This window comes from Zingiber officinale, chromosome 7A, assembly GCF_018446385.1.
Source record: "Zingiber officinale cultivar Zhangliang chromosome 7A, Zo_v1.1, whole genome shotgun sequence".
NCBI classification, from domain to species: Eukaryota; Viridiplantae; Streptophyta; class Magnoliopsida; order Zingiberales; family Zingiberaceae; genus Zingiber; species Zingiber officinale.
Window position 1 is genome coordinate 6,839,150 of NC_055998.1, and position 72,089 is coordinate 6,911,238.

Consider the following 72,089-nt stretch of genomic DNA (forward strand, 5'->3'; position numbering starts at 1 on the left):
TGGGTGGAAGCCGAGCTGCTTGCGAGAATAACGAAGCAGATGGTCATTAAGTTTGTTTGGCAGAACATCATATGTTGGCTCGGCATCCCACGCAGGCCCGTATCAGACAATGGAAGATAGTTCGTCGGTCAGGGGTTCAGAGAGTGGTGCGAGGGCTATGACATCCAACAGGCCTTCACATCGATGACCTACCTCTAGGGCAACGGATAAGCCAAAGTCGTCAATCGAGAGATCCTCAACTCGACCACGTCGGAGGCAGCTGGGTCGACTAGCTTCCCAGTATATTGCGGGCCCTTTGCATGACACCGAAGGAGGCGACCGACGTAAACCCCTTTCACTTGGTATACGGTGATGAGGCAGTCGTCCCTGTGGAGGTCGGAGTAGAATCCGATCTGGTGCAGTACTACGACGAAGGAAACGTCGAACGAAGGCTCATGGAGCTCCACTTGGTAGACGAAATACGAGTGAAAGCAGCTGTTCGGCTCACGGCGTACCGGTAACGGATGAAACAAAACTACAACCGGAGGGTGATCCTGAGGTCCTTCTAGGTCGGCGATTTCGTCTGGAAGAAAGTGAAGTCGATCGGTGGCATTACCAAGCTCGAAGCCCCATGGGCGGGACCTTTCAAGATCATGCAGAAGCTTCGTTCGGGCGCCTACTACTTGGAGGATGAAGAAGGAAGGCAGCTTGAGAGGCCATGGAGCGCGAATCATCTCCAACCCTACAAGGTCGGGTGAGAGGTGCGCGAGTGAATACATGTATTTTTGTATGTTTCCCGAACGCATGGCAAAATATGAATAAAAAGCGAAGGCCTCTTGAGGTGTGTCTCTCGTCAACGGTCGAGTGACGACCTTAAACTCTAGTCTCCATCAACGGTCGAGCGACGACCTTAAATTCTAGTCTCTGTCAATGATCGAGCCGCGACCTTAAACTCTAGTCTCTGTCAACGGTTGAACGACGACCTTAAACTCTAGTCTCCGTCAACGGTCGAGCGACAACCTTAAACTCCAGTCTCCATCAATGGTTGAGCGACGATCTTAAACCCTTATCTTCACCAATAGTCGAGCGGCGACCTTAAACCCTTGTCGACATCAACGGTCGAGTGACGACCTTAAACCATGGTCTACGTCAACGGTCGAGCATCGACCTTAAACCCTTGTCATCATTAATGGTCGAGCGACGACCTTAAACCCCTGTCGTCATCAGCGGTCGAGCAGCGACCTTAAACCCTTGTCGTCATCAGCGGTCGAGCGACGACCTTAAACCCGGGTCTACATCAATGGTCGAGCGGCGACCTTAAACCCTTAGCTCAGTGAGCAGGCAAGCGTCGATGAATAGCCGACCTTGAACCCGGGCTACTCAAAAGCTTGAAGTCTTTAGAATATAGTAACCGCTCAGGACTATTCTTCAAAATAATTCCATTGCCGATCCGAAGGTCGTTGAATCATAATGGAACTCTGAAGACAAAAAGGATCGATCGACTGGATAGACTAATCATGGACGATCGGAGTAGTCACGAAGCCGCGAGTTCTTGCAATGCTCAAAAGATGAGTTGAAAGAAACAAATACAAGGAGATAAAGTTTGGCTGGACAGAAAAGCATTCATTAAAACTTCAAAAATTTTACAAGAGCTCGCGACCTCACTCAAGGTAATCCAGGACGTCATCAGGCAGCGATGTGGTAAGCTTGTCCCGACTAATGATGTTGCTGGTCAGTGACGCCAACAGGTAGCCACCCTCTCTGAGCTGGTTGATCATCCCGTCGATCGCCAGGTTAAACACGCGGAGTGACCGGTCGACAACTTTGTCGTTGAAAGCATCCAAGCGGATGTAGTTTTTCTTCATAGTCTTGAACCGGCCAGCCTCGACATCTTAATAAGTCTTCAAAGCTGCTCGGGAGGCCTCCAGCTTGTCCTTCGCGGTGGCCAGCGCATTATCTTTAGCGGCGAGTTGACCGCGAAGGGCAGCTTCTTTGCCCAATCGGTTGTTCCGCTCGGTGACTAGAAAATCCTAAGCTTCCTTGAGTTTCTTTGAGAGAGCCTGGGTCTCCTTATTCTTCAATTTAAGGTCTTTGATGGCTCGAAGCTTCCTCGCATTAGCCGACTCGATCTTGTTGTCGAAGGTGGTTACCTGCTTATTGAGTCAAGCCGGTAGAGTGGCCTGCTTGGCGCTCTTTCCCCGTTCACCCTCGAGCAGCTTGGTGCTCTTCTCTAGATCTGCACACAGTTTTTCCACATTGGCGTTCGCCTGCTCTTGAGTGGCGGAGGATTGGCCGCTCGACGCTTTCATCTTCTTCACTTCCTCCTCCAAAAATGCGAGTCTTTCGCACATGGTCAGACTCTCCACTCAGTACTGCAAACAACAAAGCGAATATACACGCCAATAAGAAATAAACTATGAAAGTGCAACACTTACCCCAGTAGACATCTGAGTGTGGCTGTCTGCGAGCGCCCCCAGAGGCATCATCGCTGCACAGGCCCGAGCATTAGCCCATATTTGGACGAGCGACCCTTGGATGATTATTTGGTGCTCGGGAGCTCGGGACTCGACGCTAGATTCGCTTCACTCCTCAGTCGGTAGATGCAATACCGTCGTTATATGGTGCTGGGCGGTCGGGGCTGATTGTGCAGAGGTTGCTCGCCTAGACGGCCGAGATGAAGACGTCGGACGGATGCCCGATTTCTTGGCCTTCGATTTTGGTGGCATGAAGGCCACTAGCGGCGCGCAGACAGTTCCTTGTGGCAAATTGGACGGGGAGGGAGTCCGATATAACGACTCAGGAGCAGCGGACTCTTGAACGGGAGAGGGGGTCGACGTCTCGACCCGTTCGGCAGACCGCACCCCCAAAGTGGTGGAGCGTGATGAAGGCTCCGCTCGGTGTCTCTTGCGCCTGATCAGTGGCTCGGCTGAAGAGGCTGAGCCCGAAGCACCCTCAACTTAAATGTCTGAAAGTCATTCGGAAGGAGGTTGTGAGCCACTAGTCGCTTCACCTCTTACCAAGACAGGAGCCGCTTCGCTATCATCTTGCGACTCTTCTTGTGAGTCGACCGACTACAGGTTGCGATTCTCCAATTCTTCCACAGCAGCTACATTGATCGCAACATCCGCAAGCTTCGCCTTGCCGGTCAGACGTGCACGTAACATGACTTCGTCTGCAAAAGAGGAAGAAAAATTAGTTAGAATCAAAGGAAACAGTAAAGAGGTCGCAAACCTAGGCTGGACGGAAGTCGGGTGCGGATCGGACTCCGACCGAAGATGTAGAGGACACCCTGTAACAACAGTTTGTGGATGTCATACTTCTGACTGGATAGCATGGAAGTGGCGTTGAGATAGTCCGACCAGCTCTTGTACTATTTCAGGGGAGGCTGATTCACCACTTCGAGTTGCAGTGGGTCAGGAAGACTGGCCGCTCGGGAAGGCGTACTAAAAAGAAATATTCCCTCCAATACTTGTTGGAGGTTGACATCTTGTCAAAGAAAATCAAGCCCACTCGGGCTTGGAAAAGGAAAGTTCTCGGCTCGAATAATTTTGGATAATAAAAATAGTGGAAGATCCGGGGGTGAGAGGAATGTCGTGCATGCGGAAAAGAACGATGACCCCGCACAGCAGCTGAAAGGAGTTCGACGGTAATTGGTGAAGGGAGATGTGAAAGTATTTACAAACGATGAGAAAAAAAGGATGATTGGGGAACCACAGACCGATGATAAACTGATTTCTAAAGAAACAAATGCAGCCGGGAGACGGAGAATTTGGACGATCAGAAGGAGAGGGAAGAAAGACTTGATAATCAGAGAGAAATTCATAGGCTGCAGTCAAGCTCTTAGCATTGCCGGCATCAAACCAGGACTCAATAGAGGTGTACTAGAGCCCAGGGATATCGGTGGGAGGCTGCGAGGAACTCGCCATCGCAAAAGGCACAGTGAAAGGATGCGAAGGAGAAGATTACTAGCAGAGTATCGCCGGAACACAGAAACACCAAAAAAACTCGAAGACAAAGTCGATTGGAAGGAAGCTTACTGGAAAAGGGTCGCCGGAGGAGCAAGAAAAGAGGAGTATCACCGGAGCACAGAGACGAAATCGCCCGAAGAACAGAGATGAAGTCGCCGGAGAACGAAGGTGAGAGTGCGCAAAGGCGGCGACAAGCCCGGGTTTATAAACTTGGAGGTTGGTCGACCGGAGCTGTTCGATCTAGGTCGCAGAAACCCAGGCTGAGATCTGACCATTGAATTTGAACCGCCAAATGTCACATCACCAGCGGATATCCGCCTATCATGTCAGGCGTGCGGCGGCAGTGAGGCGTGACACGTGGCGCCTCGCCACGGGTCGATATTTAATAAGAGCATGGGGGCGCACTTAGCCTTAATACGAAGAGATTTGTACGATTTTCCATAAATCCGGGTGAAGTAAGCCAGGATCCCGCTCGCCCAAGATAACCCAAGAAAAGATTTCACAAGTATAGATGTTCGTTGTGCCGATCGGATTGAAGGAGCATACTTACAGTCGAACGACAAGCTTCAATAGGGCGACCGACAATGAGCGGTCGCATCTCGATCAGAAACCAAGTAGTGCCGAAGGCCGATCGGGTGGAGAACTACTCAGACAATTGTCCAGTCAATCAGACTTGCAGCCTCCTTCGACTAGACTTGAGGGGGAGACATGTAATGCGGTGATGAGGAGGGGCCCCACCCAGTGGAAGATAATTGTCACGGTGGAGGTCAAAGTCAATGCGGTCAACGCTCAGATATCCTCGACCGATCGAGTAACCATGCCTCGACCAGAGTGAGATGGTTCCGGTCCGATCCCGCATTTGACACAAGAGGAGTCAAATAATCGACCCTCAATGGATTATTGGACGCCGAACGGAGGAGGAGACAAGGTGCAGAAGTTGGGCCGAGCGGCTACCTCGCTCGACCATACAACAGAGTTTGATATGAGCAAAGTTCAACTTCGGCCGAGTGGCTACCCTGCTCGTCCTGGCAATAGGACTCGGCAGTGGTAAAGTGGAACTTCGGTTGAACGGACACACACGCGGGAGTAGTAAGGTTCTAGCCGACCGAACGGGATACTAGAGCGGCGAAATTTCGGCCGAGAGACTAACCCGCTCGGCCTAGCAGTACACTCCCTCTGATATCCATCGACATCCTTTTGAGAGTTGGTGCCGCCGACACCGAGCATGGACAGCCAGAAGATCGTATGATGGGAAGCTTCTACTGTCATTTCAGAGATATGCTAGACCCGTTAAGGTGCCGTGTCAAAGACACTTTACTAACAAAGGAAACTTTGGGAAGCGTGCTCGTCTCGAGGAGCGTGCACGCGCGCTACAGGAGCTCTATATAAGGGGAGTCCAAACATCGACGAAGGTATGTAATATTCACTGTTTGTGCTATAGTCTTCTTGTTGCTCCGCCTTATACTTCATCATCGGTGACTAACTTGAGCATCGAAGGGCTAACATCGGGTAACCCTTTCCTGACTCGATACTGACATAGTTTGTATTCCAAATCCGAATGGAATTTACAAACGATTAATAAGAGTGTCACAATCTCAATATTTTATTTCATCAATTTTCTAACAGGATCATTTATATTGTTTTGGAGCTTGATGATGTTTTTAGCGCACCAAATCATACTAATAAACTATGGAATGTAAGGCAACCAGTAACTATCTTGTATTTAGACTAATAATAAAAAACAATATAAAGAAACTGTTTATTGGTTCCATTTAGTTGGGTAGGATTGGTTTATATTATAAAAATACAAACGGCTGGATTTAATTCTAGTAGTTTCTATAAGTTTCAATTAAAAATAATAACTTTACTTAGTAAAGAAATTGAAATACAAATTGATAAATTGCAAATCTTAATTTATCTTACCGTCGTTAGCAACCAATTAGCATCAGTGGATGAAGCGGGTTATCGGATCCCTGGCCACCCTCGTTTGCGGATCCATTGCCACCGCGAGGCGCGAGCCATCCAGTTTTGACCAAATCGCTTGCTAACTTGCCCAGAATCTCAGTCAACGGTAACGATTCGTCTCCCCCTTGCGGCCGCTGCCGTGTGGTTTCGACTATCAAAAGGCGATCTTGCTTCGTCTCTTTTTCCTGATCCTTCCATTTTTTTCTATTTAAATCCCGTTTCGTGCCCCTTCCAGCAGGCCGCCGAACGAGGTTTTCTGCTTCCCTCTCTTGCAACCCTTCGCCCTTGGGTCAATCGCCTGCACCACCACCACCGCGTCGCCACCGGATCTTCGATCAGATTAAACGGCCGGGTGGTCCCTGGGACGAGGTGTGTGTTTTTTTGGGGGTTCGGTGTGGATTTTTTTCTTCTTCTGAAAATTATGGAGCTTTCTAGGTCATTGATTTAGGATTTGATGTCAATTTGATGTAATTAGAGCGTGTTGTAGGGGTTGTGCAACTGAAATTGTTGAATTTGGTCGGACATCGTGACCGCTCGGAATGACTTCTCTTGGTTCTGCTTCGCCTGTCGTTGGCATCCGTCTTCCTCAGTAAGATCTCGTGTTCTCTTGCGATTCGTCACTTCATATATTTTCGGTCGAATTTGTTTTACTTAATCCAAATCTTTCGTGAATTAGTTAGGAGCCGCGTTGGTACGGAAATTTCTTGATGTTCGTATGGAAAATCTTGGAATAATGTGATTTCAGCAAGCCTCTAATGTTCCATTACTGATTATCAATGTTTATGTTTGTACAAGCTGGAGCTTTGCCCCCATCTCTTTCAGTTTCTGTCTGCTGCAATATTAAAGCCACTTGCTCCTTATTGTAACAAACCAATTAGGATGAATCAGCAGACCTATATGTAGGTTGAAGTTTGTAGGTATTAAATGTGGAAAGGCTGTTAGGGCATTATACAAGAAAAGTAGGATCGGTTCTTATGGAATGCTTGCATCTATTTAAATTTACATACCAGAATTTGCAAAGGAAAACAGTGTAAATTAGCCCTATAGTAGTTTACTATCTGATGCTTTATTTTTGTTGTAATGATTGCAGGAAGAACTGTGTTTTGCGGGTGTGTTTCAAACCACATGAAGGTTCATACTACAGTGCATTTGAAGTAAAACACAAGAGAATAAATCTCACATCGAATGGTTTCAGAAAAGCAACATGCGCTGCTTCAAAAGCAGATAGTGGGTTTGCTAGTCTACCAATTTCTCCTGAGGATGACGTGCTAATACAACAAAGCACCATTATTGAACAAGATGATTCAACTTCTAATTCCAAGTATCCATCAGATTCATCAGCCCTTGCCGAAGGCATTTCTGATATTGCTGTGATTCCTGAGAATTTTTCTATAAATAATGATGAGCCTGATTTAGATTCTCCTACTGAAGGATTCTCTTCTATCTCTGAAGCAATTGAGGACATTCGTCAAGGGAAGGTTTGTCTTGATCAGATTATTTCTTTTTTTTTTTTATTATCTTCATTCTAGCTACTCTTGTTCCTTAAATTTCACGCTCAACAATAAGCATTGATCTACATTTGCAGTTTGTGATTGTTGTTGATGACGAAGATAGAGAAAATGAAGGAGATCTTATAATGGCAGCTTCTTTGGTGACGCCGGCGTCAATGGCATTCATAGTCAAACATGGAACTGGAATTGTGTGTGTAAGCATGAAAGAAGAAGATCTTGAAAGATTGGATCTTCCTCTAATGGTATCAAATAAAGAAAATGAAGAAAAGTTGCGGACAGCATTCACAGTCTCAGTGGTATGTATATGTTTATTTTCATCCTATTGTGCTTCCTATCAAGTAATTGGTTATCCCTATGAATTGTCATTTTAAGCATATGAAATAGATAGATAATTCTTTTAGCTTGCCATGATATCCAATTCTAGTTTTTTATAAAACAATATATGGTGGCCGTGGTTTTTGGTGTTTGTTGATTTAGTTCCTAATATTAGGAATTGGTTCCTTAGCATCCTCACGATACAAGTGAAAAACAAGTGAGTGTCTAATACAAGGAGTTGGTCCCTTGGCATCCTCACTATGCAGTTTAGTAGTTTTCTTTTGAATATTTCTCTTCAATTACTCATTCTAGTTTTTGTTTGACATCATGAGATAATCTAGTCCCTTTGATGCCTGAACTGTTCTCTTCTCTCCCTCCATCTAATTTTAAAATGAATATTTTCGGCAATTTTGTCTACAATTCAGAAGATAGTTTGGATATATTACCTTGAGTTTTAACTTTTTAATTGTGAAAGCGGTGATTCATTTACTCATACATATACAAATATACTTATGTGTCCTATTTACGATAAATTTCTAGTTTAGTTTTCAAATTTGCATTAGTGTTTGCCAAAATAGAAATTTTAAACATGCTAGCATCTGCCTTGAACTTATTATTTACTTATTTTTTACTCAAGCTATAAGTTCCGACTCGTATGAATGCTATGGGTGATTACAACTTTTATTAAACTCGTTATTCTCAGGATGCTAAAGAAGGTACGACCACTGGTGTCTCTGCTACAGATAGGGCAAAGACAGTTACGATGCTTGCATCACTCGATTCAAAGCCTGAGGACTTCAACCGTCCTGGCCATATCTTTCCACTGAAATACAAGGAGGGTGGTGTATTAAAAAGAGCTGGACATACAGAAGCATCAGTTGATCTGGCTATGCTGGCTGGATTTTCCCCTGTTGGAGTTTTATGTGAGATTGTTAATGAGGATGATGGTTCCATGGCTCGGCTGCCTAAGCTACGTGAATTTGCTGAAAAAGAAAAATTAAAGATAATTTCGATTGCTGATTTGATAAGGTATGCTATTGCTTCATCTTCTGGAACATAATGATATCAAAGCTAACATATTAAATTTTAGATTTTCAGGTCAATGTTAGGTGATGAACTTATGTTGATAGAGTAATGGCCTCCATGCTTCTTTAAGAAGTATGATGGCCTGATGTGTTTGGTACCACCACACTGCCATGCCTCCTTTTGACTGTCTTGCTGTGCGCTAATCTCTACTCATTAACATGGAAGTGTACAACCTCGCCTGCTTTTGAAATTGCATTAACTTTAATAGTCCTTAAATTCCCAATATTAGAAAAGATATGGAGTTTTAGGATTCTCTGACACGTACTGGTATGAGCTGTTTGCATAAGGAGCATGCCTTGGGGAAGTTTTCTAGAACATATTATAATGCATTCAATGCTCCTTGATGGGCAAATGATGCTCAATTCTAACCTTATATCAGACTCCCATTAGACTACCCTTATTTTTCTAAACTAAAAGATTGTGCAAAAAAAAAATATAGAAAAGATTATCTATGGGAAGGTTACAAAATAAGGAAACATGGAATAAGGTCACAAATTAAGGAAACAAGTAATATGAGATAACAAGCCACGAGCTGAATCACATTATTTGTGTGGGACACTGATCTCATCCTAACATTGGACTCTTCTAAGATCATATCTCTCCAAATATGAGCTATTTGCATGTTTAACACCTATTGGAGAATTTTTCTATCATATATTATAATGCATTTGATGCTCCCTTGATGGGCAAAATGGTGTGTTCAATTCTGACCTCATACTATACTCCCATTATACTACCCTCATTTTTTCTAAACTAATATCGTGAAAAAAAAAAGATAATCTATGGCATGATTACAAATTAAGGAAATATGGAATGAAGTTACAACAAGACATGAACTGTGTCGCATTATTTGGGTGGGCCTTGTCCTATCATTGAATATCTTTTAAATATGCTTTGAAGAAAATATTCCTCAATAAATTGCAATCTTCATTGCCATAAGTTCATTGTGTTCATGGCATTATTCTCGATCTGGTCCTTTGAGATTTTTCTTCTGTAAAATTATATTTAGTAGAGGATTATGCTATAACATGGGGAAAAATATCATACTGGGTTTCAGTAACACCAGGCGGCACTGTGATATTTCCTTTGGAATTCCTTCTTTGTTAATTTTTTTAATACCTAGAATATTTTTTTAATACCTGAATGCTGAATATTCTAATAAACTCCAGTTGTGATCATAATATGACAGATATAGAAGGAAAAGGGACAAGCTGGTTGAACGTGCCTCTGTTGCACGCTTACCCTTAAAGTGGGGTTCTGTTCAGGCCTACTGTTATCGTTCAGTGATTGATGGAATGGAGCATATTGCCATGGTTAAAGTAAGTAGCCTGTCTTAATTCAACTTCTGTTTATGTTTATGCCTGCTGCTGCTTTTGATGTATTATTTGAAGCTTAACTTCTCAAGACTCAAGTCTTTAGATCATGATACTAAATTTCATCCTCTTATCTTTTCTGAAACTCAAATACTGTTAATTTTGACATTTAAAATATACCATATATACAGGGAGATATTGGAGATGGTCAGGATATCCTTGTGAGGGTACATTCTGAGTGTCTTACTGGTGATATCTTTGGGTCGGCTAGATGTGACTGTGGTAATCAGCTTGCAACGGCTATGGAAATGATTGAAAAAGCTGGCAGAGGTGTGCTGGTTTACCTTCGAGGGCATGAAGGGAGGGGCATTGGACTTGGTCACAAACTTCGAGCTTACAATCTTCAGGATGCTGGGCGTGACACTGTGGAAGCTAATGAGGAACTTGGACTGCCTGTAGATTCACGGGAATATGGCATTGGTGCACAGGTAGGATTAAGAAATAGACCCAAGCATTGTTAATACTGTCTATGCTAATATGGACCATCTTAAACTTAATTTAGCCAGTATAATTTTTTAGATGTCTTGATATGACACAATTATGAAGAAAATCTCATCCATCCGTTTTAATTTCTGAGGCCCTATTGGACAGCATTTCCTATAACAATATTGTTTAGTTCCTTGGTACTGGTTTAGATGCTCTGGCATATCATATTCATCAATCATTCTACTGAATTTGTTATCATATGACTTCTAAATCATGCAATCTAAAAGCCAAGTCCTTTTCGCAGATATTGGGTGACCTTGGTGTTCGATCAATGAAGTTAATGACAAATAACCCTGCCAAGTACGGTGGGCTTAAAGGCTATGGACTGAGCATCACTGGCAGGGTTCCGTTGATAACTCCTATTACTACAGAAAACAGAAGATACTTGGAGACAAAAAGAGCAAAGATGGGTCATGTTTATGGATACAATGGTGGTCTCACCGGAAGCAACGGAACTAACAATCAACATCAGGCATAATGTGGACTTTGCCAAAGCACTATACATTTTACCTTGGTCCTGATTATGAATTTTGAGTCGCAAGCTTGATTCAAAAGTTTTTGCACTACATTCACCATTTATTCATGAAAGTTCGTCGAGGCATCTGCTTTTGAGGTATTCCTCTTGTACTATGATGCTAGACAACGAGGCATTTTCTCATGTAATTGAGCAATGTATCTTATAATTGATTGAACCAGGAAGGATTCAAATGTCTACTCATTTTGTAACAAAGTTAACGCCTGTGGACTTAATGGCATTGAACTTTTTGTTTTCTCTCTAGACTTTAAATTATATGGTTTCCATATTCTACTGTAAATTTGATAGATAATAATGAAACCATATTTAGTTATCATGTTCTCTGATGTTAGGCAGGCTAACAAAACATATTTATTTGATGGTAAGGTTTAACCGTATTGCTTTCCTTTTAAAATATAGAATTAGACATTTGAAGGCTGTGAGAACATCTCGCTGTGAAAAAATAATAAATAATAGTAAATCATCTAAATTGCCTATTTAACACAGCTACGGATGGCTGACAACGAGCTCGTCCGAGTGCTCACCGATCGTGTCCATGCCTTCCACAAGCAAGACAATTCTAACGAGCAAGAAAATTGAATCTATAGTAGAACAAAAGAAACGATCGATTCCTCTTCGTAAGAAAGCAAATCTGATTGAAAGCCAAATCAGAATGTAATAATAACGAAAAGTTAATATAATATTCAGATTTTCCTTTACATTTACCAGTAGTAATACGTAAACTTGAAACGTAGCATGCATGGGATCACTACCATGTTCCCATTCCTGGTCAACTAAATCAAGGCAGGTCAGGTCAACCTATGATTTTGGACAAAGCATCATGTTTGGTCAATTTAGATTGGTCTGATCAGCTCGAACTGTGCTTGTCTTTTTGTCGGAGTGTTCAATTGTTAAGAAACAGATTGGATCAATTTAGAAACATTTATTCGATCGATCTAATCTAAGCACGTGAGTGATTAGTGAATATAAATCTAGCCATATGGATTACAGCAGACCTCCCTCCAAAAATAGCGCGTAGCCTCTGCATCATCTATATGCCCCTCACTAGAAGAATGACAGAATTTCCAAACTCTTCCTCATTTGTTCCTTTGATGAATTGCGAATTAGGATAAAATAATCTGCAGGAGAAAAAACAAATGTGCTATAGACGTTCTTGGTGTCTCATGGACACAATTACAGAGGTGCTTGTTAGTCTTTTGTGTAGATGTATATAGCACAACATTCATCTAAAGCCAATCATTCATAGTTATCAAGTCTATAACTTTTCCGTATAGCCTATCACTATATTAACACTATAGACGATAGCACTCCTAAATTATTTTATGAAATTTATTTTGGCATGTTCGATACTGACAGTAACTTCAATCAATATTGACTTTATTCCCTCTTTATGTAGTTGGCTTTCTGTACTAATTTTACTTCTTTAGAAATAAAGGAGGAAGGCACGAAGACAGAAAAAATATATTCAAGTGTCTCATCGTTTTGTAGTATATGAGGGGGACCATGTCTTAGAATGTAAAGATTCTGTTAGATTTGTCTCAATCTATCTCATAATTGCACCACTGAGATGTTAATGAAGGATAGAGCAGGAACATCGAGTTTAAAATGATATGCAGAGGCACTGTCTGGAAAGAGACCCCCAAAATTTTGTTTTGTCAATTGATGGTTGTTTCTCTATTGAGTGATATCTATCTAATTTTCTTGTTTAAAGTTTTCCACCAGTTATTTATCTCTCAGATGTATGATAAGAGAAATGCATTGCAACTACTCATCAATTTGCATGCATAGAATGGCTACATTTCAGCAGTATGTTCAGGAATAAAATTGTTATAAATATACTATTTATTTTTTTTTCCCAAGGATAAATATACATATATTGTACAGTATGAAACTGTGAAAATTTTACAGAGCTAACATTGCAATTGGCAATTGAAGTACTTACATGTCTTTCCAAATATTATTAAGAAATCATATCATGGACGTCCCTCTCCATCTAGACAAAACTTTAGGTATATCCAATATTCTGTTAATCTGATCTTGGAGATCTATTTGATGAATCAGTTTTTGGTCTTTTCCCATGGACCACCCTGTGAGGGATTCCTTCTGAACTGCTACCCAATGCCAGAACACTGGGCTGAACATAATAATTCTCACAAAGCAAGACTTTCAATGAATTGAACAGTTAAAAATTGAAAGCCTTCAGAGTGTCACTTGTAGCCATCTGCTAATCATTTATCTTCTAAGTAGGCCTTGCTAAATCTTTCCAGAACTATTCTGAGGGGACTACCAGTAGGTTTACTTCTATTATGGTAGATGCTAGACAAAATTCCCTTAAATCTCTGCACCAGTTTAGGACTATAGCTCAGAACTTCTACATGCATTATCAGGGCCATGAAAGAAGCCAATGTGTAAGACAAATTCTCAATTGTACTTAGCCTACCGACAGTCTCGTTGCTTTTTAGGGAATCCTTTCCTCCCATTCTGCAAGAAAGAATAACATGAAAACAAAACATCTAGGCCAGAGCCTTTGGGACTGCCTTGCATCATATAAGACCATAGCTAAAGTCAATTACCACAGCATTAGTTAATAAAACGATTGCTTAAAGAATGAAATAAAAGATGTGGGGTTGTGAGTTAGTGGCCATTAGGTGAAGCAGTAACCTACTCATCTTTTCTGTCATTCCTGAAACAGTTGTGTGAGATCCTCCTGTTGGCAAAAGAAGTCACCAAGCTTTTCACCTTTAAATCTTTGATATTAAGACCAGACAAAAGTCTTCTTCTCCAGATCTGGACCAATGATATATAAATTAGAAATTGTACAAGACCTAGGGCTCTGAATGTTTTTCCTTTCGAGTCTACTTTTGAAACTCATGGGATCTCAAACACCACTGCCCACCCTGTCCGTTCCTGTCATCACAATAATCTAACTCCCAACAGATACAAGGTAGCTTACAAAGTGATAGAATTACTTCCTACTAGGGCTGTACAGACTATTCATTCTTTGTCCTTTAGCTTTTATATTTAGTGAGCTCTTACATCAAGTACAGCAGCACCATTTGATGAAAAAAAGTGAGCTAGCTTCCCTTTAATCGAGCACACTTAAGCTCATTTTTCATAATTTTGAAGTGATCTTCTCAATTTTTTTTGTCAATGAACATAGCTGACAATTTGCATTCAGATCAGTTCAGCAGGATACGATCTTAAACAAACATTTGGAGCTAAATTACTACAGCAAACATATTGTCTTGAAAACACAATCACATGGTACACTCAAAAGGAAGCATTTTCTTGAATTTTGCCAACCAGTTGGTGCACTGCTGCTGCAATCTCATCCACTGATGTCAATTGGCATTCATCTTCCACCTATGGAGTTCACAAACTTCATTAACTGGCAACAATGGTCGTGGTTAAAGAGGACTTCAGGTTCAACTGTACCTTTAGGCTGAAGGAGTAGAAGACCGTTTCATCAATGGTGGTGACATTGAGGTGGAGCGTGGTCAGGTGTAAGTTCTGCAATCCAATCACTATCTTCAGCAGCTGCTTCGGCTGCCGCGGCGAGAGGATCTTCAGGTTTGCATAGGTGTCTACCATGGTCACCTCTATGTCTGCTGCAGATGCCTTGTTCTCCGACAAATGCTCGTGTATGTTCTCATTAACTGCAGGTTTTGCACAAGGGTTGGATGAATACTGGGGGAAGGTGAAGAAATCGGCAAACGGGGCTGAATCAGATCGTTGCTTGATTCTTTTGTGAGCTTCAAGAAACTGGACTAGCTTTTCAAGCTCCTTGACGAAATTGATTGCCCCTCCAATTATGGATGCTTGATCGCTCTGCATGAAGAATTCAACGTGCTCTTAAGCTTGGTTTGCTTGAAAATTGGAATGAACAATTTCAGAAATTTATGGTGGAGCACAGGGCCCCATCAGGTATGTGTAAGGTTAGTCACAGTGAACAGCGAGTGATGATCAGTGACAACATGAAGCAATATTGTGGAACTGTGTAGGAATTCTGTTCAAAGACAACAAGAATAGACGAGATCTTAGCCTTAAGTGCTGATAAATCAATCACAAAAAGAATATTCAGAGTTTTGTTGGTCCACAACTGTATGACATTGATAAATCTCTAAGCGACACAAACAATTAGTCTTCTCTCCTGGCAAACCAGTCACTATATGCTTCTGATAAATACATACTAAAATGTGGAGATTTCACTCACAGATTAATATACGATTAATATACAATTACAAACCTCAAAGGCAGAGATTTAATATAAATTATATGGAATGAAATTGTAGCAATTACGTTGTCCCTCACAATCCTCACAATCCGTGCTATGTGAAAGAACGAGTTTTTTTTTTTTTCCAAGGAAATTATATGGAATGAAATTAAGCTGCAAAAAGGGAAGGGAGAGAGATAGAGAGAGAAGCAAACCCTTTGCACATAGGAAGCCGGCATCAGTGACCGGAGCACAGCAAGGTACTCGTTCATCTGTTTTCTCCGGTTGCGCTCCACCGCAATGTGAGTCATCCTCTGGTTCTCCATTTCCTCCTGGTTCTTCTCGATCCTCGACCGCTGCCTCTTTTTCCGGCCCTTGGTCGGGCTGAAAACGAGCGTGTCGAGGGTGGCGGCAACCTCCGGTGATGATGATTTCTCGATGACTTGCACCCCGGTGGAGCAAGAGGCGTCCAAAGTCGCATTTTGTTCTAGTTCCCTGCTTCCTCGACTACCAGCACAATCAATTGCATTACATTCAAGTGGAACCGCCCCATTTTTATCAGCCCCTTGCTCTCCATCGCCAAAGTCATAGCCCCAAAACTCCCCTCCAATGCTGAACAACTCTCTCATGCTGTAGCCAAAGAGGTCCTGTGGAAACACTACAGCTTCCAGCGCCATTTTACCGCAAGTAGAGGACTAGGGAAGAAGACTCGAGACTCAACCAGAGAAAAGAACCCAAAGGAGGTTTTCTTACATAGGGAGATGATGCTGGGAGGGGAAGCAGCAGCTGACGAGACGAGGTTTTAAAGGCCTCAGTGAACGAGAACAGAACAAGGTTGCCACGTGAGGTCTGAAAAGGAAGGGAAGGGAAGCAGCAAGTATCAAGGTGAGCATGGGCAGTTAGGCTAAGTTGAATGTGTTAGTGTAATTGAAATCTATCATTAATAGTGAAAAAGAACTGCAAAGGAATGGGAGAAAGATGCTTCTGTTGTGATCAGATTCTAATAACTTGATGTGATCTGAGTCAGGGCCCAGAGATCAGAAGAGAACGGGCGAAGAAAAAGAGATCTCAATCAGAGTCAGAATCTCTACAGGCCTAGAGTCTTGGGACCGAGGCCAGAGAACATGGTGTTGAGTGCAATGGAGGAGTAGGCCATGTGTCCAACATGGCGATGGAATACAAACATAAATTGTACGGAGAAAGAAAGAAAGAAAGAAAGAATGTAGAGGAACTCTCAATAAAATTTGTGATTGTGATGCAGAGGAACTCTCAATTTCTTACAGGAATCATCACTGACACCAAACAGCTTCTTCAGCATTTGAAATCATAATATTGTTCTTCCAGAATTTGAGTTTCCGCCTCAATGATCAATTCCTTTTAGCTTTCATGCATATGCACATTTTTGTCTTGTTTCCTTGTTTTTTCAGAGAAAGTACTGAAGTGAGCCAAGGTTACTGTCCGCATAGATGACTGCTTGGCTGCATTTGGCGACATCAGTCCTGCAAGTGAAATTATTCAGCATGCATGGATGTGTACAAACAAGCGTTCAGTTGACAGACATGACTGAGTAACACAGTGAAAATTGAACCTTTTCTATGGAAAGGAGCAAAGCAACAGTCAATCTTGGAGGCATTCCTGACGACTGTAGCAAGTTGATGTTTCTTATTGGGAGTCTCTGGCTTGTATTCATCCTCAAGTGTGTGTTTACGAAGATCACCTTCATTCTTTAAGCGATATGGAAGATCTGGAATCAGAGTAAAGAAATAAGACCTGTGCAACAAAAAAATACTCGCCGAGTCAGGCAAGTACAAAAGTTGCGTTTATTCTAATCCCAACTTTTACGCTAATCACGAAGATAATCTTTTGTTTATATCAATTCCTTCCGACAAGATTCCCATCATCACGTAGCTGCTCCCAGCTCGCACAGTACGTGAGGTGAAGCTGGCAATCATTCAAAGTTTGGTTGCTCAGGCCAAACGTCTCCATTAGTTAGTAAAGTTGATGTGAAAGCATTTCGTGGTAATCAGTGGAATGTGCCAGTCTTGATATATATTGACACAGATTGTGGGGCAAGAATGTGGGTACTAGTCCATGCATGCCATTAGAGAGATTGATATCCATCAACTGCATCATTTTGCATCTGAAATTAAAAGTTAATTAGGTTGAGTGAACGTGATTAGAAATGACACTTTTTTGAATAGTTTGTATTGATTGTTATTCAGTTTTGTGCAGATGAAGAGAAATGGGGAAAATATATAAGGTGAAAAGTGACAGGAAAAAACTTGATGATCTAGTTGGTGGAAGCATGACTTCGAGAAGAGGAGCAATCAAACCTCAGTGACCAGCTCTAATGCGGCTATGAAATGTGTTGGAAAACAATACAAAATTTGAGATGAGTAACATGTTCTTTAGTATTTCTTAAAAGGGTAGTAAGAAAGGTTTTTTTTTTTTTTTCCTTTTCTTTCTTCCAATCTAACACATCAAACTTGATACATGAATCATGCTTGAAAAAATTTAATCAAATTGGTTCGATAGAGAAATCAGATTGTCTTTTGTTTGATTTTCCTTCGTCTAGTTTAAGCCACATTGGATGATGCTGAGGGAAAGCCAAAATAACAGGACTTTCTTCTTAGTCAATTCAGATTTGGTGGGAGCGATCGTTGAAGTAATTTTCTGGTCAAAGCGGTAGTTGAAATATGAAGATTTTAGCAAAGAAAATAAATTAGGGAGGTAACTGGAAAAATCGGGAGTTTTAGACGCACCAATCAAAAAATCCATTGTTATAATTGTGTTCGTGGACTTCTCCGTCCCCACTCGCAAACGACGAAACAAGAACTACCGCGCATCTCGCACGTGCCGACGCCCACCGAGACACTCCATTTCAGTCCCCCTTCCTCGGAGGGATTCCTGCTCTCGCCTTCCACTCGGATGGCTTCCATCTCCGGCGTTTGCTCCCCCTCGTCCGCCGTACGTATCCGTCGGTCCCTCCCCGTCTCAACCTCTGGCCATCTCCGCCGCCTCCGGCCGTTCCGCTCCGTCGCAGATCTCAATCGCTCCTTCTCCTCTACCTCATCTTGCTCCTCCTCCTCTGCCCCTCTCCCCGTGGAGAAGGAGGAGGATGGATCCGTCGAGAAGGATCCAATTAATCTCTGGAACCGCTATGTCGACTGGCTCTACCAGCACAAGGAGCTCGGCCTCTTACTCGACGTTAGCCGGATTGGGTTCACCGACAAGTTCTTTGACCTGATGGAGCCCCGGCTTCAGAAGGCGCTCGTGGCAATGCAGGATCTCGAGAAGGGGGCCATCGCCAACCCCGATGAGGGCCGCATGGTTGGCCATTACTGGTTGCGGAAGTCGAAGCTCGCGCCCAATTCGTTCTTGAGGCTTCAGATAGATAACACCCTCGATGCTATCTGCAAGTTTGCCGATGACGTTATCAGTGCAAAGGTACGTTCTTTCTTACTCAAATGTTTAGCTCGCTTTACTTTTATGTTTACCTAGCATGTCTGTTCGAACGTTTTGTTCGATAGCTGGAAAATTATTAGTGTTGTGAGCATTGATAAAAATTAAGATTCAGCCTTTGGAGCAAATTATCTGTTTGATACTTTTATTGCTTCAACCTACCTCCTGAAATGAAATTTATATACTCATGGATAACCAAATTGCACCCACTCAACTCCACAAATGGAAAAAAAAAGTATCTATTTTCATCGTAAGTCCCCACTCAGGAGTCTAATTTTCAGTTCAATGAATAACGTGTCACAATTTTTTGTATAGCGATTACATTAAGATGATTCGGTTTGGTCCAAGAATTCCAACAATAGTTCCATTCACGTTGAATTCCTATTGAAAAAGTAATCAAAACAAAATTATAAAATTTTGTAGGATTAATTGAAAAATCTATCTACTTTGTATGGATTTTCAAATCTACCACAACAATATAAATTTATCAAATCTATCACATGGTTTAGATTTTAGTAATAAATGTATCACCTATTAAATTGCCATTCATCTACAAATAGTTGTTGACGTTGTAGAATGTTGACTCAACCAAATCATCTGCATCACCTATTGCAACAACTATTTATTGGTTTAGCAAATGAAAAGAAACTCTCAATCCCTAACACTCAGTGTTAACACCACAATTGTGTCTTACCCAACTCGTTCCTCTATTGCTCAATCTCTAGATTCCTATAACGGTGGTGATGGAGGAGGAGGAAGACGGGAACTTGTTCAAGCTGAAGACCACTTGGTTGAATGGAGCTCCTTGTCATCTCCATTCTTAGTTGGAGAATAAATTCCATGTTACAACCTAAGAGAACCCAATCCAGCTAAAAAATGTCAAGACATTTAGGTGAGAGCTCTCTTGGTAACAATGTATGTTTTATGAACTGTCAATTGGAGATGTGGTACTAAAGGATGAACTGTGTCATCTTCTCTCATGTCCTACTCTTTAACGTGCCCCCTCAAATCTAATATCATTTTTAGAGGTGAAATCTAGTTCTGATACCATATTAACCTTCAAATCTGATCCAAAATACCAAAAGAAATTTAGGCGGAATGTCTCTTAGTATCTAAGTATATTTTAAGAACCCTCTTCTTAAAAAGTTGGAGTAAGTGATGGAGTTTTATTCTTTATTCTCACACTCTCATGTGTCCATCTAAAATCAGTCATCTGATTCTAGGACATCATATAGGGACGTAATTATGTTTTTTAGTGAGGTCAATTGACCTCACTAAATGAATCCCAGACTATCTTAAAATTGCAATCAGGGCAAGATGACAATAATTAGTCGATCAAGTCATCAAACATTAATCTTAAAATTAACTCAATTGTGAAATAGTTAATTGATCAAACTTTAACCTTAAAATTAACTTAATTGTGAAATAGATATTAGATAAAAAATTGTTGCTAACACAGAAAAGCCATTACCCCAATGATTCCCTTTGGAGTAGTACCCTTACAACTACTTAATTTTGCAAATTCTACAAGGAAAAAACTAACAATCATTTTGTATCAGCTGTTTTTATTTTATATTTTCATATTTTATATCTTTTAACGGTTAGACATCTAAAGTTGTGTTACTACCATTCAAAATATCTTTGGTTCCAAAGTATTTAATACATTCAATCCTATAGATATCTTTTTTACTTTTGACTTTTAATTGATGCTATTTAAAACAGATTAAACCTCCATCATCTCCAGCTGGTCACTTTACCCAAGTGCTCTCTATAGGAATTGGGGGTTCATCATTAGGCCCTCAATTTGTTGCAGAGGCATTGGCTCCTGACAATCCTCCTCTGAAGGTAGACCTCCTATTACTCCACGTATTTTATCATCATCTTGTGTATACAATCCTCTTCTGAAGGCAGGCCTCCTGTCACTCAATTTTTTTTTCATAATTTTGTGCATACAAAATCAAAATCATGCATTGTGCTCAACAACAAGTATCTCGGAATAATCTCTTTGATAGGTTCATATTCCTTAATGCTACATTTGTATATGATAATTTCCTGCACTTCATTCAGTTCTTCATTTGTTTTGCTCTTAAGCAGGGTTTAAGTTGTACGACTTGTACTGGTGTGCAGATCTGATCCATATGATCCTGTCAAAAAAAGGAATAGTCTATAACGTTGTTTTACCAGATTTTTCTAGATAATTTGAGATGGAACCTGAGCGGTGTTGTTCTGTATGACTAGTATACTTATGCTGTCAATAAGGTCTGCATCCCAAACTTGCTTGCAGGTGATTTTATGTAAATTCCCTATATTAGGGCAGTGTGGAAATTTGATAATCAGTGACGCACTGAAATTATGGTAGTTTTAATTTTACCATGTTTTAATTTAATATATGCATATAGTTGTATCGAAAAATCTAATTGGAAGGATGAGTGTGTCTTCCAATGAACTAGAGATTTATTTACTTATAGGAAGACTAGATTTAGTGATCCTTTGAGCAAGAACCTTGTTGTTGAGAGCTAGAATAACCTTCTTCTTTTGGCTTTATTTTATGTTGCAAATTGCCATAACCTTTCAATGTTGCTTCTAGAAATCTAGTAGGCTTGCACAAATGAATGCAAGATTTGATTCTGGAAAATACCTGCATTTAAGTTGGTTATAAAGAGGATCTATGTTTCAAACTTGCTTTATGAGGGAGTTAATGCTATTTCTTTGTTTTTATTGGTACATGCATTTAACTGCACACGTTTTTGCTACCAACATGTTAGGCTTGAGTTGGTAATTGCTATAACTACTCTATTTTTTTGTACATAAATGACAGATATTTCATATAGTTAGTACTTTATGTGTTTTTTGCATATAGTTTAAATAACTTAATGAGACTAAACTTTTTGAAGGAGAGCCTTGGTGCAACGGTAAAGTTGTTACCATGTGACTTAGAGGTTACGTGTTCGGGTTTCGGAAACAGCTTCTTGCAAAGCAGAGTAAGACTGCGTACAATAAACTCTTAATGCAATACCAACGGTCATAACTTTTAACTCGGGTATCAAGATGCTCTTTGGTTTAATCAAAGCTCGTTCGGAGACCTAGCTTTGTTATCGGGTGGAATTCGTAACCGGCCAAATTTCAGATCTGAAAAACATTGTTTAGGGTTTTTTCGGAGGCTCCGAACTTTTATTTTACTATTTTTAGTAATTTTTATTTTTTATTTAGGGTATTTTTAGTATTTTTGTCTAGCAATTAGGGTTTTAGGTATGTAGAAACGTCCTTTTTAGTTGTTTCAAGACAATTTTTATTATTGAATAAGACTTTTATTTTCAGTAAAACCTAGAGATGACGATTTCTCTTTATTTTTAGATTTCTATTTTCTCCTCAAATTCTTTCTCTTCAACTGGGATAATTGTTATTTTGTCTAGCGCCAGTTGGTATATGAGCACATTAGATCCAATGGACGGTTGTTATGGTCGCGATCACAATAACAAGCAGGTTTGTGAAGCCGAGCAATGTGGTTGTAGCATTCAGGATATGATGACGATTGAGAATTTATAAAGGCAAGTTGCAGAGCATCTAGTGGCATGAAATCTTGAAGATCATGAGATCTCAAATAGTGAATTTGAGTCTACCTTCGAGAACCCATATCACCATCGGGCTACATACTAGGAATGTCGTGGAGACCTCGATTTTCGAGTTGATTTATCTGAATTTTCTGGTACATTACAAGAAGAGGGTTTTGTTGATTGAATCAACGAAGTAGAGTGGATTTTTTAATATAAGGAAGTTCCGGATCGGATGAAGGTGAAGTTGATTGTCATTAGACTCAAGGGTTGAGCATCGGCGTGGTGAGAGCAGTTGCAGCACTCGAGAACTGAAAGGGCAAACCTAAAATAACTAGCTAAGAGAAGATGAAAAAGAAGATGAGGGGTCACTTCCTTCTTTTCGGCTAGACCCAAGTTCTGTTTCAGCAACTTCACACGTTGAGATAGGGCGCTAGATTGATCGATGATTATACGGAGTAATTCTACTAGTTGATTGCCCGGAACAATTTATCCGAGATGGAGGAGCAGATTGTGGCACGATACTTAGAGGACTTGTATCGTCTCTTGCAAGATGTCCTTAGTCTTCATTCATTGTGGATTGTTTTAGAGACCTACTAGTGTGCATTGACTATTGAAAAACAACAAAACTGAAACCAGTGCTTAGAGGCAACCAAAACAGTCGGCTAGTTTGCCCTCAAGATTCCCGTCCTTTACCATAGTAGCCACCATAGGTTAATTCTAAGACCCCATCAGATGTTTTTGTTGTGGTGAACAGGGAAGTTTATTGATCTAGGAAGACATGGAAGAAGAGAAAAGCAATTGATGAAATAGTGTATGATGATGAGGCAACTGACAAGGTGCTTTACAATGATGACCAAAAGACTTTGGTTGTTCACAAGAGTGATGATTCCCAAGAGCGATTCGGAGGATGATTGATTGAGAACCAATATTTTTCACACTACCTGCTCTGCAAGATGATCATCGATTGTGAGAACGTAGCATCCGATGAGACTATCCTGAATTCTTGTTGAAGACGAACCGTCATCCTAAACTATATAAGTTGTCTTGGCTGAATAAAAATAGTGAGGTAAAGTAGACAAGCAATGCCTCGTATCTTTTTAATTGGCAGCAAAATTTTTGATAATGCTTGGTGTGATGTGGTGGTCATAGATGCATGCCATGTATTGTTAGGGCGACCATGGTAGTATGATCACAATGTTATCCAGGATGAACGAAAGAATACGTATACCCTTCACATCTAAGGAAAGAGATTGTGTTGACATCACTACGGGAAGGAACCACTCCAATTCTAATAGCCAAAACTACTAATCTACTTTCTATATCTAGGTTTTTAGATAAGATGGAGCATGGAGACGCTGTCTATTCTTTGTTGCCTTGCCAGAACAATGTCATAGCCATGGACACTGATTGACTAGCTGAGGTACAACAACTGTTAGTGGACTTTGCCAAATTGATGCCAAAAGATCTTCCTCCTCGTCTACCATCTATGTGGAATATCTAGTATCAGATTGATCTTATTCCGGGGTTGAGTTTGCCTAATCGACCCGCATATTGCCTCAGTCCCAAGGAGGTTGAAGAATTACAGTGGTAGGTGGTGGAATTACTTGAAAAGGATTATATTCGTGAGAGCATAGGCTCATGTGCAGCTCCTACCCTACTAGTGCCCAAGAAGGATGATTTATGACGTATGTGTGTTGACATCAGAGCCACCAACAGATTACAGTTAAGTGTATATTTGTAATTCCCCACTTGGATAACATGTTGGATCAACTATCCGGTTCTAGGGTCTTCTCAAAAATTAACCTTAAAAGTGGCTACCACCATATCAGAATAAGGCTGAGAGATGAATGGAAGACGCAACATGTGTTATATGAGTGGATGGTCATGCCTTTTGGATTATCCAATACACCCAACACATTCATGATGTTTATACATTAGATCTTGCGGTCTTTTATGGGAAAGTTTGTGGTGGCTTACTTTGATGACATTCTCGTCTTTAGTCCGATGTGAGCATCACACTCTGATCACCTTCGTGCTATTTTTGAAAGGTTGAAAATGGAGTGCTTATTTGTCAACAAGAAGTGTTTTTTTTAATACCCCATTAACTTTTCTGTGCTTTATTTGGCAAAAGGTCATATGTTGACCTAGACGCCCCCACATGGCCGGCCCCACAGTCATTTGTAGAGAGGTAAATTAGGAAACTGAGCAGACCACCATATGAGAGAGTAAAGCTTGGAATCGACTCTTGCTTGATTTGAGAATTCTACCATGTGGTGACCAACGCAGCCAAGCCCTGCGATGTTCTCACGGATCAATTAAAGATAGACGTAGTCTTGGAGTGGCCTCAGCCAAGGACCTTGCACGATATTAGAAGTTTTCATGGATTGGCTTCTTTCTACTGCCGATTCATCAGAAATTTCAACACTCATTGAACCCATCACTGAGTGTCTTAAGGGACGTGATTTCAAGTGATTTGAAAAGACAGAGGTTAGCTTTCAATTGGTCAAGCAGAAGATGACAACAACAGTTTTGGCATTTCTTGATTTTGACAAAGTGTTCAAGGTCAACTGTGATTCATCTGACATTGATATGGTGTTCTAAGTTAGTTTGGGCATCCAATTACTTTTTTCAGTGAGAAATTGTCCGGATCCAAGAAGAATTATTCTATCAACAACTTAAACCATTGTTCAATCCTTGAAGCATCGGTGCCACTACCTCGTACAGAAGGAGTTCATCCTCTTTACTAATCACGAAGCCTTGAAGTACATCAATGGTCAACACAAACTGAGTAGGCAGTATGCCAAGTGGGTGACTTATTTGTAGGAGTTCACCTTTACGCTGAGACACCAAGTCGAGAGCCTAAATCGTGCCGCAGATGTCCTGAGCCATCGTTCTTCATTACTTACCACCATGAGTACCAAAGTTGCAAGCTTTGAGGTTTCATAGATATGTACATAATTGATCTTTCATTCGGAAGGATATTCTAGGAGGTACATGATGGTTAATGCCACAAATTATTTTGTATAATGGTTATTTATTTCGTGAATTGTAGTTGTGTGGGTTCCAAATTGTTCACTGAGGCAACAGATTATGAGTGAGCTTCATAATGAGAGGCACTTTGGACGTGATAAGACGTTGACCCTTATCTCTCTTGATTTTTATTGGCCCAAGTTGACTATGACTCAATTTGTAGACTGATGTTTTGTATGCTAGAGGTCTAAGGGGATTCTCACCAATGCAGGCTTGTACACTCCCTTTCCTATTCCTGAAGCTCCTTGATTTGACATTAGCATATATTTTGTATTAGGGTTACCTACAACCAATGAACCTCGGATTCCATTCTAGTTGTGGTTGTCAAGGTTTCAAAGATGATATATTTTGTAGCTTACAGGAAAGATGACATATTTTGTAGCTTGCAGGAAGACTACGGATGTTGTTCGGATTGCCCATCTTTACTTCAAGGAGATCGTGCGTTTACATGACGTTCCTCAATTCATCACTTCATATCGTGATATTAAGTTCATCAATTTTTTCTGGAAGAGCTTATGGGGGAAATTGTGAATGTAATTGAACTTTAATAGTGCCTACCACCCTAGACAGATGGAGAATCGAAGTTTGGGTAACTTCTGAGGTGTTTGACACAAACTAAGTCGAAGCAATGGGATTTGGCGTTACATCAAGTAGAATTTTCCTATAACAGATCAAGAAACGTGACCAGAGGTTTGAGTCCTTTTAAGGTGGCAGAACCCATCCATGGTACTGGATTTAGCTCCTATCCCATGTGTAGGATAATTTAATCCTAAAGCAAATTAGATGGCAGAGCATCTTCGGGACATTCATGAGCAGGTGAACTGAGTATTCTTGAGAGCAATACCAAATACAAGACTCAGGTTGACGGTCATCGTTGTCAGGTACTTTTTGATGTCGGTGATTGCCTGAGCTGTATTAACTCATGATCGTTTCCCTATTGGCGAGTACAATAAGCTTAAGGATCGGAAGATTGGGCCATGTGAGAGACTGCAGAAGATCAATAATAATGCATACAGGTTATGCCTTCCTAGTTACGTGAAGACTTTTGATGTCTTCAATGTGAACCACTTGACTCCTAATTTGTGGATGCTGTCATGCTGATGATACTACTATGAACTTGAGGGCGAGTTTTTTTTCAATCCGGGATGACCGATGCAAGACTGACGCAAGAGGACTTGAGTTTCAACGGATCATAACTTTTATCTCGGATATCAAAACGAGGCACCCTTTGGTTTGAATCGAAGCTCGTTACCTACATTTGTTACCAAGTGGAGCTCGTAATCGACCAAATTTCAGATCCGAAAAACATCATTTAGGGTCTTTTCGGAGACTCTAAACATCTTTTTTACCATTTCTATTAAATTTCTTTTGGTATCTAGGGTATTTTTTATATTTTCGTCTTGCAATTAGGTTGTGTCTATATCAGTGTCCTGTTTCGTTGTTTTTAGACCATCTTTATTATTGAATAAAACTTCTAGTTTTGGTAAAACCTTAAGACCCTTTGTTTTCAATTTCTCTTTTTATTTTCTTCACAAATCCTTTTTCTCTCGCTATTTTGCCTACGTCAACCCTTCACCGGGACCCGCATTGGCGGGAGCTTCGTGCACCGGGCTACCCTAATGAAATTAAATTTTGAATATCTTATACCAAGTCTGGTTCTCTTCAACTACTTGTGTGTACCATATTTGCCAGTCAATGATTTTTTTTTATATTATATTGTTTCCTCAAGTTTTACTTCTTTTTTCCTCAAGTTATACTGGTCTTTTTTACACGACACACAAATAACTTACATAGTACGCTTTTTTTAAGTTTGGTTTATGCTTCCTAATGAATTTCTCAAACTTTCCTGCTAAATATGTGATTATCTTTTTCTCATGTTTAATATTTGAAAGTTTTACATTTTTCCATGAGCGTTATACTGGCCCTTTTTATATAGCACTCAAATAACTTACATTTTTAGTTAGGTTCATGATTCCTAGTCAGTTTCTCAAAATTTCCTGCTAAATATGTGATTCTCTTTTTCTGATGTTTAACATTGGAAAGTGTTGATGAATTATAAGAATTCCATGTCTTATTTCTCTGATTGTTCCCTTGTGTGCCAGATAAGATTTATTGATAATACAGACCCAGCTGGAATTGATCATCAAATTGCACAGCTTGGACCTGAGCTTGCATCAACACTTGTAATTGTAATCTCAAAGGTCAATTTAGTAATAACAGTAAACTATATGTGATTCTTTTGTTTTTCGTCCTTTACTAATCTGTGTTTTACAACATAAACTCAAAATATCAACATGCTCAGAGTGGAGGCACCCCTGAAACACGAAATGGGTTGTTGGAAGTGCAGAAGGCTTTTCGAGAAGCTGGGCTAGAATTTTCTAAACAGGTATTACCTAAAGTTCTTGCACTCATGTTGACAGAATATTGTCAGTAATCTTACCTGCACCATTATTCAGATGTTTGTTGTCAATATGTTTTGATTAGCATTTCCAGAACATTAACTATCATTAACATTTTTGAGACAACACTTAATGTGAAAGGAATATTGTTTCTCTTTTTTCCATTTCTGAGTGATTAACTGTTATTTCATGAGGGAAATTATTTAATTATTTTATTGCTGGCACCTGTATGAGATTTTTTTGAACTTTGCCATGAATTTTGAATGATGCAGGTTAATTATGCTCAAATATATTTTGTCTGCAATTTATAAGTGCTTAGCAGTGTGTTAATTGGCTGCTAATCTTAGGGATGCTTTTAAATAAGTTGTGGGTGATTCTTTCCAAACTCTAGTGATATTTCAAAATTGTATGCATTTGCAGGGAGTTGCAATTACTCAGGAAAACTCCTTATTGGACAATACAGCTAGGATTGAAGGGTGGTTAGCGAGATTTCCTATGTTTGACTGGGTTGGTGGTAGAACCTCAGAAATGTCTGCCGTTGGTTTACTCCCTGCTGCTCTTCAGGTAATTATCTACTATTTGATTCCTTTCTACCAGTTTCGAAAGGTTAAACTCACCATCGATGCAATTCAGGGGATTGACATCAAAGAAATGCTTGTTGGTGCATCATTGATGGATGAAGCAACTCGCATGAGGGTGGTATATTACATCTTACTTTGGCTATAAGTTATCTATTAATTTATTTTGTAATCAGCATTATCATTTTAGTTTCTGTTGTCAGCTATTTATCTTAAACTGTTTCATCCAGATCAAGGATAATCCAGCAGCATTACTTGCTTTATGTTGGTATTGGGCTTCTGATGGAATTGGATCAAAGGTTTCTTAGTTGAACTACATTTATATATGCAATAGTCTGCAATTGTTGTTTTTACCTAATCTACTTTTATCATCTTCTAACGACAGGATATGGTTGTACTTCCTTACAAGGATAGCTTATTACTCTTCAGTAGGTATCTGCAGCAGTTGGTCATGGAATCCCTCGGAAAGGAATTTGATCTCGATGGAAACCGGGTTTGTAGCATTAGCTGTTAATGGACTCTTTATGTCTGCATCATGACCTGGATACATCTGGAAATCTAATTAAATGTTACATATGACTTCATTAAATTTATAGCAAGACAATCTGACATCATTTCAGTAGTTGACACATGATCATACATGCACTGTTTGAGCAAATCAAAACCACTTAAAACATAAACACATAACTTTGCTTACATTTTCAAGCCAAGCCAGTATAACAAATTATGCAAACTTGCACCTCCACCAAACAAGAAGTGTGGTTACTTAATTGAATGAAACAAAATGGTAGGCATTAGTAAGGGGGTTGAGGGTTTATTTTGAGACAAGTCAGTAGTAAGGAGGTGTAGCAACATACTTATGATGATATAACCATAAAAATTCTGTATGTTGTCACTGTATCTCACAAAAAAGTGTCATTTATTTGCATGGTGGATCTGCGAGTCCTACTTGGTGCATCTCAAGGTTTAAAATATCGTGCCATGCCACTCGGTACGAGCAAAAAAATTCATTCTGCCCGCGGAGGCCACACACAGGCCTCGCGGCCACTGTGGAGGCCACACGATGGCCTCACGTTCGCGGGCAGTGCGAAGCAGCCTAAGAATAGTGCTTTTAATTAAAAACTTAAGTTAATAAATTCAATCAACTCTTAGTTATAGTTGAGATAATTTAAAAAGTGGGACTGCAAATGCTTATGATTTCTTCATGCCAAAAGGTCCTGAGGTGGTGTGGACATCATTGGTTTGGAGGTCGGAAATTATGTCGAAGCATCGGTTCATTCTTTGGTTACCTGCTCATGGGAGACTACAAACAACGGATACGGATAGAATGCCATATGTGGAGAACAAGACTTGTATGTTTTGCTGATCTCGAGATGAGTCAGCTGGCCACTTGTTCTTTGAGTGCTCTATCACATGTGCTCTTTGGAACAAGGTGCTGACATGGTTAGAGATAAGTTATGAAGCTAACTCAGTTGCAGTGCTATTTTACATTCTTGGCCAACACTACAAAAGTACAAGCCGGTGAATGAAAGTCCGACATCTTGGAGTTTCTAGTATGATATATGTTCTGTGGGAAGCTCGCAACAGGTGTTGCTATGAGGGGATGGTTCCTGATGTTGACATAATGTTGCGCAAGATCCAAATTCATATTTATCGTTTTGTGGACATGTGTTGAAATTGAAGTGGTTAACCTCTGTTTCGGTGGCCTTCTGGATGTAAAAACATGGACGGAACAGATTTTGCGGATGGTGCAGATAGTGTGGCAAGTGGAGCAGTCAGTGTTGCTGTACAATTTGACGTTGATTTCATCGGTGAATGGAGCAGTCCGCGTGCTGATTTCATCGGCGAATGGAGGAATCAATTTGACGTTGATTTTGTGTTGGTGCTTGAGCAGTTTTTACGTTGGTGGCACAAGTGAGGCTTGAGCAAATTTGATGTGTTGGTGGCACATGCATGGCTTGGGCAACTTTTAGCGTTGGTGGCACATGCAGATTGGTTTGATGGATTTATGTTGCATGTCATTACATTTGTCTTTTGATTTTGTACGTGAGGCAACAAAAAGTCATGAACTTGTCATTAATTGACACCTCATGCTAGACATGCTAGCTTATGCTCTAGCATATGATGTGTGCTTTTGATTCTATGTTCGAGGTGGTAAAGGCTTGAATATTTTATAATACATTTACCTATTTCCGTGAGATAATTTAAATAGCCTCAATTAAATCCTAATAAAACTATTTTATTAATTTAATATATATTTTAAAAAAATATTTATTTTTTAAAATATTTTTATATTTTTTTAATTTATATATTTATATTTAAAAAATATCAAAACCATACCAGCATAGCACGATACGGTATCGAAATCGTATTGTTCTAGCCTATGACCGAAATCTCGACATGGGTCGAGATTTTATAGCTTGGTGCATCTACAATTCCAAATTACATGAAGTTCCTTTTTGGTTGCTTAGAAATACAAACCTAACTTGTTCAGTCAAACTGCTTGTGATTTTTTGACAGACTTTAGGGCATGTTTCTCATCCATAATAATTTTGGGCACATATAATGCATAGTGATGACTATACATTAATTATTTCAGCAGCACAGCTTTCTGCTTCTGAGTTTATCATGGATCTGAACTGTTAGTGTCTGGTTTTCTTTTGCATAAGCCATTATCTTTTTGCTAGATCTTATCTTGCCACACTTGATGCCTTGTATGTTATTTCATTTCAGGATTACTTTTTCTATGATTGGTAGATAAGCCAATCCCTTGTAATGTGTCCAAAAATAGTTGGAACTAATAATAGTAGAGTTTATAGGTTTCTAATGGATCTCTTTCAGGTCAATCAAGGACTTTCAGTGTATGGGAACAAAGGAAGCACGGACCAGCATGCGTGAGTTTTTTTAACTATTTGTTGTTTGTCATTCTTCCTGATAGCAAGTGGCATGTTCTCAGATTCAATGCCATCTTGCTATGAGCAGGTACATACAACAGCTGAGAGAAGGAGTACACAACTTCTTTGTTACTTTCATCGAGGTATTACGTGACAGACCACCTGGTCATGATTGGGAGCTGGAACCAGGGGTTACATGCGGCGACTATTTGTTTGGAATGTTGCAGGTAGATATTAAATTTTCTGTGATGAGTCATACAATGAAATGCCGCTGGTTGGTGTAACTTTCATTTTTTCTGGTTTTGTTGACTAGTGATATTTTAAATATGCTAAATTAGCCAAGTCCATAGCATTTTCTTTAAATATGAAATAATAGGATGATGTAAAAATTGCATTTCCCTTAATGGAATATTCACATAAAGTTACTGGAGGTAGCTTCATTCATCTCCATCGGTTGATAATTGGATGCGAGCAAACTATCATAACTCGTTTCATTTTATTCCTCCTCTTGTTTGAAAGTGTTTTTTGGTTAATGCCTTGAATAAATTGTATATGCTTAATGTCTATCATCTTTCTTATATGCTAAAGGAGGGTCTATGTTTGCACAGGGTACACGGTCAGCACTATATGCAAATGACCGTGAATCAATCACAGTGACAGTGCAAGGAGTGACTCCTAGAAGTGTAGGAGCGCTAATTGCACTCTATGAGCGTGCTGTTGGAATTTATGCACATTTGGTCAATATCAATGCGTATCATCAACCTGGTATGATTACATGTCTTCACATTTGATGTGGTCATTATCTTAATTCATTAAAAACGTCAATATTTGCTGCATTTGTCTGTGGTTGCAGGTGTGGAAGCTGGAAAGAAGGCTGCTGGTGAAGTATTAGCTCTGCAGAAGAGGATCTTGACTGTTTTAAACGAGGCCAGGTAAACTATTGTCTTAATAAGCTTCTTCTTGGAATTCAATGGACTGTCCATCTGACATCTTGGAAAGATGTCCAGATTCAATATCATATTAAAAAATGGAACTTTTCACATTATGTAATCTCTCATATGATGAAGCAACTCCGCCCATGACAAATGGCCGGTCCCAAGCCCGGATAAAAGAGGAGGGTTGCGTTAAATTACTGGCCAACGTTAAACTATGACAAATGTTCAATCAATGGATCCATTAAACTATTATGCTAATGCTAAGTTGTTTCTCAGAAGAAACGCATTGTAGGGTCTGATTGTAACGTCTTGGCAAGGACCGCTACATATCCAGAACTTAGTTATAGTGCTAAATATGCAAGAGTTCGCGTTGGAAGGTCCGACTATAACGTATCAGCAAAGACCGTTGCATCTTTATGAAAACTTGGGTGTAATATTAAATAAGCAAGAGTTCTCACACCATAGGTTGGATAAAAACAAATATTATAGGAGAATTAATAGTCTACAATTTGGTACATGGAAATCAATGAAGGTAGTATATACGATGATTAGGAGAAGAATTAATATTTTATATGTACAAGAGACAAAATGGGTAGGCGAGAAGGCAAAGATGATAGAGAGCTCGAGTTTTAAGTTACTGTACACAAGAAAGAATAAAATAAGAAATGGTGTGGGTATTGTTGTAGATAGTGTTGGTGCAGATTGCACTAATAATCAGGTTTTGATGTATGACAAATAGGTTAAAATTAAATGTGTTATTTGTCTAACCTTTTACCAAGTGTGCAGGACTTGATGTGTCTAGAGGACCGAAATACCAGGCTGAAAGCCAGCTAGGTTAATAGTTGGCACGAAGTCCAAATTGGTTGAGATCTGGCAGAAGGAAGTCCAGTTGGGTTGATAATTGGCAGAAGTTCAGATTGGTTGAGATCTGGCAAAAGGAAGTCTAGTTGGGTTGGCAACTGACCGAAGTCTAAATTGGTTGAGATTTGACAGGAAGTCCTGGTGGGTCAAGGGACCTGACATCAAGGAAGTCTGCGATTGGTAAGTAAGGTAAGCACTGGAGGAGAGTGATCTAGTGAGGACAAGTCCCATTTGAGAATATTAGGCGCAGGTCCAATTTAGGTCTATTTCGGAAACCTAAATTGAGACTGTGACTAGATCTTGGTCTCAGGAAGACATGATCTAACTAATATTGTTACTTTATTATTGTGCTAACTTTGTTTAGCAGGATAAACATATTATAGTTGTCTGAAGTAGCTTTTTTTTTTTTGCAGGAAAGACAAAGGTGAAAAAGAGTAGTCTGGGTGCCCAGACCAGCTTCGATGAGGCCGGGCAGGTGCCTGGCTAGGCACCTGGCGGTCCTGACGCCCGGAGTTGATCCAAGCGCCCGGATCAGCAAAGTTTATCCAGAAGCTAAGTTGGAGCGCGACGACTTGGTGATTCATGTCAGCGGTCTAGGCGCCCAGAGGGGGTTCGGGCCCCCGGAGGTGGATAAACTTCAAGGATGAAGTTTCAACAAGAGCTCGCCACGTCAGCACAGTTCAGGCGCCCGAGAGGGGATCGAGGCGCTCGGACGGGGCTATAAAACGAAGCTTCGGCCAGCAGCTTCATAACATCAATTGATACAACTTTCATACTCACGCGTTGCTCCGAAAAGGTCTCCGGGATACTGAAAAGCTGCTCCGACAAGCTACGCTCGAATATGCAATTTTGTATTGTCGGTATAATTTAAATTCCTGCATTGTACTTACTCTTGTAATGATTTCATTATTATAATGATTGCCCAACGAAAGCACATAGCGAATTTGAGCTTTGGAGTAGGAGTCGTCGAAGGTTCCGAACCAAGTAAAACACTTGTGTTAGCATTTGTCTTTTACCCCCCCCCCTAACACCCAGCCAACGTCTTTGCGATCCAACAGATAGTTCGTTGAAGGATGAAGTTATGAGTAGTTAAAAAAAGAGAGAATTATAGCCCTTAAAATAATAATGACAAAAGAAACTATAAATGTAATTAGCATATTAGCATTAGATGAAGCTACTAAATCAAAGTTTTGTGACGACCTAGATGAAGTATTATAAAATATTCCGCCAAGTGAAATGATTTTAATAGGAGGTAATCTAAATGGGCATGTCAGAGTGAAAAATGATGAATATGAAAGGGTACATGGTGGTTATGGGTTTGGAATGAGAAATGAAGAACGAAAAATTATATTGGATTTTACGATAGCATATGACCTTATATTAGTTAATATATTTTTTAAAAAAAAGGAGAACACTTGATTAGGTTCAAAAGTGAGAATAATAAATCGTAAATTGACTTTATTATGGTTAGGAAGAGGGATAGAAAGATTTATAAAGATTGCAAGGTCATCCTTGGAGAAAGCTTAACTACCCAACATAAGTTAGTAGTGTTGGATATACGTCTCAAGTATAGCATCTATAGAAAGAAAATATATACGACTCCTAGAATTAAGTGGTGGAAGTTAAAGGATGGGAAGCAAAATATATTTAAGGAGAAGGTAGAAGTACAAGCATTAGGTGAAATATACGGTGACTCTAATTTAACATGGGATAAAATAGTATCAAAGTTGAAAATAGTAACTAAGAGGGGACTCGGTGAGTCAAAGGGACATAAATCTTGATGGTGAAATGAAAAAGTAAAAGAGAAAGTGAAGAAAAAAATGAACAGCTTATAAGGAATTATATATTTGTAAGAATGAGGAAAACTTAAGAAAATATACATTAGTAGAGGCTAAGAAAGTAGTGAATGAAGCAAAAATTGAAAATTTTGAACGATTATATAAAAAATTGGATACAAGAGAAGGAGAAAGAGACATTTATAGAAGAGTTAAAGTGAGAGAAAGGAAGACAAGAAATCTTATTCAAGTAAAATGTATTAAAGATTAATGCAATATGATACTAGTAAACGATGGAGAAATAAAAGAGTGGTAGAAGAGATATTTTTTTTTAATTTTTTAATGAAGTTTTAAGTGACCAACTTAACTTAGATAATTTAAGTAGGTCAAATGAATGTAGAAATTTAAATTTTTATCGTAGAATTCAAACTTTAGAAGTACAATAAGTTTTAAATGGGATGCACAATGGAAAAGCTGTTGGACCAGATGATATAGAAGTATGGAAGTGCCTTGGAAACAAGGTATTGATGACTTACAAAATTATTTAACATGATATTAAAAATGAAAAAAATGTATGATCAATAGAGGGTAAATACTCTAGTTCCCTTATATAAAAACAAGGGAGACGTACAAAATTGTGCAAACTATAGGGGTATGAAACTAATGAGTCATATCATGAAACTTTGGGAAAGACTAATAAAAAAATTAAAAGAAACCACGGCGATCGAGAATCAATTTGGGTTTATGCCTGGAAGATCGACAATCGAAGTTATACCTCTTCTTAGATTTGAAAAATATCGGAAGCAAAAATAAGATCTACATATGATATTCATTGACTTAGAAAAAACTTATGATAGAGTCCTAAGAGAAATTATATGGAGAATTCTAGAAAAGAGAAATATTAGCGTAACAAATATTGAACTAATTAAATATATGTATGAGGATGTAATGACCAAAGTAAAAACTTCAGGCGGAGTAACTGAAGCATTTTCAATAAAGATCGGGTTAAATCAAAGATCAACTCTAAGTCCCTATCTTTTTATACTAATTATGGACGAACTCACTGTACACATTCAAGACACAGTACTGTGGTGCAAGTTGTTTGTAGATGATATTGTTTTGGTAGATAAAACTTGTAAAGGAATAAATGTTAAATTAAAATCTTGGCGGAAAACACTAGAAGGGAAAGGTTTTAGGCTTAGTAGAATAAAGATAGAATATATGAAATTTAAGTTTAACAATATTAGACGTAATGAGATAATTTAAAATAGGATATGACTAGTTGTCTGAGACTGAGAGCTTCAAATATTTAGGATCATTTTTGCAAAATGATGGAGGGATTGAGAGATATGTTTTTTAGAGAATACAAGCAGGATGGTTGAAATGGAGGAGGAGGACATCGCGTGTTTTATATGATCGTAAAGTACGTCTAAAACTTAAAGCAAAGTTCTACAAAATCGCAGTTAGACTTGCTATGTTATATGGAGTTAAATGTTGGCTATGACTCGAGCACATGAACAGAAAATGAGAATATTAAGGGGGATGTGTAGACATATGAGGACGGGCAGAATAAGAAATGAGAGTATTAGAGAGAAATTCGGAGTTGCATTTATTGAGGGAAAATTCTGAGAGACACGTTTAAGATGGTACAGATATGTATTCAGACGATCAATAAATACTTCAGTTAGGTGATATGAAACTATGACAAACACACATTAAACGAGGAAGGGGAAGATCAAAAAAGACTAGGTTAGCAACAATAAAACAAGATAAAATTTATTTAAATATAGATGATGATATAGTAGGGGATAGAGTCCAATGATGTAAAAAGATTCATATAGTCAACCCCCACCTAGTGAGATAAGGCCTGGTCATCGTCGTCATCAAATGATGAAGCACATATGTCAATGTATAGCATAGGATTCTACTGTTATAAAATGTTCTTTGCTGATCAAACGCTGGAAAAAGACATGTTTGGATTTGGTGTTAACAATGCCATCAAGCTGTGTTAATCACAACTATCTGGGGATTAGGGTTTGGATCATAAAGGGCATCGAACCTAATTTGGGTATATATTACTGTCACTTGCAAGATTCAAACAGGATTTCCAGTTTTGATAGAATATTAAATTTAATGGTACAAGATGATAGCAAAGAGACTCATAGATACATTTATATTTTTTTTATTAAATAGCATTTGTAAATGTCCGTTTGTTGAAAGTTAAAACACAAATTGCCGGCTTGAATTGGCCCAAATACTATTTAACCATAACATAATAGGAAGTACCGAGCAACTAGGTGGATCTTGTTGTACCATTTGGCTTGTTAAGTTACTATACCTAGCAATATATATACACAAGTATTGCGCCCATAAACAAAGCAGCAATAATATTTGTCCCTAGTTTTGCTTAATTGTTTAATTTACAAATACTGGGATTTCTCTTCAGCTGCAAACAACCTGTGGAACCACTTTCACTGGAGGAAATTGCAGACCGATGCCATATCCCGGAGGAGGTAATTTTTTTGTGACAATTAAATGAATAAATACACTTGGTGTCTTTTCAAAGGTTAAGAAAAAAAAGGAATTGTGAAATTGTCTATAGGTGGTCCATACACGCTCAGCCTTGTTTCAGAAGTTGAGAAAAAAATCATTAGACAAAAACACTGCCCATTAATTGCATGTTCTTTTTCTAATAGTCATGGCTAATTCTAAATCCTCCTGACTAACATAGCTAATATTTATGAATAATATAGTGTCTCTAATTTTTAATATAAAATCCTTCCGAACCATAATTGTTTGAAGATTGAACCATAATTGTCAAGAGTATGAAAGATACACATTGTTTCATGCATTGTTTCAGTCAAATCTATTCCTTTATGAAGATATTCAAAATTTTCGACATTGGTTCACTCCTAATAGCACTCCCATCTTTCATATATCAACTGCTAGACAAGTTGTGCATAAAGAAGATGACAGAAACTAGTATGAAGTCTGGAACCAAAAAACTTGTAATTATCGGTTGATACTGGTAAATTAATTATTGGAAGGCATTCAGACGAGCATGTAGGCTCTAAAGCTAGGCCAGATGCCACCACAGAGCTGTCTTATTATAAGGGCTACTTAAACTGAACTTTGCCTAGGCAAACGCCACATAAGAAGCCCTAGTTGAATGATTGATCAACTAGATGCTTGCCTTTGAGGAAATTTTTTTCAAGTACTGCTGGAAGTTGGTGTCAAATTCGTGTTTTTGTTGGCTAACCTATGACAACATAACCAGTGCAATTACAACTAATTTCAACTATCTCTGGAAGTAGACACGATTAACACAATCTTGTAATTTTTTTGTTTTTTTTTCGAATCTTCATTTCTGGCACAGATAGAAATGATCTACAAGATAATCGCACATATGGCTGCAAATGATAGAGCGTTGATTGTTGAAGGCAGTTGTGGCTCGCCGCGAAGCATCAAGGTTTACCTCGGCGAATGTAATGTAGATGATTTGCTTGCTTAATTGAATTTTTTTCCATTATACTTCAACAACTAGATATGTGAACTCATAGGTTGGTAGCCACATTGTAATGTGGATGATTTGCAAGTGAATTTGTTGCTAATAATTACCGCAGCCTGTTGGTTCCACACATTTATTTTCATGATATTCTCTTTTCATTTTGAATAAGAAACACATTTTGAAGTTCAAGAAATAATGAGCATCATTTCCATTTTCAACAAAGAAAGACTGTTATAATAGATCATATGATTAGTATGTTCAGTATGTTCTATTGAAGTATCCAAACTATACCAATCCGAGAAAGTGATAGGAGCATTTTGGAGGAAAGAAGATAAAAATAGTCCCGACGCCTAACTTATCACACCTACTCTGAAGAGGTTCATCTGCAAAATGACATTCCCAATGTTATATCTAGAGCAAATGTGCATAAGCTAGAGTTCAGAGCAATGAAGATATCGAACAAACTAGAGATCTAGCACTTAACTTGATAGACAATTTACTACTAAAGATAACAAAAAAGAAAAAAGGTGAGTATAAATATTGCTTATTGCTCTGAGGAATATTTATAGTTACTTGAAAATAGTAGTTTCTAATTTTATTTTTTAGGTTGGTTCAGTATATGTGATTCCAATCCATTCATTGTTTGGTATTCCCTTTATTATAATGTCGAACCAGTTAAAATCTGGGACGACTGGTTCAGTCCATGAAAATTTTCTATCAGTCGTCAGGATAAATCAAAAAATGCTTACAATAGACGGTCCAGAAGTCAAATATTCTATGATTGTAGTTCTATTTAGAGAATTTTTTTTTGATAAATATTCTAGTTAGAAATGCCTGAGTGACAATTATATGATATTCCCTCTAGAACATTATATTAAATGAGATATTGGCGGATTTTCTAGTGTCCATGTGCCCATGTCTTAAAATTAAATTATTATATATATATATATATATATATATATAGGATTTTCTAGTGTCCATGTGACCATGTCTTAAAACTAAATTATTATTATTATTATTATTATTATTATTATTATATTTCACTTAATGTTCTAAAATGTCAACGAATATATTTGTATTGTCAACACCGATACTATAATATCTACCAGTGGTTTTAAGTACTTTTCACTTAATCTACCATGAATTGAAATCAATTTGAAATTGCTCGCTTAATTGGAAAACAAGAACGGGAACAATCAATGATTGGTGCATGAATTTTGATTATTCGCAAATTATTAATGAGTGGGATTTCCTTCAAAAGTCATAGATTCTAACTTTTGATTTTTGTGTGTTAGCAGGAAGTTCTTTTGATTTTTGTTATCTTTCTATGTAGATGAATGGATCTTCTCAAGCGAGACTGATCGATTCCATCTACATCTCAATACCTACCGAGGAAAAAAAATCAAATTGCATTTAGAATTGATGGATTAATATCAACTTGTCCATACAACTATGCATTCTTCAAATAAGAATTAATTTTTATTCCATATATTTACAAGTTTTTTAATATCATGGTGATTCTATCGGGAAGTTAAGTCAGAAGGAGGTACCAGTGATGATGGTAAAAACAGTAATGAAGAGAGAAATCTGGGGCCTAAGGGAGAAATACCCACAACTCTGTAAGCACCACCAACAAAGCACCTGAAAGCATTAGAGCGAGAATCAGGGAAAAGGTCCTTGACGTAGGTCCTCCGACGCTCAAGTCAGAAGAGAAGTCGGGTGGAAAAAGATGAAGAATAGTAAATGTGTGCACATAAGTAAGACTACTGTCTAGCGCGCATTTGGCTAATGGAGATAACCTTCTTTTTTATATTACCTTTTGTAACCTTCGCAATCATAAGACATCGGAAAATGTCGCATATCAGAGCGTGTTGGGTGAAAAAAGATGTACGACGGACTTCCATTAGGTAGAGGAAGGTTCCGTGGTTTGTATGTGATAGAGTATTTGAATATTCCTTGACGAATATCTATTACTTTTTGATAAGTTGTTTGCAATTCCTTGATAGTGTTGTCCCTCAGGGGGGTCAACCAGCTAGGAGGTCGATCGGGAGTAAAACAAGTCGATATTAGATTAGGAATCCTACCCAGGAGAAATGAGGGGACTGAGCCCTGGGTCCGACCAACTAAGAGGTCGGCCGAGATTAGGATTGTGATGATGCCCAAGAGAAGAGGACTTGAGCCCTAGATTCAACAGGCTAAGATGCCGACCGAGATTAGGACTGGGATGGTGCCTAAGAGAAGGGGATTGAGCCCTGGGTCCAACCGGCTAAGAAGTCGGCCAGGATTAGGGGAGTAGACTGCTTAGACACGTAGTCTTTAATCATGACAGTCACCTCTTTTCAACTTTTGATTATCACGTCATCTTGACTATCATTTCCGCCCTTTCACCAGGGTCATCTACTATTTTCCACATCACAAGTATCCCCTTCAAGTTTAGTCGAAAGAGGCCCATATCCAACTGACTAGACCATAGTCTATTTACTATCTCGCTTGTGATGGCACACTTCTTCGTCCTCAGCTGTTGACATATCTATTGCTCCTTCCCAATTCAGTCAATGGGCAACTTTTTATAAGGATCCACCTACCCTTTGATCCAATGGTTTTAAGAGAAGGCTCTTTTCCCAATGAGCTGGTATGGTTTGTCCCATGACTATTCTTTTTAAAAGGGGTGCTTTTTCCTAATCTCTTTGGCGATCTTGTTGTACATCTTTGTCTCTTGACGATCTCGCTGTGCTTCTTTTGTCTCTCAGTGAATCTCTAAAAGTAATGGGGCTAGAGTCTCATCCCAGGACCTTGATCGAAGAGACCCAATAGCTATAGTTAGAGGCGCAACAACGAACTCAGGTACTTGTCGAGGAGGAATCCTTAGTGGAGGCATTGTAAGCCCTGAACCTCCAACACTCGATCTGGAAGGAACTCGAGACACATCTGTTTGCTACATGTTGGGAGACTTCGGAGCTAGAAGGGAGGTGAATAGCTCGTCTCGCTCGCTTGCTCGCTTTGTAGATGTTGTTGCAGCGAATAAACTCGAAGCAACAAACTTCTCAATGTCCACAAGAAGAGGATTTACTTGGTATCCACCTTAAGAAGAGGTAACTAATCCAAAGATCCACACATAACACTCTCTCTACTATCAAAAATACTCCTCGGAAACAATCCAGAGGTGGAGAAACATCTTACAACTACATAAGCAGTACAACTCAAAACAAGAAGTAAATACACAAATAAAAATGAAAACTTTCGTACTGGATCTCTTGTTGCTTGTGAGTGCCTCTTGTAAGCTGGAAGTATAGCAACACCTCAGCCCTAAGCTTCCAAGAATTGACGGAGAAGATCAAGTGAAGAGTTCTCCACATGTTGTTCACAACCTCACATGTTGTTCACAACCACACATGTTGTTCACAACCTCACTTGTTGTTCACAACCTCATAATGAAAGTCTTATACCCTTCATTGTGTCCAAATGCTCATTCTAGAGCATACACTCAATACAATGAAGATTTCCAATCTTCCATTATTTTGTTATAAAAAAATTAAATTTATGTCTTTGTGGAGTAGCTCTCCCTCAAAACATGCTCCAAACTTTTATTATTACACCAACAATGATTGGAATTCCTAAACCTTTAGGAAACCAAAAATTTGAAGTTTTGACGTTCAAAATTTATTTTTAAAATTAAACCCCATCCTAAAACTTTAACTTAGGGGGCGTTTGGTTTAGGGGAATAAGAGTGGGGAATGAGAATAGCAATCATTGATTGTCATTGTTGATGTTTGGATTATAGAAATGGAAATACAAATAAGGGAATGAATCCTTATAATTGGGTAATGACTCATTCCCATGTCTCCCCCCTTCAATGAGTCATTACCCTATTTTCAACAATCAAAATATTTTCTTTTTCCAAAAATACCCTTGACAAAAAACTAAATTTTTTCCCCTTAAAATCAAATATCAAAATATATTTATTTAATTTTTCTTTCATATCACTTTCTCTTTCCTTGTTCTCTCTCAACATATTTTCTCTCTCCTCATTTTATCACTCACTTTCTCTCTCCTTAATCTCTCTCATCACACTTCCTCTTTTTTTCTCATTACACTTTCTCTCTCATCACACTTGCTCTCTCCTTAATCTCTTCCATCACACTCTCTTTCCTCTTTTTTCTCATCACACTTTCTCTCTCATCATACTTTCTCCCTCCTCAATCTCTCATATCACACTCACACTTTCTATTTTCTTTTTTCTCATCACACTTTCTCTCTCATCATACTTTCTCCCTCCTCAATCTCTCATATCACACTCACACTTTCTATTTTCTTTTTTCTCATCACACTTTCTCTCTCATCATACTTTCTATCTCATCATACTTTCTCTCTCCTCAATCTCTCTCATCACATTCTCTCCCTTTTTTCTCAACACACTTTCTCTCTCATCATACTTTATCTCTCATCATGTTTTCTCTCTCGTCAATATCTCCCATCACATCCGCTTTCGTATTTTTTCTCATCACACTTTCTTTCTTATTACACTTTCTATCTCATCACACTTTCTCTCTCCTCAATCTCTCTCATCACATTCTCTCCCTTTTTTCTCAACACACATTCTCTCTCATCATACTTTATCTCTCATCATGCTTTCTCTCTCCTCAATATCTCCCATCACATTCACTTTCGTATTTTTTCTCATCACACTTTTTCTCTCATAATACTTTCTCTCTCCTCAATTACTCCCATCACACTTTCTCTCTCATAATACTTTATCTGTCCTCAATCTCTCTCATCATACACTCTCTCCTCTTTTTTTTCTCATTACACTTTCTCTCCCTTCATCCTCTCTCATCATATTTTCTCACTCATCATATTTTTTCTCTCATCATATTTTCATGCTCTCTCCCATCATACTCTCTTTTCTCATTTTCTCTCATCGTACTTTCTCTCTCTTCATTCTTTCCTATCACACTTTCTCTCTCATCATTCTTTCTCGTCATATTTTTCTTTCACATTTAACTTTCTCTCACATCTAATTTTTTTTCTTATTTTCCTTTAAGGGTAAAAAAGAAAATTTTAATTGATTCCAATAGAAAATATTCAACTAACCAAACATTGCTTTTAAAAGTGACATTTATGCCCATACCTATTCCCATTCCACAATACTATAATTCCCATTTCGATTACTATTCCTAGGAACGAACCAAACACCCCCTTAGTATTCTTTAACTAATCCTTTCTTATTTTTCATAAAAAAAAAACTACCCTTCAATGTTCATAAATGAGCTTCATAGGGTTAAGAATGATTAACATGACTAAATATGACTTAAATGAATGAAATCAGACATTTACAGCCAAAATCAACTTTTCTAATTAATTGAGGTTGGGACTCAATCGATCAAAGTTATTCAATCGATCAACTGATTGATTTCGTGAGCTTCTGTTCACAGAAAACCCAGTTCAATTAATCGACTAATAGATTGAACTCCCCCAATTGATCGGCTGATCGATTGAGTTTCTAATTTTTCTGAAATCAACTTTTGGTTGAATTTTAGAAATGCCTAAATAACTCTACGATTTTCCAAAAATCATAAAATTTACGTAGACATTATTTAAGTCATATACTATCAGGGAAAAGTAGTTTTCTAAGAAAATATATCTTATTTTCAAAGATTGACATAAAGTTGGAAACTCTTAAAAATTTTAATGTTTCTTCCAAGTTTGTGTTTAACTATACAATGGTGATTCCTATCAAAAGATAGCTTTCACCAAGGTTTTCCAAAGTATATTTAAAATCATTTTCAAAACCAATTTTCAACCATGCTCCTTGGGCTAAATGCACATGACTTGTATACTAGTTTTTCGAACAATTGGATAACACATAAACTGTATGTTTTGATGAAATTAAAACTCAAAAAGATGTACTAAATCAACATTTTGAGTTTTATGCACTAAAACACCTAAAGTCAACCTATAGTCATTATGAGATGTAAATATTAGTTTTGTCCTAAAATAAGGGATTATACATTTCTATTTAGGCATTTTAACATTGTTCATCCACCTAGGACGTCACTTGTTGATTAATTTCATTGTCCTTAATCAAAAGGAATTGACATAATGCATGAAAATGATTTTGATAGATATCACATGCATATTTTCCAAAATAAACTCTAAATCTATATCATGGATAATTATGATGCATGTATGGATGTATCATGATATCATGACAACATGTATATGTGAAATGATGATATTGCATATGATGGACAAACAAAACATGACAATTTAACATAAATAATATACCTAGATTATCTATCTAAGTATCCTCAATTAATTACTAAACCAAAATTAATTTTAAGTTGGCCTTTTTTCGCCCAAGAAAATGTCAAAAACCTAACTTGACATCTCTTTTACTCTTCCTATTTGTGCCAATTTTAATTAAGTCTAATTTCTCAAATTTTGACATGTTTTACTCTTTCAAAGAGTAACCATTTAACCTTCTCATTTTCAAGGAGTACAACTACCTTGAAAATGTCTTCCAAGTGTCAACTTTTTCAAGGTTAGGTTAACTTACCTTCTAATTAGAGTTGACATTTTCTAAACCTATCTAGGGTATAGAGAACATACTCTTAGGAATCCAAAACCTATTAGCGCTTCTTGGGTGTGCTAGGTACTCACTCGGGATAACTTTCCTAGTTACCTTTCTAATGATCTTCCTAGGCTTCTTAGAAGCCTCAGTCATGTTAGGCTCCTCACGATCAACTTTAGGAATAACTTCCCTTGTGACCTTCTTAGTGACTTTCTTAGGCTTTTTATAAGCCTTAGTTACATTGGTTTTCTCAAGGTTATTTCTAGGGATAACTTCCCTTGAAATCTTGAATTAACCCTTAGACTTAGGGCTATCTCCATAACTATATGGAACTCTATGGTAAGAAGATACATACTTTTTGACTTGAGGTTTATAACCCAAACCCCTCCTATCATTGAACAATTCTTGTCTATCTATTCCTAGATTTTGTCCATTTGACCTTTGGACACCATTTGTCATTTTCTTAAGGGTCCTTTCTAATTTATTAAGTCTTGAACTCAAGACTTGATTTTACTTCCATAAGTCTTCAAATTTTGATTTTTCATTAAAACCTTGAGTTTTCTTTTTCTTAGGCATATATATAATTTCTTTTGATTTCTTACCTAAATTGTTATCTGCCTTCCTAATCTTCAGTGAGGCAATCTTGGCATGATAGCCTATATATTTTTCTTTAACCTTATCATTCTTTCTATTTTCATGATAAATAGCATTAAAGTGATATAAATTTGAACTAGCATACTTTTTATCATTACTTAGAGGAATTACATCAATAAATGATACCTTGGGTTTGCTCTCAAGAGCTCCCCCTTGACTTAAGCTTCCTCCTTGACTCTTGATCGGAATCTTCCTCCTTGGGCATTGACTCCGGTAGTACCCCTTTTGCATGCACAAGAAACACACAATGTGTTCCTTGCCTATGTACTAAGGCTTGTGTTTTCTTTGACTTCTCCTTTGCATTGGTTGTCATGGTCAAATTAGGGCACTTGCTTTTATAGTGTCCACTTTTCCTACACTCAAAGCAAATGATGTGATCTTTATTTTTAAAAATTAAAATAGTTATACCTTCTTTGCTTGTAAGGGTGACACTTTCTTCTCCATTTAATTTAGATGTAGAGGCTTTTTCTTGATCTAACATTAATGATTTGCACTACCCCTCAATCTTTGAGGTGGATGCCTCTTCATCTTCATCCTCAGATGTTGAGTATCTTTCAATGTCTGAATCCTCATGCACATGAACAAGAAGTACACTCCTTTGCCTTTGTCTTCATGCTCTCTAGAGGATGGACCTTCTTCACTTTCTTCTTCTTCTGATGTTGAACATCTCTCAACTTCCCACTCCTCTTGCTCTGGATCCAATGAGTCTCCCTTTTTGGATTCTTCTTGATTTAATACAGTGGAGGAACTTCATGAATCTTTGTCAATTTTCTTCAAAACTCCTTGGCATCTTCATACTCTCCGATTTGAATCAAAATATTGCTCGGCAATAGGTTTACCAACAATTTGGTCACTTTTTCATTGACCTCGCTTCTTTGAATTTTCTCCTTACTCCATTTGCTCTTTTTGAGGATTATACCTTTTGAATCCTTTAAAGCTTCAAAGTCTTTTATTAGAGCAAACTATTGTTTTGTTTCCATCATCAAGAAATTCTCGATCCTTTATTTCCAAGAATCAAAGTTTATCATTGTAAATCACGGAGACATCCTTGTGTCGAATCAGAGTCTATCTTAGAAATTCATCTTGAAGTTGAGCTCCTTTTTTATGATAGCGTTTAGCTTGTTGAAATTAAGGCTTCAACTTCTTTTTCTTCCTCTAGCTCGTTGCCCTTTCCGACAATGAGTCTGGTAAAGAGCGGCTTCGCTTGAATACTATTTAAACTTTCAAACACCAGGTGTCTAGTCAATTTTAACCCACTTGGACTTCTACACGCTTGGCTTCACTCATTAGGACTTTCTCACTGCCCAGCTTCACTCACTAGGACTTTCACTTGGCTTCACTCACTAGGATTTTCCATCTGTCTACTTCACTCACTAAGGCTTTTCAACTGCTTAGCTTCACTCATTAGACTTTTCACCTGGCTTCACTCACAAGGATTTTCCTCTACCTAGCTTCACTTACTAGGGTTTTCACCTGCCTTCACTCACCAAAATTTTTCCCATCACCTATCTTTACTCATTAGATTTTTTTCACTACCCGGCTTCACTCATCAAGACTTTCACACCAAGTGTCCAGTCAACACTGACCCACTTAGATTTTCATCTTCTGCCAACCTTCCCGTTGGACTTGCTCTTGCCCAGCCTCCAGTCAGGACTTTCCAGTCAAGTGTCCAGTCAACCTTGACCTACTTGTCTCTTCTTCACATTAAACTGGTCAAACCTTCACCAGAGGAGAATTACACCAACAATCTCCCCAAATAGATAATTGTACCTATAATTTCATATATTATCAAATATCAAAATTCAAACATCAAGACTCAAACTTGAGCCAACTCAAGCTTAATCAAATTGGTCAACCTTGACCTAGAAAAATTGTACCAACAATCTCCCCATTTTTGATATTTGACAATACATTTAAGTTAGACTAATCTCATAGCCTCAACTTTTTCTTCATGCAAAAGCATTAATGAGTGTTTCTTTCATTCTCCCCCTTAATATAAGGGTTTCATAATCTCCCGCTGTGAATATTAGAGAATTTTCTAACTTAAAGCTTACATTCTCCCCCTTTGGAACCTTCATTGTTGCTCAACCTTGACCTAATTGACTTTTATTCAAACTTTAACCATCAATTTTCATATATTGTCAAACATCAAAATTCAAACATCAAAACTCAAGCTTGAGCTAACTCAAGCATAGTCAAACTGGTCAACCTTTACCTAGAGAAATTGCACTAACAACGTTCCCCTTTTTGATGTTTAATAATACGTTTAAGTTAGACTAATCCCATAATCTCAACTTCTTCTTCATGTCAAAGCATTAATGAGAGTTTCCTTCATTCTCCCCCTTAACATACGGGTTTCACATTGTCTAGCCCAAAGTCCGAGCCGAACTTATCATGAAGAAAAAAGCCTCTATAGACTTAGTACAAAGGACTACTGAACTATATGACCTGAAAATGACGCAAGCTTCCGTGATCTCCCGCATGGTTAGGGAGGCAAAGGCTAAGGATCTAACAATACTGTAGCAACAGTAGGACCTTGACCTGCAAGCGATCGAGCTGAGCTCCTTATGAGTCGAATTAGAATGAACCAAATCTGAGCTGCCGTCTTTCTTGCAGGTCTACAAGGGTGAATCGATCAAGCGTTTGACGATGGATCAAGCGACCTATTTCTGTTCAGGCTATAATTCGGTGACTCATTTGTATCTGGGGTGGGAGGAGCAGTCCAACACTCCCGCTAGGAAGTGTTGGTGCGGTTAGCACTAACGATCTAACTCAAGTTTTGATAAATGACAAAGTAGGTTAAGTTAGTTTCGTTGTTTTCTAACACTCTGATCGAGTGTGCATGAGAAGTCCAGACAGGTCGACAGGCTGACCTGATGTCTGGCACGAAGCCCAGCTAAGTCGACGGGCCGACAGGATAGCTGGCACGAAGTCCATCTAGGTCGACGGGCTGACCGGATAGCTGGCACGAAGCCCAGATGGGTCGAAGGGCTGACCGGACGTCTGGCAGGTAAGTAAAGGTAAGTTACTGGAGGGGAGTGCCTATGAGGACGCATTTCCGGGAAGGGAACTTAGGCGCCGATTAGACTTAGAACCATTTCGGAACTCTAAGTTGAGATCTTGACTAGACTCCGGTCTCGGAAAGACGGAATCTAAGTCATACTCTACTTGTTGAACTTAAACTGTGCTAACACTTTGTTTTGCAAGACATATGTATTATATATTTTTGCCTCCGGACTAACATTTTCTTGTAGGAAGGAAGATGCTGGAAAACTAGGGTTCGGGCGCTCGGGATGGTTCCGGGCGCCCTGAGGCAAAGATTTATCCCCAACGTCATTTCGCCGCGTGAAGTTCACTGATTGGCTCGGCTACGTCGCAACCAGGGCGCCCTGAAGGTTCCGGGCCTCCCGAACCTCCTTTATAAGGAGGGTCAAGGCTGAAGCTCCAACAACAACTCAGAATCCACTCTCCTGTGCTCCTGCGACGCTGCGAAGCTCCGACAACGCGCTACTCTTTTAGGTAACAGAGAAGGTTTATACTCTCTGTGCATAAAACATTGTTAGGTAAAATATCACAAATGTTTTTACTTATATTTTTGTTCAGTTTCAAGTCCTGAGAAGGTTTTCTCAATATTAGCACATTATCGAAATCTAAGCTTCCTAAGAAACATTCCATTAATCGCCTCTAGTAGTTGAAATCTTGATCGTATGATGGTGGTTCGTGGGGGTTCCGTCCTTCTTGAAGAGACATTGATCTTGCACACAAGGAAACAGAGAAAAAGTCCCAAGACTTGGTCTTGGATTAGCAGTGTTGGAGAAAAAAATATAGTATTTCACTATTTTTGAAAAAATAATAAAATATTATTAAAATATAAAAAAAATATTATTTCAAAATTTTGAAAATATAATATTTTGTCAATACTAAACAATGGTGAAAAGATGATGTATTTTTCAAAAATAGTTTTGGAGGGAAAAAATGAAAGGCGAACGATATTTAATTTTCTTAAAAAAAACACCCCCTTTGCCTGATTGGTGGTTGCACCAAATCAGAGCGGTACCTGCTCTGATACCACTTGTTGGATCGTGAAGAATCGATAGAGGGGGGTGAATATCGATAACAAAAAAAAATTGTCGAGTAAAGTACGCAGCGGAAACATAAAAGCAATGCTAACACAGGTCTTTTACTTGGTTCGGAGCTTATGTCGACTCCTACTCCAAGGCCCGCACACAAGGGTGCTTTCGATGGACAATTCACTAGAAGTTCAAAAGTTATTACAAACTAAGTATAGAGAAATACCAATAAAAAAAATTAAAGCAATACCGACAAAGTAAGAGACCGAAAGAAGAACAGCGCGTTTGTCGGAGCTTCGTAGCGTCGCAGGAGCACAGGAGAGAGAATTCTGAGTTGTTGTTGGAGCTCCGCCTTTGACCCTCCTTATATAGGAGGCTTGTGGCATCTGGAACCTTCAAGGCACCTCGACCATGACGTAGCCGACCCAACCAGGAGGCTCCACGTGGCAGCGACACGAAGATGATAGAATATGCCTCCAGGCGCCTGGGTACCTCCCGGGCGCCTGGACCCAAGTTTTCCAGCAGACTCCTTCCTGCAAGAAAAACTTTAGTCCGAGACAATTATACCCTGCAACATAGATTGTTAGCACAATTTTATAGATAAGAAAAATAGTAATTAGATTCCGTCTCTCCAAGACCGGAATCTAGTCAAGATCTCGACTTAGAGTTCCGAGATGGTTCTAAGTCGGATCGGCGCTTAAGTTCCCTTCCCGGGAACGTGTCCTCACAGTCACTCCCCTCCAGTGACTTACCTCCACTTACCTGCCAGATGTCTGGTCAGCCCTTCGACCCGTCTGGACTTTGTGCCAGCTATCTGGTCAGCCCGTCGACCTAGCTGGACTTCGTGCCAAACGTCCGGTCAACCCGTTGACTCGTTTGGACTTCGTGCCAGCTATCCGGTCAGCCCGTCGACCTAGCTGGGCTTCGTGCCAGACATCCGGTCAGCCCATCGACCTGTCTGGACTTCTCCTGCACACTCGGTCAGAGTGTTAGATCAACAGCAAAACTAACTTAACCTATTTTGTCATTCATCAAAACCTGAGTTCGACCGTTAGTGCTAACCGCGCCAACAGCTTCCTCTTAGACCTTCCATTCGAGGCGGAGAGTCCTTCCTTTAAGGCCACAGGAGTGTGGCGTAGGTGAGAATCTGCAGTTTATTTTTCTAAAGCCGCTCGCATCTTGACTCCTTGAATAATTTGTATTCCCTAGGCCTCATAGTGATGTTGATTTTACCGGTGTCCTCCATTTTCATGTTCTGGAGCAGGTGAATGTGTTTCCACAGATTGTGCCAAATTTGATCCCGTTTGGAAGTTGAGTTAGATGGGGGTACCGATGACGATGGTGAGAATGTTGACGAAGAGAAGAATTTGGAGCCTGAGGGAGAGGATCATTGATAGTACCCACAACCCTGCAAGCACCACCAACTAAGCATCTAGAAGCGTTAGAGTGAGAACCAGAGACGAGGCCCCTGGCAGAAATCCTCTGACACTCAAGTCAGAAGAGAGGCCAAGCAGAAAAAGATGAAGAACAGTAAATATATGCGTGTAAATAAGACTACTGTCTAGCACGTACTTGGCCAACGGAAAGGACCTTCCTTTTTATACTATCTTTTGTAACATTCATGATCCTGTCGGGAAGCGGAGAAGACGGACCTGCCGGGGTGACGTCTCTGGAAGGTTGACCACATCCCCATGACCCGGATGGTGAGCTGTCTTCTGCGTTGACCAGGTTGTCAGAAGTCCTCTGGTCAACAACACCTGCAGCCAGCGACTGGATTGCCCCGATCCCTGGTACCTCGATGCTCGAGGTGGGTCCCGTGAACATATGAGCAGCCAGATAATAATAGAGTAATAAATGTACGAATAAGGAGTACGAGAACGTACCCTGGCCCCGGGGGGCGCCCTCGGATGGATGGGTGAGCTGGTCAGGATATTGACCGAGTCGTCATGACCGTGAATGGTAGATAAATGTCCATCAGGTGAGTAGCTGGCTCCGGTGGCTCGGAGCCAGACGCGATATGGATCCGCAGGACGACGCCCTGTCCGACTACAACCTTGGCTCGCAGGCTGGAATACAATAGCGACACGAAGGTCGAACACTCCATCGGCTCGCAGGCCGGGATACAATAACGACACGAAGGTCGAACACACTCTCAGCTCGCAGGCCAGAACACGACACGCATGCCGGATAATATTAATAACAAACATAATGACAGTGCAAATAACGCAACATAACGGCTCGATGGACGAAAATACATCGGCTCGCCAGCCGAACGCCATCTCGGCTCGAAAGCCGGCGTAGACAAATAGTACGAGCGGCGTCAGCCGCTGGAGGGGGCTGCCCGTTGCTGGAGGCAACGGCTCACTGCCGGAGGCAGCGACAGAGGCTACAAGAGGCGGAGGCGACACCCACTAGGGGCGGCAACACTCGCTAGAGGGGGCATCAGCGACCCCTGGGGGCGATGGTGCGTGCTGGCGGCGAAGCCCACTGGTCGCAGTGCGTAAGGGCGACTACGGCGCGTGGAGGCAGCGGTAACCGGCAGAGGCTGCGGCGACACATGTTGGAGGAAGCATCGGGGGTGTCAAGAGGGCTGGAGGCGGCGGGGCAGCAAAGGTATGCGTCGGTGAGAAGGGGGAGAGTGACGGCTAGAGTCCCCATGAGGATGGCATCGACACGCCTGGTAGAGGTGTCGGCTGGAGGCATTTGTCGAGAGTAGATCTCCCGTCTGCGAGGTTAGCGGTAGCCAAAAGACACCCCTCCCTTCCTTGTGGTGACCCTGGAGTGACGAGGCTAAAGGGAAGTGTTGGTGCGGGAAGCATCAGACGATTGAACCCAAGTTTTGATAATGGAAAAGGGTTCAAAGTTAAGTAGTGTTGTGATCTGACAAGTTCATGGAGCTTGCAGGAAATCCTAAGTGATACTTAGGCAAAATTCTTAGCTGCGGTTAGGCAGGTGGAAACCCCTAGGGGGTGGTAACCTTAGGTCATAGGGGGTGGTAACCATATGCGGAAAGTCTTGGCGGGTCAAGAGCTTCAGGCAAAAGACCTGGGGAGGGGGGGGTAACCCTGGGTGGAAAGTCTTGGTGTCACGAACCAGGTGAAAGACTGGACGGGTCGGGAAGCGGAAGTCCAGCAGAAAGTCCGGAAGCTTCGAACGCTGAGCAAAAGTCCAGTCAATCTGGAGGATCGCACTGGCAACAGGTAAATCTCCTGAGTGGAGTAGGTTAGGATGCGTTCCCCGTAGAGGGAACAGTAGGCGTCGGGTCGACCTAGGGTTTCTGGTTGGAAATTAGAAGTCAGACCCAGACAGTCCGATGACTGTCGATATCATTTATCATATTTCTGTGCTAACTTTGTTTTGCAGGGTTTTTTGTTTGGGACTAACACATTTTGCAGGAACAAATGAGCATATTTAACCTCGGATGAATAGTGTCCGAGGCGCCTCCAAGCCCCATGGAGGCGCCTCGGGTGCTAGTTGAAGCCAGCTATCCAGAGGCGCTGGAGGCGCCTTGGACCAGGCGTTGGAGGCGCCTTAGAGCAGCTTGGAGGCGCCTTCAATGGGATAAGGTGCGACCATATCAGAGCTGATCCACGCGTGCGACTCGGCGGCCTGGAGGCGCCTCGGACAGGCTTGGAGGCGCCTCCAGCACTGTTTAAAAGGGGGTTCGAGGCAGAGGCTTAGTACAACAATTTCGAAGTGATCTGCTACGGATGCAACCAGAAAGGGCACATCAAGGCCAACTGCCCTAATCAGAAGGATGCAAAGAAGCAGAGGAAAAAGAAGGCGCTAAAGGCGACATGGGACGAATCTTCCTCAGAGGACGATGAAGACGAACTCGATCAGACGAGTCTACTTGCACTAATGGCCCGGGACCAGATCAATCTTTCCGAGAGTGAGAGCGAGTCAGAAGCCGAGTTCGAGCGAAGCCACGGATCCGTATCCGTTTCCGAAGGGCCTGACACCGCTGTAAGTGTACCTTGACTTAATCATTTAGTTAATTACTTACTACGCAAATTAGCTAAATCAAACCTAAAGGTCAAGTCACTTCTAAAGGAAATAGCAGTCCTTAAAGAAGTGACTAACCCCAAAACCTTGCCTGACCCAAGTCAGACTGGAAATTCAACTCAAGTTCATAAACTTGAGGAAGAAAACTCCAGTTTAAAAACTCAGGTTAAGGATTTAAAAAATACATTAGAACGGTTCTCTTTGGACTCCAAGAAGCTTGACCTAATTCTTGGGACACAAAGAGCCGTTTACAACAAAACTGGACTAGGTTATAAAACTAAAAGAAAATATAGATCTTACTTGTCCTTAGTAAATAGAAAAAATAATAAATCAGTCCAAGCATGGGTACCCAAGTCCAACTTGATTAATCAAGTTGGACTTGGTCAATATTGGGTCCCTAAGGATCAAATACATTACCTCGATAGACCATATCGAGGCTATGATCCAGGGGGAGCTAGAAGAAAAACAATAAACATAAAATCAAATTAATTCAAATTAAAATTCAAATTAAATTAAAATTTAAATTAAACTCAATTAACTTAAAATTCAAATTAAATTCAAATTCAAATTAAATTATAATTTAAATTAAATTGAATTAAATTAATCCAAATTCAAATTTATTCTTACAAGATCTTAAAAATCCAAGGGAAGGCTCCAGAATAGCTGGCACCTCCAAACTTAATTCACTCGATAAGGGTAACCAAGAATAGACTACCTGGCAGGGTAATTAAGGTTAGATTAAACTGGGCTAGGTTTAACTTGACCCACGGTACTGTGAAGTATTGGATGATAGTACGTTGGGGAAGCTTAGTCATCGCATGTCTAGGAAGATATGGCTTCGACCTGGTGCATTTGGCTAAGTGAAACTGACCGAAGCTACTCTTTATGGATCCTAACCAGTTAGACCAAGGATTTGTACTAAGTTCAATACGTAGGACTATTTGGAAAACCTCGAAGGCATAGTTACTTTAATGATGTCCGTGTTGTTGGTGCAACCTTAGGTCAAGGTTGACCTGGTTGACCCGACTCGAGTTGACCTGACTCGAATTGTATTTTGATGTTTGACGAGAATAGAAAAGTTGTATCTTGATGTTTGACAAGAATACAAACTTGGGAGATTGTGGGTGCAACCTTCGATCAAGGTTGAGCTGGTTGACCCGACTTGAGTTGACTTGATTAGGAAAAGTCCAAGTATGGAGACTTGGCACGGAAAAGTCCAAGCAGGGAGCTTGGCACGGGAAAAGTCCAAGTATGGAGACTTGGCACGGAAAAGTCCAAGCAGGAAGCTTGGCATGGGAAGTCGGAGAGGGCTCGACAGCTCGTTCTCCGGACCAGGTCAAAGAGGGCTCGGGAGCTCGTTCTCTGGACCGGACGAAGTCGGAGAGGGCTCGGTAGCTCGTTCTCTGGACTAGGTCAGAGAGGGCTCGGGAGCTCATTCTCTGGACCGGACGTGGAAGTCGGAGAGGGCTCGGTAGCTCGTTCTCCGGACTAGGTCAGAGAGGGCTCGGGAGCTCGTTCTCTGGACCGGACGAAGTCGGAGAGGGCTCGGTAGCTCGTTCTCCGGACTAGGTTAGAGAGGGCTCGGTAGCTCGTTCTATGGACCGGATGAGGGAGTCGGAGAGGGCTCGGTAGCTCATTCTCCAGACTAGGTCAGAGAGGGCTCGGTAGCTCGTTCTCAAGACCAGGAAGGCCTTAGGGTTTAGGGCTGGGAAGCTCTAAAACCTACATAGGCATTGGATCGGTCTGTTGACCGATCCAGTGATACTTTGGTTTATCTGATCGGTCTGGTGACCGATCAGCAACCAAACAGAAGCGTACTGTGGGTTATCTGATCGGTCTGTAGACCGATCAGGAAGCGATGTTATCTGAGGAAGCGAGGGGATTCAGAGAAGGGGGATCGGTCTGAGGACCGATCCACCTGTATCCTGATCGGTCCAGGCCTAACCGTTGAGACACAACGGCTAGATTTCTGTGTTGTTCTTTGTCTTCTTCCTCGTAGGTGCAGATATATCTCGAGGTCGAGGGCCTCTACAGAAGACTGCTTGCTGTTCCTCACTCTTGCGATCTGAGCTTTGCTGAGCTCCCTATTCCTGAAGCTTCGTGTGAGCTTCCCTCGACTGAGTGATCAGCTGCTGTTGACATCGTGAAGTTGCTGCTTCATCGAACTCCAGTCGACGAGAAGGCAAGCAAAGTATTTTTACATTTATATTGTTCTTGTTTTCTTTCCCTATTGGTTGTACTCCATTCTTGCTGTTGTAAGAGAGATTATGGCGAGGTTTCTCCACCCAGAAGGAGTTCATATTAGCCGGTTATCCGGGGTCTCATCCATCGACGGATTGATAGACTTCGTCCACCTTACGGACACGCCGAGGAGTAGGAGTATCATCTCCGAACCTCGTTACATCATCGTGTTTGAGGTTTGATCTTCTCCACTTTCGTTTCTACATTGTATTTCCGCTGCGCTAACCTAAATTGTAGGAAGAAACGATAATTTGAGGTCGGCTATTCACACCCCCCCTCTCTAGCCGCTATCCGAAGGTCCTAACAAGTGGTATCAGAGCAAGGTTGCTCTTCGTCGGATTAACACCCGGGGGAGCACAAGATAGATCTACTTGGAGAAGACATCACGATTCCACCCTTCTACGATCGCGACGACTTCGCGTATTGGAAGGTAAGAATGAAGTATTTTCTTATGACTAACCTAGTGAATTGGAATTGTGTACGAGTAGGTTTTACTCCTCCGGTGGATAAAAAGGGAGAACCTCTCGAGAAGAAGAAGTGGACGAAGGAACAAATCCACCAATCCACAATCAACGACGAGGTAACGAAAATCCTTGAATTTTCATTACCTAATGATATCTTGTGTAAGATAGGTGGATACAACGATGCCAAGGAGTTGTGGAACAACTTGGCTAAGTTCCATGAGGAGAGCTCCAATTCAAGTCATGAAGAGGAGTCAAGTGAGCCAAGTAGCTCACATCATGGAGGTATGGAATTAGAAGTTGAGGGCTACTCAACATCTAAGGAAGAAGAGGAGGAGAGTTATTCATCAAGATTGGTGCAAGAAGAAACCTCTACCTCCGGAAGGGATGAAGAAGAGAGCGTATATCCATCCTCAACCCTAGGTAACTCAAGCAACTTAATTTCAAATAAATTACACATAATGTGCTTTGAGTGTAGGGAATATGGGCATTACAAGAGTAAATGTCCAAAGAGGATTAGGAAGACTCCACCGGCGCCAAAGGTCAAGGAAGCCGGAGTCCCGATACGCAAGGGCAAGGAGCACGTGGTGTGCTTCCAATGCAAGCAAAGGGGACATTATAGGAGCCAATGTCTGAGGGGGAGGCAACCTCACAAGGACAAGAGACCAAGCACATCTATGGGGGGAGCCAAGGCAAACCCTAAGGTACCCTTTAAGGCATATCCTTGCAATTCTAATAAGACACATGCTAGTAGCTTTATTGCATTTGTCAATAATGATAAGCATGATAACTATAGAAACCGATACATGTGCATAGGTGCCAAACATGTTAGTCTAGGTAAGGATGATACTAGAAATGCCAACCCTAGAATTAACTCATCTAAGGTTAAGGAAAACCTAGATAGGAATCCCAAAACAACTAGACATATGCCTAGGAATACATCAAAGAAAAATGACAAATTAAAACTTGAGGTATTAGAGAAGGAAAATCAAGTCTTGAGGTCAAGACTTGACACCTTAGAAAAGACTCTTAAGAATTTGGAGAAGTCAACTCTAGGGTCTAAGGGTCAAAAACAAAAGCCCAAGGACATGAGAGGTTTGAGTCACAAACCTAAGTCTCAAGTGGTCAAGCCCACTTACCATAATGTTCCATTCGATTATGGAACAAAACCTAGGGCTAGGAAGACCATCACCAAGGTCACAAGGGGAGTCACCCCTAGAGTTGATCTTGATGAGTCCCAAATGACCAAGGCTTTAAAGCCTAGGAGGGTCATTAGGAGGGTTGCTAGGGAAGTCATCCCTAGTGAATATTTAGTGAACCCAATGAGCTCAAATAGGTTTTGGGTTCCTAGGAGCGTGATTCCATCACGCTAGATGGGTTAGGGTGTGCCAACCTTAATTGGATAGGTAGTTAACCTAATCATGGCAAAAGGTGGCATTTTAGGAATTTTCAAGGTGTCATCCAACCTTGAAAATGAAATTTAAAATTTTACTCATTCCTAAGGTGATTAGGATGTGCCAACCACATTTGAGGAATTTTCTATGGTCAATCTAATTGGCACATAGTGATCTAAAAATCTTTAGTGTATGATTTTAGATCTATTACACTTAGGAATATAGAATTTATGGCAAAATGATCAAAATTATCAAAAATGGCAACTAAAGCTAGAATTAGGTATTTTCTATACCTTTATATGTTACTTGCCATATATTGTTTGCCATATGCCATGTCATGACATCATATCTAATTTACTATCATTTGAAATGTCATGATAATGCTTAGGTTAGTTATATGTCATGCCTTATTTAAGTTTCATACTTTATGCCATGACATCATGACATTGACACATGTTTCCACTTATGATATTATTTTATGCCATGCCATCATCTCTTGCATGTATGATCAATTAAATTGATTTAAGGATAAAAACACAACTTGATATGGAGATCAAATTGTTGTCTAGAAAATGCATGAGAACTTAGCTTAAGATGACCTAAACCCATATTTCACATCAAAATTGACTTGGATGTGCTTGATACACCTTAGATGTGTGTGAGATATTAGGATTATGAGTTACGATCAAGGTGCATAGCTCTTGTACCTAGATGAGCCTAATTCTAAATTGAGGATCATAGGGAAAGCTTGTGTACAAGTCATGTACATTTAGCCCTAAGATTGTGATCCTAAATTAAATGGTTTAAAATCATTTCAAAATTGATTTGAAAAACCTTGATAAAGCTTTTCAAATGATAGCATTCATCATTGAGCAAGTTGATACAAAGATGGATTAACCTTGAACTATTTCAAAGTATTTCGAACTTTGTATCAAGATTTAAAAATGGAAGTTATTTTCATAGAAAACTATTTTTCCATGATAATATATGTTATGAGGAATGTATCCTCAAAATTTTACAATTTTTGGAATTTTCTGTGATTTTTTAGGGGTTTTTGAATTTCAGGAGAAAAATCAGAAATTCCTATCAGAGTTTTGTGGACCGATCAGAGGGGATGCTGATCGGTCCAGGGATGTCTGGATCGGTCACTGGACCGATCCAGGGAAGTGTGGATCGGTCTGGTGACTGATCCAGTAAAGGGCAGAGCGTGCCAAAATGCTGATTTTCGACTGATTGTCTGAAATTTCAGCTGGAAGTTGGTATTTTAGATTTCTAAAGGATTGAAACTCTCCAAGACATTGTTGGTGCAATGGTCAAGGGGGAGTTGACCTTTAGGGGGAGTTTTACCTATTGGTCAAAGAGGATTTGACTTTTAGGGAGAGTTTTTACTCGATTTCTGAGGATGAATGATATGGGATTATCACTAAGTTGATTATTGTCTTTAGTATCAAGGGGGAAATTAAGGGTTTCAATGAAAGGTATGGGACTTTCATTAGGAAGAAACTCTTAACCTTGATTCACTCTTTTTGATGTGTGTCAAAAAGGGGGAGAAATGTCTAGAGAATGTTCAAGGAAGAACATTGGAGTTTGGGGAGAATGTTCAAGGAAGAACATTGATTGGAGAACTATTGGAAAACCTAAGTTAGGTTATCGGGTTAACCTAACTTGATTATGGTTTTTGTCAAACATCAAAAAGGGGGAGATTGTTGGTGCAACCTTAGGTCTGTTAGGATCGACGGTCGAGGCTAGAGAGGGGGGTGTGAATAGCCGACCCCAAATTCGCGTTTCTTCCTACAATTTTAGTTAGCGCAGCGGAAATACAATGTAGAAATGAAACAAAGAATAGCAAACCTTAAACTCGACGATGTAACGAGGTTCGGAGATGAAACTCCTACTCCTCGGCGTGTCCGTAAGGTGGACGAAGCCTATCAATCCGTCGGTGGATGAGACCCCGGAAAACCGGCTAATAGAAACTCCTTCTGGGTGGAGAAACCTCACCACAAACTTCTTGCAACAGCAAGATAGGAGTACAAAGATACAGCACAATACCAAGGCAGTAAGAATGTAAAAACACAGCTTGCCTTCTCGTCGACTGGATGAAGCAGCAACTTCACGAAACACCTACATAAGCAGGAACCAGCCGAAGGAAGCTTCCACGAAGCTTCAGGAAAATGAGAGCTCAGCAAAGCTCAGATCGCACGAGTGAGGAAGAAGAACAACAGTTACTGTAGAGGCCCTCGACCTCGATATATATCCAGCACCTGCACCTGTGAAGAAGACAAAGAGCAACACAGAAATCTAGCCGTTGTGTCTCAACGGCTAGGCCTGGACCGATCAGGCTATGACCTGATCGGTCCAGGACATCCCTGATCGGTCTGGAGACCGATTAGGCAGAGCCCTGATCGGTCTGTGGACCGATCAGGATACAGGTGGATCGGTCCTCAGACCGATCCCCCCTTCTCTGAATCCCCTCGCTTCCTCAGATAATATCACTTCCTGATCGGTCTACAGACCGATCAGATAACCCACAATACGCTTCTGTTTGGTTGCTGATCGGTCACCAGACCGATCAGATAAACCAAAGTATCACTGGATCGGTCAACAGACCGATCCAATGCCTATGTAGGTTTTAGAGCTTCCCAGCCCTAAACCCTAAGGCCTTCCTGGTCTTGAGAACGAGCTACCGAGCCCTCTCTGACCTAGTCTGGAGAACGAGCTTCCGAGCCCTCTCCAACTCCCTCATCCGGTCCAGAGAACGAGTTCCCGAGCCCTCTCTGACCTAGTCCAGAGAACGAGCTACCGAGCCCTCTCCGACTTCGTCCGGTCCAGAGAACGAGCTACCGAGCCCTCTCTGACCTAGTCCGGAGAACGAGCTACCGAGCCCTCTCCGACTTCCACGTCCGGTCCAGAGAACGAGCTCCCGAGCCCTCTCTGACCTAGTCCAGAGAACGAGCTACCGAGCCCTCTCTGACTTCGTCCGGTCCAGAGAACGAGCTACTGAGCTCTCTCTAACCTAGTCCGGAGAACAAGCTACCGAGCCCTCTCCGACTTCCACGTCCGGTCCAGAGAACGAGCTCCCAAGCCCTCTCTGACCTAGTCCGGAGAACGAGCTGCCGAGCCCTCTCCGACTTCGTCTGGTCCAGAGAACGAGCTCCCGAGCCCTCTCTGACCTGGTCCGGAGAACGAGCTGCCGAGCCCTCTCCGACTTCCCATGCCAAGCTTCCATACTTGGACTTCTCCCGTGCCAAGCTCCCTGCTTGGACTTTTCCGTGCCAAGTCTCCATACTTGGACTTTTCCCGTGCCAAGCTCCCTGCTTGGACTTTTCCGTGCCAAGTCTCCATACTTGGACTTTTCCCGTGCCAAGCTTGTATTCTTGTCAAACATCAAGATACAACTTTTCTATTCTCGTCAAACATCAAAATACAACTCGAGTCAGGTCAACTCGAGTCGGGTCAACCAGGTCAACCTTGACCTAAGGTTGCACCAACAATCTCCCCCTTTTTGATGTTTGACAAAAACCATAATCAAGTTAGGTTAACCCGATAACCTAACTTGGGTTTTCCAATAGTTCTCCAATCAATGTTCTTCCCTGAACATTCTCCCCAAACTCCAATGTTCTTCCTTGAACATTTTCTAAACATTCTCCCCTTTTTTGACACACATCAAAAAGAGTGAATCAAGGTCAAGAGTTTCTTCCTAATGAAAGTCCCATACCTTTCATTGAAACTCTTAATTTCCCCCTTGATACTAAGGTCAACAATCAACTTAGTGATAATCCCATATCACTCAAACTTTGGTGAGTAAAAACTCCCCCTAAAGGTCAACTCCCCCTTGACTATTGCACCAACAATATCTTAGAGAGTTTTAACCCTTTAGAAATCACCAATCTAATCAGCTGAAATTTCAAAAATTTCAGACAGCACATTTCAGAAATTTCAGACAGCACATTTCAGAAATTTCAGACAGAATTTGGCACGCCCGATCGGTCACCAGACCGATCCGGAGCTCCCTGGATCGGTCCAGTGACCGATCCAACATCCCCTGGACCGATCAGGGAACCTCCTGATCGGTCACACATGTCTTATTTCTGATTTCTGAATTTCTTCCTCCCGAAATTCAGAAACCCCTACAAAATTACAGAAAATTCCAAAAATTATAAAATTTTGAGGATACATTCCTCATAACATATACTATCATGGAAAAAATAGTTTTCTATGAAAATAACTTCCATTTTCAAATCTTGATACAAAGTTTAAAAACTTTGAAATAGTTCAAGTTTACCTCAACTTTGTATCAACTTGCTCAATGATGAATGCTATCACTAGAAAAGCTTCATCAAGGTTTTTCAAATCAATTTTGAAATGATTTTAAACCATTCAATTTAGGATCACAATCTTAGGGCTAAATGTACATGACTTGTACACAAGCTTTCCCTATGATCCTCAATTTCGAATTAGGCTCATCTAGGTACAAGAACTATGCACCTTGATCCTAACTAATAATCCTAATATCTCACACACATCTAAGGTGTATCAAACACATCCAAGTCAATTTTGATGTGAGATATGAGTTTAGGTCATCTTAAGCTAAGTTCTCATGCATTTTCTAAACAACAATTTGATCTCCATATCAAATTGTGTTTTTATCCTTAAATCAATTTAATTGATCATACATGCAAGAGATGATGACATGGCATAAAATAATATCATAAGTGGAAACATGTGCCAATGTCATGATGTCATGGCATAAAGTATGAAACTCAAATAAGGCATGACATATAACTAACCTAAGCATTATCATGACATTTCAAATGATAGTAAATTAGATATGATGTCATGACATGGCATATGACAAACAATATATGGCAAATAACATATAAAGGTATAGAAAATACCTAATTCTAGCTTTAGTTGCCATTTTTGATAATTTTGATCATTTTGCCATAAATTCTATATTTCTAAGTGTAATAGACCTAAAATCATATACTAAAGATTTTTAGATCACTATGTGCCAATTAGATTGACCATAGAAAATTCCTCAAATGTGGTTGGCACATCCTAATCACCTTAGGAATAATTTTTAATTTCATTTTCAAGGCTTGGTTATACCTTGAAACTTCCTAAAATGCCACCTTTTGCCATGATTAGGTTAACTACCTATCCAAATAAGGTGGGCGCACCTTAAGTCATCTAGTGTGATGGAATCACGCTCCTAGGAACCCAATACCTATTTGATCTCATTGGGTTCACTAAATATTCACTAGGGATGACTTCCCTAGCAACCCTCCTAATGACCCTCCTAGGCTTTAAAGCCTTGGTCATTTGAGACTCATCAAGATCAACTCTAGGGGTGACTCCCCTTGTGACCTTGGTGATGGTCTTCCTAGCCCTAGGTCTTGTTCCATAATCGAATGGAACATCATGATAAGTGGGCTTGACTACTTGAGACTTAGGTTTGTGACACAAACCTCTCATGTCCTTGGGCTTTGGTTTTTGACCCTTAGACCCTAGAGTTGACTTCTCTAAATTCTTAAGGGCCTTTTCTAAATTGTCAAGTCTTGACCTCAAGACTTGATTTTCCTTTTCTAATACCTCAAGTTTTAATTTGTCATTTATCTTTGAGGTATTCCTAGGCATATGTCTAGTTGTTTTGGGATTTCTACCTAGGTTCTCCTTAGCCTTAGATAAGTTAATTCTAGGGTTGGTACTTCTAGTATTGTCCTTATCTAGACTAACATGTTTGGCACCTAAGGACATGTATCGGATTCTATGGTTATCATGCTTATCATCATTGGCAATTGCAATAAAGCTACTAGCATGTTTCTTATTAGAATTGCAATAATGTGCCTTAAAAGATACCTTAGGGTTTGCCTTAGCTCCCCCCATAGATGTGCTTGGTCTCTTGTCCTTGTGAGGTTGCCTCCCCCTCGGACATTGGCTCCTATAATGCCCCCTTTGCTTGCATTGGAAGCACACCACGTGCTCCTTGCCCTTGCGTATCGGGACTCCGGCTTCCTTGACCTTTGGCGCCGGTGGAGTCTTCCTAATCCTCTTTGGACATTTACTCTTGTAATGCCCAAATTCCCTACACTCAAAGCACATTATATGTAATTTACTTGAAAGTAAATTGCTTGAGATACCTAGGGTTGAGGATGGTTGTATGCTTTCTTCTTCATCCCTTCCGGAAGTAGAGGCTTCTTCTTCTTGCTCCAATCTTGAAGAAGAACTCTCCTCCTCCTCTTCCTTAGATGTTGAGTAGCCCTCAACTTCTAATTCCTTTCCTCCATGATGTGAGCTACTTGGCTCACTTGACTCCTCTTCATGACTTGAAGTGGAGCTCTCCTCATGGAACTTAGCCAAGTTGTTCCACAACTCCTTGGAATCGTTGTATCCACCTATCTTACACAAGATATCATTAGGTAATGAAAATTCAAGAATTTTCATTACCTCGTCGTTGATTGTGGATTGGTGGATTTGTTCCTTCGTCCACTTCTTCTTCTGGAGAGGTTCTCCCTTTTTATCCACCGGAGGAGTAAAACCTGCTCGTACATAATCCCAATTCACTAGGTTAGTCATAAGAAAATACTTCATTCTTACCTTCCAATACGCGAAGTCATCGCGATCGTAGAAGGGTGGAATCGTGATGTCTTCTCCAAGTAGATCCATTCTCTAGCTTGTGCTCCCCCGGGTGTTAATCCGACGAAGAGCAACCTTGCTCTGATACCACTTGTTAGGATCGACGGTCGAGGCTAGAGAGGGGGGTGTGAATAGCCGACCCCAAATTCGCGTTTCTTCCTACAATTTTAGTTAGCGCAGCGGAAATACAATGTAGAAATGAAACAAAGAATAGCAAACCTTAAACTCGACGATGTAACGAGGTTCGGAGATGAAACTCCTACTCCTCGGTGTGTCCGTAAGGTGGACGAAGCCTATCAATCCGTCGGTGGATGAGACCCCGGAAAACCGGCTAATAGAAACTCCTTCTGGGTGGAGAAACCTCGCCACAAACTTCTTGCAACAACAAGATAGGAGTACAAAGATACAGCACAATACCAAGGCAGTAAGAATGTAAAAACACAGCTTGCCTTCTCGTCGACTGGATGAAGCAGCAACTTCACGAAACACCTACAACAGCAGGAACCAGCCGAAGGAAGCATCCACGAAGCTTCAGGAAAATGAGAGCTCAGCAAAGCTCAGATCGCACGAGTGAGGAAGAAGAACAACAGTTACTGTAGAGGCCCTCGACCTCGATATATATCCTGCACCTGCACCTGTGAAGAAGACAAAGAGCAACACAGAAATCTAGCCGTTGTGTCTCAACGACTAGGCCTGGATCGATCAGGCTATGGCCTGATCGGTCCAGGACATCCCTGATCGGTCTGGAGACCGATCAGGCAGAGCCCTGATCGGTCTGGAGACCGATCAGGCAGAGCCCTGATCGGTCTGTGGACCGATCAGGATACAGGTGGATCGGTCCTCAGACCGATCCCCCCTTCTCTAAATCCCCTCGCTTCCTCAGATAATATCGCTTCCTGATCGGTCTACAGACCGATCAGATAACCCACAGTACGCTTCTGTTTGGTTGCTGATCGGTCACCAGACCGATCAGATAAACCAAAGTATCACTGGATCGGTCAACAGACCGATCTAATGCCTATGTAGGTTTTAGAGCTTCCCAGCCCTAAACCCTAAGGCCTTCCTGGTCTTGAGAACGAGTTACCGAGCCCTCTCTGACCTAGTCTGGAGAACGAGCTACCGAGCCCTCTCCGACTCCCTCATCCGGTCCAGAGAACGAGCTCCCGAGCCCTCTCTGACCTAGTCCAGAGAACGAGCTACCGAGCCCTCTCCGACTTCGTTCGGTCCAGAGAACGAGCTACCGAGCCCTCTCTGACCTAGTCCGGAGAACGAGCCCTCTCCGACTTCCACGTCCGGTCCCAGAACGAGCTCCCGAGCCCTCTCGACCTAGTCCAGAGAACTAACCAGAGCCCTCTCCGATTGCCGGAGAACGAGCATCGAGCCCTTCGGCCTAGTCCGAGAACGAGTTATCGAACCTCTCCGACTTCCACGTCCGGTCCAGAGAACGAGCTCACGAGCCCTCTCGAACTAGTCGGAGAACGAGCCGAGCCCTCTCTGTCGGTCAGAGAGCTCGAGCCCTCTCGACTGGTTCGAGAGAGCCGCCGAGCCCTCCCACTTCCCATGCCAAGCTTCCATACTTGGACTTCTCCCGCGCCAAGCTCCCTGCTTGGACTTTCCGCGATGTCTCCATACTTGGACTTTTTCCGTGCCAAGCTTCCTCTTCGTGCCAAGTCTCCATACTTGGAAAGTCTCCATACTTGGACTTTTCCGTTGTCAAGTTTTCAAACATCAAGATACAACTTTTCTATTCTCGTCAAACATCAAAATACAACTCAAGTCAGGTCAACTCGAGTCGGGTCAACCAGGTCAACCTTGACCTAAGGTTGCACCAACAAGGTCAAGGTTGACCTGGTTGACCCGACTCGAGTTGACCTGACTCGAGTTGTATTTTGATGTTTGACGAGAATAGAAAAGTTGTATCTTGATGTTTGACAAGAATACAAACTTGGGAGATTGTGGGTGCAACCTTCGGTCAAGGTTGACCTGGTTGACCCGACTTGAGTTGACTTGATTCGGAAAAGTCCAAGTATGGAGACTTGGCACGGAAAAGTCCAAGCAGGGAGCTTGGCACGGGAAAAGTCCAAGTATGGAGACTTGGCACGGAAAAGTCCAAGCAGGAAGCTTGGCATGGGAAGTCGGAGAGGGCTCGGCAGCTCGTTCTCCGGACGTGTCGAGAGGACCTGAGCTCATTCTCCGACCCGACGGTCGAGAGGGCCTGTAGCTCGCTCTATGGACTAGGTCGAGAGGGCTCGGAGCTCGCTTGGCACGTGAAGTCGGAGAGGGCTCAGAGCTGCCTCCTGACCAGGCCGAGAGGGCCCGGAGCTGCTCCGGACCCACTAAGCCCGAGAGGGCTCGCCTCCTGACCAGGCCGAGAGGGCCCGAGCCTGCTCTATGGACCGATGAGGAGTGAGAGGGCTCGAGCTCGCCTCCGCACTCAGGCCGAGAGGGTCTGAGCTCGTTCTCAAGACCAGAAGGCCTTAGTTAGGGTCGAAGCTCTAAAACCTACATAGGCATTGATCGGTTTGTTGATCGATCGGATACTTGTTTATCGATCGATGCGGTGACCGATCGCAACCAAACGTAAGCGCATCAGGTTATCTCGACCTGGCCGCAGACCGACTGTAGCCGGCGTTATCTGAGGAAGCGAGGGGATTCAGAGAAGGGGGATCGGTCTGAGGACCGATCCACCTGTATCCTGATCGGTCCAGGCCTAGCCGTTGAGACACAACGACTAGATTTCTGTGTTGTTCTTTGTCTTCTTCCTCGCAGGTGCAGATATATCTCGAGGTCGAGGGCCTCTACAGAAGACTGCTTGATGTTCCTCACTCTTGCGATCTGAGCTTTGCTGAGCTCCCTATTCTTGAAGCTTCGTGTGAGCTTCCCTCGACTGAGTGATCAGCTGCTGTTGACATCGTGAAGTTGCTGCTTCATCGAACTCCAGTCGACGAGAAGGCAAGCAAAGTGTTTTTACATTTATATTGTTCTTGTTTTCTTTCCCTATTGGTTGTACTCCATTCTTGCTGTTGCAAGAGAGATTGTGGCGAGGTTTTTCCACCCAGAAGGAGTTCATATTAGCCGGTTATCTGGGGTCTCATCCACCGACGGATTGATAGGCTTCGTCCACCTTACGGACACGCCGAGGAGTAGGAGTATCATCTCCGAACCTCGTTACATCATCGTGTTTGAGGTTTGATCTTCTCCACTTTCGTTTCTACATTGTATTTCCGCTGCGCTAACCTAAATTGTAGGAAGAAACGATAATTTGAGGTCGGCTATTCATACCCCCCCTCTCTAGCCGCTATCCGAAGGTCCTAACACTTGTGACTCACCATAGCCCAGAAGTTTATCCAAAAAATGTCTACTTGTTGAACCCAAAGCTAAACCTGAATCTAACACAAAGTTAATCCAAACTCTAAAATTGAACCTAATTCATCTCACGAAATTATAGGATTACCTGATTGAAAATTTAGATCGGGTGATATGACTAAGGAAAAAAATTAAAAGAAAATCAAATTTGAAATTCAAATACAAACTCGAAATTCGAAATTCGAAATTAAAATTCGTGATTATAATTAAATTAATTCTAATTCAAGATTAAAATTTGAAATTCGAATTAAAATTTGAAATTCGTAATTAAAATTAAATTAAGATTCAAATTCAAAATTCGAATTAAAATTCGAAATTTGAAATTGAAATTCATAATTATAATTAAATTAATTCTAATTCAAGATTCAAATTTGAAATTTGAATTATAATTCGAAATTAAAATTAAATTAATTATCCTTCAAAGTTAATTAATTGAATTGTTTTTCGAATTAAATTAAATATTTTTTTCAAAATTAATTAACCTAAATATTTTAATATTTTTCAAATTTAATTAGCTTAAAAATCTTCTTAAAATATTTTTCAAAAATTTAATTAACTTAAAATATTTTTCAAAAATTTATTTAACTTAAAATAGTTTTCAAAAATTTAATTTATTTAAAATATTTTTCTAAAATTTAATTAACTTAAAATATTTTTCAAAAATTTATTTAACTTAAAATAGTTTGATATTTTTCGAAAATTTATTTAACTTAAAATATTTTTCAAAAACTTAATTAATTTAAAATATTTTTCAAAAATTTAATTAACTTAAAATATTTTTCAAAAATTTAATTAACTTAAAATATTTTTCAAAAAATTAATTAACTTAAAATAGTTTTCAAACAATTAATTAACTTAAAATATTTTTCAAAAATTTAATCAACTTAAAATATTTTTCAAAAATTTAATTAACTTATAATATTTTTCAAAATTTAATTAACTTAAAATATTTTTCAGAAAATCTAATTAACTTAGTTAACTTTCAAAATTAATTTTACTTAAATACTTTTCAAAAAGTTCATCTACCTCAATCAACTTAATTAGTCCTCAACATTTAATTAACTTTCACAATCCTAATACTTACTTAATCACTTCACTTTCTTTTCATCAAATAGAGTTCAATTCAAACACTTTATGTGTAGGAACATAAAGAATTGGATCAGTGGATGTTGGATAGTGGATACTCCAGACATATGACTGGAGATAAGTTAAAGTTCAGAAGGCTCAACTTAAAGAGTTTAGGGTCTGTTGCATTCGGCAACGACAGCAAACTTAAGGTAATCGGAAGAGATAACATCGAACTCAAATCCGATTTTACTATTCAAAAAGTGTTGCTAGTTGAAAACTTTTAACTTTAATTTACTCAGTATAAATCAATTGTGTGATAGTGGTTATTCAGTTCACTTTACTAAATCTGAATGTATAGTTAAAAATATTGATAATCCTGAAATCATATTTAAGGGCACTAGGAAAGATAATATCTACACCATTAACCTAACAACATCCTCAATAAAGTGTTTTCTAACACAACAAGAGGAAAGTGAGTGTGGCACAGAAGACTGGGACACACTCACACTAGACTCATTGCAAAAAAAAATGAGTCAAAATGGTCTAGTTAGAGGTTTGCCCAAATTAAAATTTATTGAAAACTCAACCTGTAATGCTTGTCAACAAGGTAAACAAACTAAAGCAAACCATAAATTAACCAACCTAAATAGAATAACCTCCATACTTGAGCTCCTTCACCTTGGCTTGTTTGATTCACATGGAGCCAAGTCACTAAGTAAAAATCAATATTGCTTAGTGATAATCGACGATTACTCAAGATTTACTTGGGTAAAATTTATAAAAAATAAAAGTGAAACCTTTGAAGTATTTAAAATCTTCTGTAAACTAATAGAAAATGAAAAAGACACCCAAATAAAAAGAATTAGAAGTGACCACGGGGGGGGGGGGGGGGGGTTTGAAAATCACAACTTTACTGAATTTTGTGAAATTAATGGGTATCAACATGAATACTCTTGCCCTAGGACCCCCCAACAAAATGGGCTAGTAGAACGTAAAAACCGAACCCTACAAGAAGCCGCTAGGACTATGTTAAATGAATACAATCTATGCAACCAATTCTGGGCTGAAGCGATAAATACTGCATGTTATATCCAAAATAGAATCTTAATTAACAAATCCCATAATAAAACACCCTATGAAATATATTACAATAAAATTCCTAATCTAAATTATTTAAAAGTTTTTGGATGTAAAGTACATATTTTAAACACTAAAGACTACTTAGGACAATTTTCATCAAAAACAACTCTAGGAATATTTTTAGGGTATTCAACAACCAGTAGGGCATATAGGGTGTATAACAAACATACTCTAAAAGTCGAGGAAACAATAAATGTAATATTTGATGAAGATAATAAAACAACAAATGAAAATAATACAGAAAATCTTAACCCAAGAATTATTGAAGATAATGAAATTCAATCTAACTCTAATAAACCAGAGGAACAACCCTCTGACCCAAATATAAGACCAACAAGAGTAAGTACTTGTTACCCACCTGACCAAATTTTGGGTGATCCAAATCTAGGAGTCAGAACCAGATCTTCCTATAGAAACCACAGTCAGATTGCCCTTATATCTAAAATTGAACCTAAGACCATTGAAGAAGCCCTACCTGACCCAGACTGGATCATTGCCATACAGGAAGAATTAGCCTAGTTTGATAGAAACCAAGTCTGGGAACTTGTACCTAAACCCGTAGATAAGTCCATAATTGACACCAAATGGGTATTTAGGAACAAATTAGATGATCAAGGTGATATAGTGAGAAATAAGGCAAGACTAGTAGCCAAAGGGTTCCGCCAGATTGAAGGTTTGGACTATGACGAAACCTATGCACCAGTAGCCAGACACGAATCCATTAGGATGCTACTGGCTTATGCAACCCATAAAGGGTTTAGATTATATCAAATGGATGTCAAGTCAGCCTTTTTGAATGGGTTTATTAAGGAAGAAGTATATGTAAGTCAACCTCCAGGGTTTGAGGACCTAGACAACCCAAACCATGTATTTAGACTTAAAAAGGCATTATATGGATTAAAGAAAGCACCTAGGGCATGGTATGAATGGTTATCCAACCACTTGATATCCAAAGGCTTTAACCAAGGTCAAATAGATCCGACCCTATTTGTAAAAACCTTAAAAAAAGACATCTTCATAGCCCAAATCCATGTTGATGATATAATTTTTGGCTCAACCAACTCTAAACTTTTAAAAGAATTTATTAAACTAATGGAAAATGAATTTGAAATGAGTTTGGTTGGGGAACTTACCTTTTTCCTAGACTTACAAATCAAACAAACCAAAGATGGAATCTATATCTATCAAACTAAATATGCTAAGGAATTAATTAAAAAATTTGGTATGGAAAATTCAAAAATTATAAATACTCCAATGGCAACCAACATCAACATTGACTCTGACTCAGAAGGAAAACCAGTAGACCCAAAGTATTATAGAAGTGTAATAGGTAGCTTACTCTACCTAACTGCAAGTCGACCCGACATATTATTTGCAGTAGGTATGTGCACAAGATACCAATCTTGTGCAAAAGAGTCGCACCTAACATATGTTAAAAGGATACTTAGGTACATTAAAGGTACCCTAAATGTAGGACTTTGGTACCCTAGAACGTGCACCTTTGACCTTTTTGGCTATTCTGATTCAGACTATGCCGGGTGTAAACTAGACAGAAAAAGCACAAGAGGTAGCTGCCAAATTCTAGGTTAGTGCCTAGTAAGTTGGTCAAGCAGAAAGTAACACTGTGCTGCTCTATCCACCACTGAAGTTGAATACATAGCCCTAGGAGAGTGTGCCTCTCAACTCTTGTGGATGATGCATACATTAAAAGACTATCAACTAGATTACAAAAATATAAAAATTTTAATCGACAATATGAGCTCAATTAATCTAACTAAAAATCCAATTCATCACTCAAGGATCAAACACATAGAGGTAAAACACCATTTTGTAAGGGATCATGTAGCAAAGGGTGAAATTGTACTCAACTATGTTGAGTCTAAATCAAACATAGCTGACATTTTCACAAAACCCTTACCTGAACTTGAGTTTAGTGCACTTAGAAGGCAAATAGGAATGTGTTGGGTAGAATAGGTATTGATTTTAAAATCAGTTTCCTACCTTTACTCTTAAACGCTATTCTTATTTTTAAAATCATCTTGTGATTTCTAAATTC

At 40.1% G+C, this 72,089-nt stretch overlaps 3 protein-coding genes across 7 annotated transcripts; 2 read left to right on the forward strand and 1 right to left on the reverse strand.

Annotated features, from left to right (window-relative positions):
• Window positions 1-6,008: 6,008 nt before the first annotated feature.
• Window positions 6,009-11,461, forward strand: LOC122000853 (probable bifunctional riboflavin biosynthesis protein RIBA 2, chloroplastic). Of its 2 annotated transcripts, none has more exons than XM_042555325.1 (8): window positions 6,009-6,281; window positions 6,388-6,501; window positions 7,003-7,390; window positions 7,498-7,719; window positions 8,442-8,767; window positions 10,014-10,143; window positions 10,329-10,625; window positions 10,928-11,461. In XM_042555325.1, exons 2-8 carry the CDS (start codon window positions 6,452-6,454, stop codon window positions 11,159-11,161), a joined length of 1,647 nt encoding a protein of 548 aa, XP_042411259.1. In that variant the 5' UTR covers window positions 6,009-6,281; window positions 6,388-6,451; the 3' UTR covers window positions 11,162-11,461. The 2 variants fall into 2 exon arrangements, with proteins under 2 accessions (XP_042411259.1, XP_042411257.1); XM_042555323.1 differs by having other exon boundaries at window positions 6,400-6,501.
• A 2,924-nt stretch (window positions 11,462-14,385) lies between these two features.
• LOC122000854 (transcription factor bHLH94-like) lies at window positions 14,386-16,499 on the reverse strand. The gene is made up of 3 exons (XM_042555326.1): window positions 15,647-16,499; window positions 14,654-15,046; window positions 14,386-14,581 (listed from the first exon to the last, which is right to left on the reverse strand). The coding sequence occupies exons 1-3, from the start codon at window positions 16,106-16,108 to the stop codon at window positions 14,489-14,491; spliced, it is 948 nt and encodes a 315-aa protein (XP_042411260.1). The 5' UTR covers window positions 16,109-16,499; the 3' UTR covers window positions 14,386-14,488.
• Window positions 16,500-18,242: 1,743 nt separating this feature from the next.
• LOC122000855 (glucose-6-phosphate isomerase 1, chloroplastic-like) lies at window positions 18,243-38,533 on the forward strand. Of its 4 annotated transcripts, none has more exons than XM_042555329.1 (14): window positions 18,244-18,878; window positions 20,616-20,738; window positions 27,580-27,678; window positions 27,780-27,863; window positions 28,297-28,440; window positions 28,510-28,572; window positions 28,685-28,753; window positions 28,840-28,947; window positions 31,296-31,348; window positions 31,437-31,575; window positions 31,957-32,113; window positions 32,202-32,280; window positions 37,366-37,432; window positions 38,296-38,533. In XM_042555329.1, the coding sequence occupies exons 1-14, from the start codon at window positions 18,360-18,362 to the stop codon at window positions 38,428-38,430; spliced, it is 1,839 nt and encodes a 612-aa protein (XP_042411263.1). In that variant the 5' UTR covers window positions 18,244-18,359; the 3' UTR covers window positions 38,431-38,533. The 4 variants fall into 4 exon arrangements, with proteins under 4 accessions (XP_042411261.1, XP_042411263.1, XP_042411264.1 ...); XM_042555328.1 differs by having other exon boundaries at window positions 18,245-18,878; window positions 28,510-28,575; XM_042555327.1 differs by having other exon boundaries at window positions 18,243-18,878; window positions 28,297-28,575.
• The last annotated feature ends 33,556 nt before the right edge of the window (window positions 38,534-72,089 follow it).

Bases quoted from the DNA above. Each gene is read 5' to 3' on its own strand.
- LOC122000854 (XM_042555326.1), bottom strand. From the start codon at position 16,108: ATGGCGCTGGAAGCTGTAGTGTTTCCACAGGACCTCTTTGGCTACAGC. The intron at 15,047-15,646 runs GTTTGCTTCTCT...TTCTTCATGCAG, and splicing joins CGGCTTCCTATGTGCAAAGG to AGCGATCAAGCATCCATAAT. The intron at 14,582-14,653 runs GTACAGTTGAAC...TGAACTCCATAG, and splicing joins TCTACTCCTTCAGCCTAAAG to GTGGAAGATGAATGCCAATT.
- LOC122000853 (XM_042555325.1), top strand. From the start codon at position 6,452: ATGACTTCTCTTGGTTCTGCTTCGCCTGTCGTTGGCATCCGTCTTCCT. The intron at 7,391-7,497 runs GTTTGTCTTGAT...CTACATTTGCAG, and splicing joins AGGACATTCGTCAAGGGAAG to TTTGTGATTGTTGTTGATGA. The intron at 10,626-10,927 runs GTAGGATTAAGA...TCCTTTTCGCAG, and splicing joins AATATGGCATTGGTGCACAG to ATATTGGGTGACCTTGGTGT.
- LOC122000855 (XM_042555327.1), top strand. From the start codon at position 18,360: ATGGCTTCCATCTCCGGCGTTTGCTCCCCCTCGTCCGCCGTACGTATC. The intron at 20,739-27,579 runs GTAGACCTCCTA...CTTGTGTGCCAG, and splicing joins CTGACAATCCTCCTCTGAAG to ATAAGATTTATTGATAATAC. The intron at 27,864-28,296 runs GTATTACCTAAA...ATGCATTTGCAG, and splicing joins GGCTAGAATTTTCTAAACAG to GGAGTTGCAATTACTCAGGA.